Below are 72,089 nucleotides of genomic sequence, written 5' to 3' on the forward strand. Positions count from 1 at the left end.
TAAGATAAACAGCATGTTGGGTGAACAAATTACAGTTGGGCAATTGACAAATAAAGAGGGCATGACCATGCACATACATATTATGATGAGTATAGTGAGATTTAATTGGGCATTACGACAAAGTACATAGACCGCTATCCAGCACGCATCTATGCCTAAAAATTCCACCTTCAGGTTATCATCCGAACCCCTTCCAGTATTAAGTTGCTAACAACAGACAATTGCATTAAGTATTGCGCGTAATGTAATCAATAACTACATCCTCGGACATAGCATCAATGTTTTATCCCTAGTGGCAACAGCACATCCATAACCTTAGAGGTTCTTGTCACTCCTCCAGATTCACGGAGACATGAACCCACTATCGAGCATAAATACTCCCTCTTGGAGTTACTAGCATCAACTTGGCTAGAGCATCTACTAATAACGGAGAGCATGCAAGATCATAAACAACACATAGATATAAATTGATAATCAACATAACATGGTATTCTCTATTCATCGGATCCCAACAAACACAACATATAGAATTACAGATAGATGATCTTGATCATGTTCGGCAGCTCACAAGACCCGAAAATTAAGCACAATGAGGAGAAGACAACCATCTAGCTACTGCTATGGACCCATAGTCCAGGGGTAGACTACTCACACATCACTCCGGAGGCGACCATGGCGGCGTAGAGTCCTCCGGGAGATGATTCCCCTCTCCGGCAGGGTGCCGGAGGCGATCTCCTGAATCCCCCGAGATGGGATTGGCGGCGGCGGCGTCTCTGGAAGGTTTTCCGTATCGTGGCTCTCGGTGCTGGGGTTTCGCGACGAAGGCTATTTGTAGGCGGAAGGGTAGGTCGGGGGCGTCGCGAGGCCCAGAGACAGGTCGGCGCGGCCAAGGGTGGGGCCGCGCCGCCTGCCCTCCTGGCCACCTCGTGGCCCCACTTCGTTGACTCTTCGGTCTTCTGGAAGCTTCGTGGCAAAATAGGACCCTGGGCGTTGATTTCGTCCAATTCCGAGAATATTTCCTTACTAGGATTTCTGAAACCAAAAACAGCAGAAAACAAAGAATCGGCACTTCGGCATCTTGTTAATAGGTTAGTTCCAGAAAATGCACGAATATGACATAAAGTGTGCATAAAACATGTAGATATCATCAATAATGTGGCATGGAACATAAGAAATTATCGATACGTCGGAGACGTATCAGCATCCCCAAGCTTAGTTTCTGCTCGTCCCGAGCAGGTAAACGATAAACAAAGATAATTTCTGGAGTGATATGCCATCATAACCTTGATCATACTTTTGTAAGCATATGTAGTGAATGCAGCGATCAAAACAATGTAAATGACATGAGAAAACAACTGAATCATATAGCAAAGACTTTTCATGAATAGTACTTCAAGACAAGCATCAATAAGTCTTGCATAAGAGTTAACTCATAAAGCAATAATCTCAAAGTAGAGGTATTGAAGCAACACAAAGGAAGATGAAGTTTCAGCGGTTGCTTTCAACTTATAACATGTATATCTCATGGATATTGTCAACATAGAGTAATATAATAAGTGCAATATGCAAGTATGTAGGAATCAATGCACAGTTCACACAAGTGTTTGCTTCTTGAGGTGGAGAGAAATAGGTGAACTGACTCAACATTAAAAGTAAAAGAAAGGTCCTTCAAGGAGGAAAGCATCGATTGCTATATTTGTGCTAGAGCTTTGATTTTGAAAACAAGAAACAATTTTGTCAACGGTAGTAATAAAGCATATGTGTCATGTAAATTATATCTTACAAGTTGCAAGCCTCATGCATAGTATACTAATAGTGCCCGCACCTTGTCCTAATTAGCTTGGATTACCGGGATTATCGCAATGCACATGTTTTAACCAAGTGTCACAAAGGGGTACCTCTATGCCGCCTGTACAAAGGTCTAAGGAGAAAGCTCGCATCGGATTTCTCGCTATTGATTATTCTCAACTTAGACATCCATACCGGGACAACATAGATAACAGATAATGGACTCCTCTTTTATGCATAAGCATGTAGCAACAATTAATTTTCTCATATGAGATTAAGGATATATGTCCAAAACTGAAACTTCCACCATGGATCATGGCTTTAGTTAGCGGCCCAATGTTCTTCTCTAACAACATGCATGCTCTAACCATAAAGGTGGTAAATCTCCCTTACTTCAGACAAGACGAACATGCATAGCAACTCACATGATATTCAACAAAGAGTAGTTGATGGCGTCCCCAGGAACATGGTTATCGCACAACAAGCAACTTAATAAGAGATAAAGTGCATAAGTACATATTCAATACCACAATAGTTTTTAGGCTATTTGTCCCATGAGCTATATATTGCAAAGGTAGAGGATAGAAATTTTAAAGGTAGCACTCAAGCAATTTACTTTGGAATGGTGGAGAAATACCATGTAGTAGGTAGGTATGGTGGACACAAATGGCATAGTGGTTGGCTCAAGTATTTGGATGCACGAGAAGTAATCCCCCTCGATACAAGGTTTAGGCTAGCAAGGCTATTTGAAACAAACACAAGGATGAAGCGGTGCAGAAAAACTAACATAAAAGACATATTGTAAACATTATAAGACTCTACACCGTCTTCCTTGTTGTTCAAACTCAATACTAGAAATTATCTAGACTTTAGAGAGACCAAATATGCAAACCAAATTTTTAGCAAGCTCTATGTATTTCTTCATTAATGGGTGCAAAGTATATGATGCAAGAGTTTAAACATGAGCACAAAAATTGCCAAGTATCACATTATCCAAGACATTTTAGCAATTACTACATGTATCATTTTCCAATTCCAACCATATAACAATTTAACGAAGAAGAAACTTCGCCATGAATATTATGAGTAGAGCCTAAGGACATACTTGTCCATATGCTACAGCGGAGCGTGTCTCTCTCCCACACAATGAATGCTAGGATCCATTTTATTCAAATAAAACAAAAACAAAAACACACCGACGCTTCAAGCAAAGTACATAAGATGTGATGGAATAAAAATATAGTTTCAGGGGAGGAACCTGATAATGTTGTCGATGAAGAAGGGGATGCCTTGGGCATCCCCAAGCTTAGACGCTTGAGTCTTCTTGATATATGCAGAGGTGAACCACCGGGGCATCCCCAAGCTTAGAGCTTTCACTCTCCTTGATCATGTTGTATCATCTCCCTCTCTTGATCCTTGAAAACTTCCTCCACACCAAACTCAAAACAACTCATTAGAGGGTTAGTGCACAATCAAAATATGCATGTTCAGAGGTGACATAATCATTCTTAACACTTCTGGACATTGCACAAAGCTACTGAAAGTCAATGGAATCGAAATATCCATCGAACATATCAAAACAGGCAATGCGAAATAAAAGGCAGAATCTGTCAAAACAGAACAGTTCGTAATGACGAATTTTATTGAGGCACCAGACTTGCTCAAATGAAAATGCTCTAATTGAATGAAAGTTGCGTACATATCTGCGGATCACTCACGTAAATTGGCATAATTTTCTGAGTTACCTACAGAGAATTTTGCCCAGATTCGTGACAGCAAAGAAATCTGTTTCTGCACAGTAATCCAAATCTAGTATGAACCTTACCATCAACGACTTTACTTGGCACAACAAAACACTAAACTAAGATAAGGATAGGTTGCTACAGTAGTAAACAACTTCCAATACACAAAATAAAAACAAAGTACTGTAGTAAAAACATGGGTTGTCACCCATAAGCGCTTTTCTTTAACGCCTTTCAGCTAGGCGCAGAAAGTGTGTATCAAGTATTATCAAGAGACGAAGTGTCAACATCATAATTTGTTCTAATAATAGAATCAAAAGGTAACTTCATTCTCTTTCTAGGGAAGTGTTCCATACCTTTCTTGAGAGGAAATTGATATTTAATATTACCTTCCTTCATATCAATGATAGCACCAACAGTTCGAAGAAAAGGTCTTCCCAATATAATGGGACAAGATGCATTGCATTCAATATCCAAGACAACAAAATCAACGGGGAAAAGGTTATTGTTAACGGTAATTCGAACATTATCAACTTTCCCCAAAGGTTTCTTTGTAGAATGATCAGCAAGATTAACATCCAAATAACAATTTTTCAATGGTGGCAAGTCAAGCATATTATAAATTTTCTTAGGCATAACAGAAATACTTGCACCAAGATCACATAAAGCATTACAATCAAAGTCATTGACCTTCATATTAATGATGGGCTCCCAACCATCCTCGAGCTTCCTAGGAATAGAAGCTTCACGCTCTAGTTTCTCTTCTCTAGCTTTTATGAGAGCATTTGTAATCTGTTTTGTGAAAGCCAAATTTATAGCACTAGCATTAGGACTTTTAGCAAGTTTTTGTAAGAACTTTATAACTTCAGAGATGTGGCAATCATCAAAATTCAAACCATTATAATCTAAAGCAATGGGATCATCATCCCCAATGTTGGAAAAAATTTCAGCAGTTTTATCACGACGAGTTTCAGCTTTTAGCGATTTCTGTGCAGTTTCTCGCGCTTTGCATTAGAAGTGGAAGCATTGCTAACACAAATTCTTTTATTATTATTAGTAGAAGGTGCAGCAACTTGTATATCATTGGCATTACTAGTGGTGGTAATAGTCCAAACTTTAGCTATATTATCTTCTTTTTCATTTTCTTCTCTTTCCCACCTAGCAGGCAATTCGGCCATCAATCTTATATTCTCATTAATTCTAACTTGGATGGCATTTCCTGTAGTAGTAATTTTATTATGATGATTTTCATTAGGCATAACTTTCGATTTCAAAAGATCAACATCAGCAGCAAGACTATCGACTTTAGAAGCAAGTATATCAATTTTCCCAAGCTTTTCTTCAACAGATTTGTTAAAAGCAGTTTGTGTACTAATAAATTCTTTAAGCATGGCTTCAAGTACAGGGGGTGTGTTCCTATTATTGTTGTAAGAATTCCCATAAGAATTACCATAGCCGTTGCCATTATTATAAGGATATGGCCTATAGTTGTTACTAGAATTGTTCCGGTAAGCATTGTTGTTGAAATTATTATTTTTAATGAAGTTTACATCAACATGTTCTTATTGAGAAACCAATGAAGCTAACGGAACATTATTAGGATCAACATTTGTCCTATCATTCACAAGCATAGACATAATAGCATCAATCTTATCACTCAAGGAAGAGGTTTCTTCGACAGAATTTACCTTCTTACCTTGTGGAGCTCTTTCCGTGTGCCATTCAGAGTAATTGATCATCATATTATCAAGAAGCTTTGGTGCTTCACCAAGAGTGATGGACATAAAGGTACCTCCAGCAGCTGAATCCAATAGGTTCCGCGAAGAAAAATTCAGTCCTGCATAAAAGGTTTGGATGATCATCCAAGTAGTCAGTCCATGGGTTGGGCAATTTTTAACCAAAGATTTCATTCTTTCCCATACTTGTGCAACATGCTCAGTATCCAATTGTTTAAAATTCATTATGCTACTCCTCAAAGATATAATTTTAGCAGGGGGATAATATCTACCAATAAAAGCATCCTTGCATTTAGTCCATGAATCAATACTATTCTTAGGCAGAGATAGCAACCAATCTTTAGCTCTTCCTCTTAATGAGAAAGGGAACAATTTTAATTTTATAATGTCACCATCTACATCTTTATACTTTTGCATTTCACAAAGTTCAATAAAATTATTGAGATGGGCAGCAGCATCATCAGAACTAACACCAGAAAATTGCTCTCGCATAACAAGATTCAGTAAAGTAGGTTTAATTTCAAAGAATTCTGCAGTAGTAGCAGGTGGAGCAATAGGTGTGCATAAGAAATCATTATTATTTGTGGTTGTGAAGTCACACAACTTAGTATTTTCAGGAGTACCCATTTTAGCAATAGTAAATAAAGCAAACTAGATAAAGTAAATGCAAGTAACTAATTTTTTTGTGTTTTTGATATAGCAAACAAGATAGCAAATAAAGTAAAACTAGCAACTAATTTTTTTTATTTTGATTTAGAGAAGCAAACAAAGTAGTAAATAAAACTAAGCAAGACAAAAACAAAGTAAAGAGATTGGGATGTGGAGACTCCCCTTGCAGCGTGTCTTGATCTCCCCGGCAACGGCGCCAGAAATTTTGCTTGTTGCGCGTGGTTGACGTATTGTCTTTCCGTTCGACACGCATCCGTTGGGAACCCCAAGAGGAAGGTGTGATGCGCACAGCGGCAAGTTTCCCTCAGTAGAAACCAAGGTTTATCGAACCAGTAGGAGTCAAGAAGCACGTTGAAGGTTGATGGCGGCGAGATGTAGTGCGGCACAACACCAGGGATTCCGGCGCCAACGTGGAACCTGCACAGCACAAACCAAGTACTTTGCCCCAACGAAACAGCGAGGTTGTCAATCTCACCGGCTTGCTGTAACAAAGGATTAGATGTATAGTGTGGATGATGATTGTTTGCAGAAAACAAGAGAACAAAGATGTGCAAGAGATTGTATTTCAGTATAGAGAATTGGACCGGGGTCCACAGTTCACTAGTGGTGTCTCTCCCATAAGATAAACAGCATGTTGGGTGAACAAATTACAGTTGGGCAACTGACAAATAAAGAGGGCATGACCATGCACATACATATTATGATGAGTATAGTGAGATTTAATTGGGCATTACGACAAAGTACATAGACCGCTATCCAGCATGCATCTATGCCTAAAAAGTCCACCTTCAGGTTATCATCCGAACCACTTCCAGTATTAAGTTGCTAACAACAGACAATTGCATTAAGTATTGTGCGTAATGTAATCAATAACTACATCCTCGGACATAGCATCAATGTTTTATCCCTAGTGGCAACAGCACATCCATAACCTTAGAGGTTCTTATCACTCCTCCAGATTCACGGAGACATGAACCCACTATCGAGCATAAATACTCCCTCTTGGAGTTACTAGCATCAACTTGGCCAGAGCATCTACTAATAACGGAGAGCATGCAAGATCATAAACAACACATAGATATAAATTGATAATCAACATAACATGGTATTCTCTATTCATCGGATCCCAACAAACACAACATATAGAATTACAGATAGATGATCTTGATCATGTTCGGCAGCTCACAAGACCCGACAATTAAGCACAATGAGGAGAAGACAACCATCTAGCTACTGCTATGGACCCATAGTCCATGGGTAGACTACTCACACATCACTCCGGAGGCGACCATGGCGGCGTAGAGTCCTCCGGGAGATGATTCCCCTCTCCGGCAGGGTGCCGGAGGCGATCTCCTGAATCCCCCGAGATGGGATTGGCGGCGGTGGCGTCTCTGGAAGGTTTTCCGTATTGTGGCTCTCGGTACTGGGGGTTTCGCGACGAAGGCTATTTGTAGGCGGAAGGGTAGGTCAGGGGGCGTCACGAGGGGCCCAGGAGACAGGTCGGCGCGGCCAAGGGTGGGGCCGCGCCGCCTGCCCTCCTGGCCACCTCGTGGCCCCACTTCGTTGACTCTTCGGTCTTCTGGAAGCTTCGTCGCAAAATAGGACCCTGGGCGTTGATTTCGTCCAATTCCGAGAATATTTCCTTACTAGGATTTCTGAAACCAAAAACAGCAGAAACAAAGAATCGGCACTTCGGCATCTTGTTAATAGGTTAGTTCCAGAAAATGCACGATTATGACATAAAGTGTGCATAAAACATGTAGATATCATCAATAATGTGGCATGGAACATAAGAAATTATCGATACGTCGGAGACGTATCAGAGTCCCACCGGGACTCCGCCTTCCTTAGTGGTTTCTTTCGGACTTTTCTAGAACCTTCTAGAACCTTCCATAGAACCTTCCGGATCATTTTAAATCTCATAAAATGACTTCCTATATATGAATCTTATTCTCCGGACCATTCCGGAACTCCTCGTGATGTCCGGGATCTCATCCGGGACTCCAAACAAATATTCGAACTCCATTCCATATTCAAGTTCTACCATTTCAACATCCAACTTTAAGTGTGTCACCCTACGGTTCGCGAACTATGCGGACATGGTTGAGTACTCACTCCGACCAATAACCAATAGCGGGATCTGGAGATCCATAATGGCTCCCACATATTCAACGATGACTTTAGTGATCGAATGAACCATTCACATACGATACCAATTCCCTTTGTCACGCGATATTTTACTTGTCCGAGGTTTGATCATCGGTATCACTCTATACCTTGTTCAACCTCGTTTCCTGACAAGTACTCTTTACTCGTACCGTGGTATGTGGTCTCTTATGAACTTATTCATATGCTTGCAAGACATTAGACGACATTCCACCGAGAGGGCCCAGAGTATATCTATCCGTCATCGGGATGGACAAATCCCACTGTTGATCCATATGCCTCAACTCATACTTTCCGGATACTTAATCCCACCTTTATAACCACCCATTTACGCAGTGGCGTTTGGTGTAATCAAAGTACCTTTCCGGTATAAGTGATTTACATGATCTCATGGTCATAAGGACTAGGTAACTATGTATCGAAAGCTTATAGCAAATAACTTAATGACGTGATCTTATGCTACGCTTAATTGGGTGTGTCCATTACATCATTCATATAATGACATAACCTTGTTATTAATAACATCCAATGTTCATGATTATGAAACTAATCATCCATTAATCAACAAGCTAGTTAAGAGGCATACTAGGGACTCTTTGTTGTTTACATATCACACATGTACTAATGTTTCGGTTAATACAATTATAGCATGACATATAAACATTTATCACAAACATAAAGATATATAATAACCACTTTATTATTGCATCTAGGGCATATCTCCTTCAGTCTCCCACTTGCACTAGAGTCAATAATCTAGATTACATTGTAATATGCCTAACACCCATGGCATTCTGGTGTTGGTCATGCTTTGCCCTAGGGAGAGCTTTAGTCAACGGATCTGCTACATTCAGATCAGTGTGTACTTTGCAAATTTTTACTTCTCCATCTTCGATGTACTCGCGAATCGAGTGGTAACGCAGCTTGATATGCTTCAGCCTCTTGTGTGACCTTGGTTCTTGTGCATTGGCGATGGCACCCATGTTATCACAATAAATGATTAATGGGTCCAATGCACTAGGAACCACACCGAGCTCTACAATGAACCTCTTCATCCATACCGCTTCTGATGAAGCCTCTGAAGCCGCTATGTACTCTGATTCTGTTGAAGACTTCGCCACCGTGCCTTTGCTTCGAGCTTGCCCAGCTTACTGCAGCACCATTCAATATAAACACGTACCCAGACTGTGACTTAGAGTCATCAGGATCAGTGTTCCAACTTGCATCGGTGTAACCGCTTACAACGAGCTCTTGGTCACCTCCATAACAAAGAAACATATCCTTAGTTCTTTTCAAGTACTTCAGGATATTCTTGACCGCTGTCCAGTGTTCCATTCCTGGATCACTTTGATATCTGCTAGTCAAACTAACAGCATGCGCTATATCCGGTCTAGTACATAGCATGGCATACATGATAGATCCTACTGCCGAGGCATAGGGGATATTACTCATCCTTTCTCTTTCTTCTGCCGTAGCCGGTCCTTGAGTCTTACTCAAGACCTTGCACAGTAACATAGGTAAGAACCATTTCTTACTTTCGTCCATTCTAAACTTCTTTAGAATCTTGTCCAGATATGTACTCTGTGATAGCCCTATTAGGCGTCTTGATCTATCTCTATAAATCTTGATGCCTAATATATACGATGCTTCACCAAGGTCTTTCATTGAAAAACTATTATTCAAATAACCTTTTACACTGCTTAATAGTTCTATATCATTCCCAATCAATAATATGTCATCTACATATAATATCAGGAATGCTACATAGCTCCCACTCACTTTCTTGTAAATACAGGCCTCTCCATGACACTGTATAAACCCAAAGTCTTTGATCACCTTATCAAAGCGTCGGTTCCAACTTCTTAATGCTTGCTTCAGTCCATAGATTGAACGCTGAAGTTTGCATACTTTGTCAGCATTTTTAGGATCAACAAAACCTTTGGGTTGTACCATATACAACTCTTCCTCAATGTCTCCATTAAGGAACGTCGTTTTGACATCCATCTGCCAAATCTCATAATCGAAAAATGCAGCTATTGCTAACAAAATCCTCACATATTTTAGCTTCGCTACAGGTGAGAAAGTCTCATCATAGTCAACTCCTTGAATTTGTCGGAAACCCTTTGCGACAAGTCGAGCTTTATAGACAGTAATATTACCATCAGCATCTGTTTTTCTCTTGAAGATCCATTTATTCTCGACAACCTTTCGGCTATCAGGTAAGTCTACCAAAGTCCATACTTTGTTATCATACATGGATCCCATTTCGGATTGCATGGCTTCTTGCCATTTGTTGGAATCTGGGCTCATCATCGCTTCTTCATACGTCGCAGGGTCCTCATCATTGTTATCCACAATCATGACATTTAGACAAGGATCATACCAATCAGGAGTGGCACGTTCCCTTGTCGATCTGCGAGGTTCAGTAGTTTCCTCGTTCGAAGTTTCATGATCATTATCATTAGCTTCCTCTATTGCCGGTGCAGGCGGTACAGGAACAGTTTCTGGTACTGCGCTACTCTGATCAATGATTATAGATTCATCAATCTCATCGAGTTCTACTTTTCTTCCAGTCACTTCTTTAGTGAGAAATTCTTTCTCAAGAAAGGTTCCGTTCTTAGCAACAAAGATTTTGCCTTCGGATTTGTGATAGAAAGTGTACCCTATAGTTTCCTTAGGGTATCCTATGAAGATGCATTTCTCCGCTTTGGGTTCTAGCTTGTCCGGTTGTAACTTCTTTACATAGGCTTCGCAACCCCAAACTTTCAGGAACGACAGCTTAGATTTCTTATTAAACCATAATTCATACGGTGTCGTTTCTACGGATTTTGATGGTGCTCTATTTAAAGTGAATGCGGCTGTCTCTAATGCATAACTCCAAAATGATAACGGCAAATTAGTAAGAGACATCATAGAACGAACCATATCTAAGAGAGTTCGATTACGACGTTCGGACACACCGTTTCGGTGTGGTGTTCCCGGTGGTGTCAATTGTGAAAGTATTCCGCATTTCTTTAAATGCATGCCAAACTCATAACTCAGATATTCACCTCCACGATCAGATCGTAGAAATTTAATCTTCTTGTTACGTTGATTTTCTACTTCACTTTGGCATTCCTTAAACTTCTCGAAAGTTTTGGATTTATGTTTCATGAAATAGATATACCCATATCTACTCAGATCATCTGTGAAGGTTAGAACATAACGATAACCACCGCGCGATGCTACGCTCATTGGTCCGCACACATCGGTATGTATGATCTCCAATAAGTCAGTAGCTCACTCCATCATACCAGAAAATGGAGTCTTTGTCATTTTTCCCATTAGACATGCTTCGCATCTATCAAGTGACTCAAAATCAAGTGATTCAAGTAATCCATCAGTATGGAGTTTCTTCTTGCGTTTCACTCCAATATGACCAAGACGACAGTGCCACATATAAGTAGAATTGTCATCCAATTTAATTCGCTTAGCATCAATGTTATGTATATGCGTATCACTACTATCGAGATCTAACAGAAATAAGCCATTCTTTTCAGATGCTCGACCATAAAAGATAGTATTCATAAAAATAGAACAACCATTATTCTCAGACTTGAATGAATAACCGTCTTGCATTAAACAAGATCCAGATATAATGTTCATGCTCAACGCGGGTACAAAATAACAATTATTTAGGCTTAAAACTAATCCCGAAGGTAGATGTAGAGGAAGTGTGCCGACAGCGATCACATCGACTTTGGATCCGTTTCCAACGCGCATCGTCACTTCATCTTTCAGTAGTCTTCGTTTATTCTTTAGTTCCTGTTTCGAGTTACATATATGAGCAACCGAACCAGTATCAAATACCCAGTTACTAAAACGAGAACCAGTGAGATAAACATCTATAACATGTATATCAGATATACCTTCTTTCTTCTTCTTGACAAGGCCGCTCTTCAGATCAGCTAGATACTTGGAGCAATTACGCTTCCAGTGTCCCTTCTCCTTGCAGTAATAGCATTCAGCATCAGGCTTAGGGCCGTTCTTAGGTTTCACAGGAGGCGTGGCAGCTTTCTTGCCACCCTTCTTGAATTTCCCCTTAGACTTGCCCTGTTTCTTGAAACTGGTGGTCTTGTTGACCATCAACACTTGGTGCTCTTTCTTGATCTCAATCTCAGCAGCTTTTAGCATGCCAAAGAGTTCAGGTAACTCCTTGTTCATGTTCTGCATATTGTAGTTCATCACAAAGTTCTTGTAACTTGGTGGCAGTGATTGGAGGACACGATTAATCCCCAGTCTCTTAGGAATCACTATTCCCAAGTCACTGAGTTTCTTCGCATGCCCGGTCATGGCGAGCATGTGCTCACTAACGGAGCTGCCTTCTTCCATCATACAGCTGAAGAAATGTTTCGATGCTTCATAGCATTCCACGGCCGCATGAGTCTCAAAAATAGCTTTCAGCTCTTTCATCAACTCATGAGGATCGTGGTGCTCAAAACGTTTTTGAAGATCGGATTCCAGACTGCACAGGATGGCACACTGAACTTGAGAGTACCGAGTTTTCCGAGTCTCGTAAACAGCTTTTACTTCATCGGTTTCAGTTTCTGCAGGAGGGTCACCTAGCGGTGCATCAAGCACATATTGCAGATTTCCGCCAGAGAGGAAGATCCTCACATGACGGAACCAGTCGGTGAAGTTGCTACCGTTGCTCTTAAGTTTTTCTTTCTCTAGGAACTGGTTAAAATTGATTGGGGACGTCATCTCTACAACATATATTTGCAAAAGTTTAGACTAAGTTTATGACAAATTGAGTTCAAATTTTAATTCAACATAATTAAAAATCTAGGTGAACTCCCACTCAAAACAATATCCCTCGCATTGTCTTAGTGATCACACGAACCAAATCCACCGCACCTAAGTCCGATCATCACGAGACAAGGTGTGATTTCAATGGCGAACACTCAAAGTGTTCATCATATCAACCATATGATTCATGCTCTACCTTTCGGTATCACGTGTTCCAAGACCATGTCTGTACATGCTAGGCTCGTCAAGGCCACCTTAGTATCCGCATGTGCAAAACTGGCTTGCACCCGTTGTATGCACTTGTTGATTCTATCACACCCGATCATCACGAGATGCTTCGAAACGACAAGTCTTGGCAACGGTGCTACTAAGGATGAACACTTTATTATCTTGAGATTTTAGTGAGGGATCATCTTATAAAGCTACCGTCGCGATCTAAGCAAAATAAGATGCATAAAAGGATTAACATCACATGCAGTTCATATGTGATATGATATGGCCCTTTTGTCTTTGCGCCTTTGATCTTCATCTCCAAAGCACGGACATGATCTCCATCATCTTCGGGCATGATCTCCATCATCGTCGGCGTAGCGTCAAGGTCAATGGTGCCGTCTTCATGATTGTCCTCCATGTAGCAACTATTACAACTACTTTGAAATACTACTCAACATGAAATTTAAAGACAACCATAAGGCTCCTGCCGGTTTCCACAATACAATAATGATCATCTCATACATATTCATCATCACATTATGGCCATATCACATCACCAAACCCTGCAAAAACAAGTTAGACGTCTCTAATTTGGTTTGCATATTTTACGTGGTTTAGGGTTTTCGATAGAGATCTAATCTACCTACGAACATGAACCACAACGTTGATACTAATGTTGTCAATAGAAGAGTAAATTGAATCTTCACTATAGTAGGAGAGACAGACACCCGCAAAGCCTCTTATGCAATACAAGTTGCATGTCGAACGAGGAACAAGTCTCATGAACACGGTCATGTAAAGTTAGTCCGAGCCGCTTCATCCCACTATGCCACAAAGATGCAAAGTACTCAAACTAAAGATAACAAGAGCATCAACGCCCACAAAACCATTGTGTTCTACTCGTGCAACCATCTATGCATAGACCTGGCTCTGATACCACTGCAGGATAACGTTGCATAGAAAACAAAAAATTTCCTACCGCGAACACGCAATCCAAGCCAAGATGCAATCTAGAAGACGGTAGCAACGAGGGGATTATCGAGTCTCACCCTTGAAGAGATTCCAAAGCCTACAAGATGAGGCTCTTGTTGCTGCGGTAGACGTTCACTTGCTGCTTGCAAAAGCGTGTAGAAGATCTTGATCACGGCGCCACGAACGGGCAGCACCTCCGTACTCGGTCACACGTTCGGTTGTTGATGAAGACGACGTCCACCTCCCGTTCCAGCGGGCAGCGGAAGTAGTAGCTCCTCTTGAATCCGACAGCACGACGGCGTGGTGTCGGTGGTGGTGGAGAAATCTGGCGGAGCTTCGCTAAGCGTGCGGGATGTGGTGGAGGAGAGAGAGCCGCTAGGGTTTGGGAGAGGGGGGCGCCAGCCTCAAGAGGTGCGGCCACCTTGGTGGTTGTTGGGGTGGCCGGCCCCCTCCCCTTGGCCCTCATTATATAGGTGGAACACCCAAGAGTTGGTCTACAAGTCTTCGAATAAGACCCCAAACCAAAACCTTCCATAACACATGAAACCTACCCAAGCTAGGACTCCCACTAGAGGTGGGATTCCCACCTTCCTTGGGAGGGGGTGGCCGGCCCCCCTTGGGGAGTCCACTTGGGACTCCTCCCCCTTAGGGTTGGCCGGCCATGGGAGGTGGAGTCCCACCGGGACTCCGCCTTCCTTAGTGGTTTCTTCCGGACTTTTCTAGAACCTTCTAGAACCTTCCATAGAACCTTCCGGATCATTTTAAATCTCATAAAATGACTTCCTATATATGAATCTTATTCTCCGGACCATTCCGGAACTCCTCGTGATGTCCGGGATCTCATCCGGGACTCCGAACAAATATTCGAACTCCATTCCATATTCAAGTTCTACCATTTCAACATCCAACTTTAAGTGTGTCACCCTACGGTTCGCGAACTATGCGGACATGGTTGAGTACTCACTCCGACCAATAACCAATAGCGGGATCTGGAGATCCATAATGGCTCCCACATATTCAACGATGACTTTAGTGATCGAATGAACCATTCACATACGATACCAATTCCCTTTGTCACGCGATATTTTACTTGTCCGAGGTTTGATCATCGGTATCACTCTATACCTTGTTCAACCTCGTTTCCTGACAAGTACTCTTTACTCGTACCGTGGTATGTGGTCTCTTATGAACTTATTCATATGCTTGCAAGACATTAGACGACATTCCACCGAGAGGGCCCAGAGTATATCTATCCGTCATCGGGATGGACAAATCCCACTGTTGATCCATATGCCTCAACTCATACTTTCCGGATACTTAATCCCACCTTTATAACCACCCATTTACGCAGTGGCGTTTGGTGTAATCGAAGTACCTTTCCGGTATAAGTGATTTACATGATCTCATGGTCATAAGGACTAGGTAACTATGTATCGAAAGCTTATAGCAAATAACTTAATGACGTGATCTTATGCTACGCTTAATTGGGTGTGTCCATTACATCATTCATATAATGACATAACCTTGTTATTAATAACATCCAATGTTCATGATTATGAAACTAATCATCCATTAATCAACAAGCTAGTTAAGAGACATACTAGGGACTCTTTGTTGTTTACATATCACACATGTACTAATGTTTCGATTAATACAATTATAGCATGACATATAAACATTTATCATAAACATAAAGATATATAATAACCACTTTATTATTGCCTCTAGGGCATATCTCCTTCAGAAAGAAGGGATGTAGATGGAGCGGGGGCACCGCTGGAACTACCCTCCTTGTGTCCAGCGAGTGGAGTCGGCCTTTTAATCCCTCATGTCACAATATTATGATCGGTTAATTTTTTTCGAAATGGGAGCTCTGCCCTAGCCTCTACATTGAAACGATGGACATATCCTCAATTTTATTGCAAAGATGATAGTATCAAGGTTTACAACTCAAGGATCGCTCAAAGTGGCGACATGAACAAGCCATCTAAACAACGAACATAAAAGGCATCTATGCATAATATAGACGTTTAGAATGCAGCCACCCATCCTGGATGAAGATAGCCCGTATAACTGCCATCCGTCGATACCTCTCAGGTACTTAACCTCCTCTTTAGTTTTTATGGTGCCAACGATCACAGACCGGAGCCATAATTGGTTATCGGGGCCTCCCTATCAAGGCACGTACGTGGGGTTTCCTACTTCATCTTTTCTCTCAAGTTGGTTAAAGCTTAGATCAATCCGAACACTCAAAACTCCATGTCGATTCGAATATAACAAATGGTGGGAATCTCTCTCCACCAGTCAATCTCGAAAAATACTACACCCATAACTTATGAAGTTCGTGACTATACTCAGTATTTTCCATTATACCGTCAAACTTCCAACAAACTGTGAAACTTGAATTTTTTTGAAAGTTCAAACTTTGGGGAATTCAAACTTTGAAAGGAAAACCGTGTTTGAGTTAACATGGCACATTGACCGTGTTGGATGAGTGGACTAAGGTAACATTTCTGCGGATGAGAGAAACCTAAATCACTCGACAGGCAGCATTGGAACGAAATTGGGTGATCGGAAGAAAATAAGTGCACTTGTCCTGGACCGGCCCGGAGAAATCTGTCGCGGCAGCCGGCAGCTATGGGCGTGACCGGTAGGTCGCACGACCCCTAAACAGGCCCTGGGAAACAAAAACCAGTAGATTGGATGCATGGCCCCCCTGAAAATCATGGCTCGCGCGCGTCAAATCAGCATGTGGCCAGGCCGAGCTGCTACGTCTGAATCGGCCATTTCCATGGATGGAGGCCATATGGAGTGCAAAGTGAGGCTTCGCCTACACGTGGGGGGAAAGCAGCACGAGACGTCGCGTCGGTCCGTGTCACGCGCCATAAATTCCCCTCACCGCACTCTACCTCCTCTCATTCTCTCTCGTCTCACTCCCTTCCCCCAAACTTGTCGGTAGTTCCTCTACCGGCGTCGAGTCGTAGACCGATGCTAGAGTTTGTCTACCATCACCGATTCTCATCCGCCTCCACTGCTACGACTTCGACCGCACATCATCGTCTCTGAGTAAAAAACCCCTACACCGCTTCTACTTCGACCTTTGGCGGCTCGGCAATGTAGGTAAGCCTTCCAAAATCCCTCACCGCCCCTTGTTTACCGTAGATCTGCCCGTATATGGTTTGTAGATGCACGATTGATGACATGCATAGCAGATATACTAGCGTTAGGGTTCCAGCGAACTATTGTCCTAAGGTTGATTCCCTTTGGGACATTCGTATTTTTCTTTTTCTTCGTGTGCTTCGTGTTCTAAGTGATTTGTGCAATGCTTTGTTGGTTTAGTAAACCTTGTAGTTTGATTGTCAGTTAGATCTCTTCAGTTTTATGCTTGTAGCGATGATTTGAACTATGACAGTGCTTAGATTAAAATGACCTTGGGCATGTGATTAAAATGTGACAATGTTTCTATCCAACCTTGGGTGTTGAATAAGGAGAACTTGGTTGAATAGCATCAATTGTGGCATTTGAAAGCATGTTTGAGGCCAATTGACAAAAAAAAAAAAGATGCCATGATGAAAAATGTAGCGATATATTGGCAGCAAAATGATTCTATCTAACCCTGAGCATTTTACAAATATTAAACAATGTGCATAGCACTTGGTCGGATAGAATCATTCGTGCCGCTAGGCTATTTGTTTTGAGTCATATTGTACTCTTAATCAATGTTTTGCTGTAAGGATGAGCCAATGATTAAAACATGGTCAGATGTTGGTGGCAGAATGATCATCTCCGACCTTGTACATTGTACAGTTACTCAACAATGCGCATATCACTTGGTCAGAAAGGATCATTTGTGCCGCTCTGTCACCAGTATGAGGCATATTGTACTCTTGGTATGGTGGCCACTAATTGTTGCATTGGTGAAGAGGGCTCAAGCAAGCGGACTAGGGAACGGCTACCGACAGTTGGCCACTTCCATGAGGATGTGTCGCCTACCCGCTTCTGCAAGGTTCTCATGACTCCTAGGATCTCGATGCTATCTCTCCTAGAAGCCTCCAGGCTTTACCTTGGCCCAGTGCTGGGAAAGATGATCGTCAAGACCACCACAGGGTGCCAGTGGGAGATGAACATCAAGAAGGTTAGTGGCAAGACCGTCCTGGAAGCTGGCTAGTTAGAGATTTCTTCGTCACCCACAACCTGAAGATTGGCTCCATTCTCTTCTTCAAGAAGCTAGGTGCAAAGAAGTACAGTGTGGTCGTCTTCGACTACTCATGCTCTGAGGTTGTTGGCAGGTGCCCCACCCTCACAGCATGAAGAGGCCTGACGAGGATGAGAAATGATCGCCGCCGCACTGATTAGTGGTATATGTAATCTAGCTGTCCTAAGTTGGTTGTATGAATATGTTAAGTAATGTCCGTTCATCATTATCTAGTACTACTGCAATGACTTGCTAGTATTGTTGTTCTCGTTGTTCTTCGTGTTTTTGTTGTAGAACAAGGTGACCAGCATTAAGCTAAGCATGTTTACGCAACCGACCAAATAACTACACCCCCTTTCTCTCCTGGACCATCAAAAGTGCCTCGTGGACAACCAAACAAAGTACCGAAGTTGGTTCTTTGATTGTGACCTATGCGATTGACACGTCGGTTCTTAACATGATTCTGTATTTTCGGAAGAAAAAAAAAAGAACAGGATTGTGTATGCCTGTAGGTGTAGCTGTGTCGCATTGTACTGCTCCGTAGACGAAGGAAACCAATGTGGACTCGTATTTGGCACCGAATCGAACAGGACGAGGCGACGAGCACCCACGACCTCTTATAAGTGCACAGACGCCCACGTGCTTCTTTCCACACCGAACAAGTCGTCATCAAGCAAACCGCACACCAGCGTTTTAGCCAACAAAAAGCAACCGAGGCCAACCAAAGAGGGGCGGATTAGCAAAGATGGGGTGCGCGATGAGCCGTCTCGTCAAGGCTACGATCGCCGTAGTTATCCTGGCGATGCTATTCATGCCCGCTGCCATGGCGGCAACCGTCGCGAGCTTTGACGCCACCCAGAGCCAGCGGATACCGCTACCGGACGGATCCGTTAGAGGACCAGAGAGCGTTGCGTTCGACGGCAAAGGCCAGGGTCCGTACAGCAGCGTTTCCGACGGCCGTGTCCTGAAGTGGAACGGCGACGAGCTCGGCTGGACAACATACACCTCCAGCCCGGACTACAACAGCGATGCCTGCAGGTTTGCCAAGCTCCGTCCGGCGACCAACCCGGAGACCCTCTGCGGCAGGCCGCTCGGCCTGCAATTCCATCACAAGTCCGGGAATCTATACGTGGCGGACGCCTACAAGGGGCTCATGCGAGTCGGACCTGGTGGAGGGGAGGCCACGGTGCTGGTCAGCGAGATTGATGGTCTACCTCTCCGCTTCACCAACGGGATTGATATCGACCAGATCACCGGCCAAGTCTATTTCACAGATAGTTCCATGAACTACGACAGGTCGCAGCACGAACTGGTTACAAACACGCACGACGCAACAGGCCGTCTATTGGTGTACGATCCCCAAACGGGAGATGTCCAGGTTCTCCAAGCTGGCTTGGCATACCCAAACGGCGTTGCTATTAGCTACGACCGGACACACCTCGTGGTCGCGTCTACTGGACCGTGCAAGTTACTTCGGCACTGGATCGAAGGCTCCAAGGCAGGCACAACAGAGCCCTTTGCCGACCTTCCGGGATACCCTGATAATGTGAGGCCGGATAGGAAAGGTGGGTACTGGGTGGCGTTACACGGCGAGAAGAATGAGTGGCCTTTTGGCGTTGACAACCATCTGCTCGCTGTGAGGGTTGGACGCGACGGGAAGATAGTTGAAGAGATGAGAGGCCCCAAAAGAGTTAAACCATCCGAGATAATGGAGAGAGCCGATGGCAAATTATACATAGGAACCATGGATGGGCCGTACGTCGGTGTAGCTACACGGACATAGGAGTTGGCTGTCTATAATTCTACATTGCTTCGGTCAAGCTATCTGCCTTATGTTGGTTTAGTAGTTATTAGCAAATAGGACTTTTCATCACTATCTACGTTTTGTTCCTAGGCGTATTTTTAGCTTTTCTTATGTGTAATGCTCACCTTTCTTAGGCATATTTTTAAAGCCCTTTTCTTATGTGTAATGCCCACCGAATATGAATAAATTACATATTAGTATGTTATATCGTCGGGTAGTGAACTCCGCGCAATGATACATTGTGTTGTGTGTTTGGTCATCGTCCGAGCACGAAGTCCCTCTACCTGTAGCCCGCCCGATTTCCATCTCTCCCTTTTGGCCATCATCCAGCTCTAGCCAAGCGTGACGTTCACACCTCCAGGTCGTCAGACACGCCCTACCTCTACCGGTGTCCTCACCAGTTACCAGTCACCGCCTATATATTACCGGCAAGATTATGAGAAGAGTTTTCACTTCTAAAACAGCTTAAGCATATTCGTTGTATAAAAACCAAACGACAATAAATTATATTTTATGCATGTTTAAGGGTATTCCTTATGCTGATGTCGCCGGATAGTGAAAGCCCGCAGCGATAATTTTGTGTGTTTGATGACCTGCCGAGGACATTGCTGGTGTACCTTGCAAGGTTCAGTTACCAGTACCACACCAGAACTTAAATGCAGAAAGGATGATCCCAGAGAAGCATGTTAAAGATCATACATTATAATACTGAATCCAAGTACACCATGAATACTGTAGAAACACTCTTCTTTGTATACTGATAGGAAGAGTTTCCCTAAACAATGGCCAATGCTGCTAATGGGGAGGAAATACATTACATGTACCAGTAACCAGTTCCATCAATCAGGATGTCCTAATATACAACAGATACAATTGGCCAGCATGATGATTCTGCTAGCACATCTTTTCATACATATGCCCAATTGAGAGCTGGAAGACATGGGAACCTTTTTGTACTACATAACTATGGAAGTCAAAAAGCCTCTTCAAACAACAACATTTACCAACTTTATCAGTTGGTGGAGTAATTCCTTGCATAGTTAAAAGTGTGTACATACAACAGCGGAGAAAAAACCTCAGCTTGAGTGCCATTTGATACTGAGGTGGCTGCAATCCAAAAAGGATTTCACTCTGCTCAATGCAACTTCTCGGTGCTGCAACACTGCGTTCATTCCCGGCTCACCTCTCTTCCGTGCCATCTTCTTCGAGATGTTCTTCCATCTCGATTCAAACTCACATGCTGCAAGAAAGACAAATAGGGCATCTTGCTATGCTCAACTCTTGAATAGGGTAATGGACATTTTCTACTACTGAAAAATTTGCATATGCATCTTGCAAGTATGTGAAAGACAAATAGGCCATCTTGTTCGGTTCAACTTCAATATGGAAACAGCCATTTTCTATTACTGTAAGTTGCATATGCATCTTGCAAGTATATATGTCGTAAAGTATGCATTCTGGTACAGATTGGAATTTGTTAACCATGTTAACATTTCGATCTCTGTTTTGAAAGAATTCCGGCTGTACTTTGCCAAGGATATTGATAAATAAAAACCTCAATTTGCCAAAATAAAATGTGAAAAGGTTGGGGGAAATAATGACAGTTTACACCCAAAGATTGATTAATCTGAAAACCATAAATAAATGATCATTAAACCAACTGAAGAACTCACACAGACAAATCTGCGACATACTTTTCGGGACGGAGGGAGTATGGAAGTATACAACATAGGTGAACCACTCATTACACATTGGGATAAAGATTCATGTTGGGGGTTTTGCTAGGCATGGTTAAATAAACATAGTTTGACAGGGTAATCTAGAGCATGGTATGCAATTCTAGAAACATCTCAGATTAAGTTATAAAAAAGATGAGATTTTTACTTTACTAACCTTCACTTCTGTTGACGAAGCCTTCAACAAGGCATGCGAGATTCCACGGCCTTCCAGCGGAGGAGGCTTTTGCACCACCTTTTAACTCACCATTATGTTGTCGCAAGCTATAAAAAAACGATCTTTTCATTAAAAAATTAATACAACTATGTGATATGACCAAACGCGTTCATTTTTTCGTGTCGCCGGGACACATTCTAACCTTTTAGAACTGTCAATATACAGCAACATCAACACAGAAAGAATGTTTTTAAAAATGCATTTCCTACACTGCTATAAGACAGAACATGAAAAAAAATTAGAAATTTCTGCAATCCTACATCATTATTCAGTCTTTTAACAAAATTGGTGTTTGCAGTAGAATGGCTGAATCTTTCTCGAGCTCGAACGAAATTGCAGTTATCGCGAGAGGAATTCAAGCAAAGAGAGGCATCAATTTGGGTCGAATCAAGCTCCAGGATTCATCAGCCAACTAACTTGTACCTGAGGTTGCGCCAGGCTAGAGACCAGGAGAGGGGAACGGAGGAGAGGGAGGAATCACCGGCGAGGGAAGTCCGTAGTGACGCCGACGTAGGTGCGGGGGACCTGGGAGGAGGCGATGAGGTAGACGCACCACGCTGCAGCCTCCTTTTTCTTCTTGGCGGCGGCCTCGGACGGTGGATCTCCGGACGCGGAGGCGGGCGAGGCCGATACTGTGGAGGGGGCAGCCTTGAGAGGGAGGGCGGTGCGAGGAATTTTGGTGGCCCGGAAGGTGGCGGAGAGGCTCATCTCTCACCTTGCCGGCGACGGGACGACCTCGTCTCGGGGATTGCTCGACGACGATGCATCCATGGAGGAAATTTACGACTCGAGTTAGAGCCTGTAATTAATGGGCCGTCCAGGGCTTCTGTCATGGGCCGAAACAAAAAAAGCGCTGGGGACAAAAAAGAAAAGTTTTCATAAAAACAACGAAAAAAAGTTGGTCCCTGCGTCAATTAATTTTGGCCGGAAGGAATAAAAAAGGAAGAAAAAAAAGTTGCCCAGCCAGCTATTCTCAGCAACTCCTCAGCTGACTTTTATATTCAGTTATTATTCACAATGTTAACTCATCTAAAAAATAATTCGGTACTGGGAAAGTATTCATCTTGTTATTCGCGGAAGGGCACAGCCCGGATAAAAAATGTGTGACTCCTGGAAAACTTAGGCTATGTTGGTCAGCAGCCAGGATAAAAGATATGTGTGAATCCTGGGAAACTTAAACCAGTGTTCTATCCTTCAGGTCATGATATGCTATTCTTGTTCTTGATTCTCTTCACTGTTCTGGCTGTGGCACTACTGGTTTAAAGTTCCCAGGATTCACATCTTTTGTCATGGCTGCTGACCAACATAGACATGGGCAAAAATTCAGCATATTTTCCTTCTTTCTGGTATATTGTTACATACTTTTCATGACCATCTGGTTACATGCAAGGCTGGCTCTGCTAACAAATGAAATTACTGATGCATATGTAAATAACACTGACCTACAGATCTGCACTGTTTCAGCTAGAAAAGCAGGGCCATGTTACAGTTCCAGTAAGATGGATGAATAAAAGATGATGACCAGTGAGATCAAGCGCGCTGTTTCTTCCCGCTAGGCATATCATCGTCATAATGCCCTTCGCCTCCATCTTTATCACCCTTCTTCCTCGCCAGAATCTTGTTGATCTTGTGGAGGTCGTTGCTAAGCTTCTGATCCTTGTTCTGCTTCCTGGTCTTCCTGCCATCTTGCATCTTCACCCCAAACTGGAATGCTGCCTTCGGCATGGCTTCCTTCTGATCATTGTATTTCGCCCACTCCTCTTCCGTCTCAAAGTCCCACCGGTGAAGACGGCCCTTCGCCTGCTCAGGGTTGTCAGCGTTAGAATGGAGTATGGAAATACAGTCACGGATCCATACAGGAGTGGACTTTTGCACAGGAGATGAAAATATGGCAAGTAGCAATTCACATATAGATTACAGTTATACACTCTCCGTCCCCAAATGAAGGCACACTTTATTTAGCATGGTCTTTGATGCATGACTTTGACCACTAATATATACCAAATTATATGGATTGAAAATGTATAAATGGTATCTTTGAATTTCTCTTGCAAAATACTTATATATCTTTACAGTAATTTTCTGAACATATGATAAGTAGAAATCATAGTCAAAGTTCCAAGTTGTTGACCAGCGAAAATCAAGGGCGCAAATTTCGGGACGGAGGAAGTACTATGTTAAATGATAATCCAAGCCCATATTTTAGGGTTGTACTGCAAGGTCAGAAACAATTTCACTTACCCTTCCACCCATATCCATCTTGGACAAATCATCTTCATCATCACTCCCTGCAATCTCTTGATTGTACCCCTGATAACCAGGATAGCACTCAGAGTAACTATCTGAAATAAAATTTGGGTCCTTCTCTCGCGCATCTTTTTCCCTCAGCTGCTTGAGCCTGTCATCATCACGTTTGAAAACAGAACCTAGACCCTTATCTTTGTCTGCTTGAGTCATCAACCTTGGATCCTGAATTATATTTGGGTCAGCTAAGACATCATATCCCAGAGTACCCTGTTGCATGTACTGCTCTGGATAAGCCAGCTGCTGTTCAGGATACTGATAGGCTGGCCACTCGCCTTGATATCCAGCAGCTGCCATTTGAGCTTGAATTGGATCATAACCATCCTAACATCACAAGAGACAAACTATCAGTACATCTGAAATGAAGGGAAAACATAATGCTATAACATCCAGTTTCATAGCAATACTGCAAACGTGGACCAACAAAATATTAATCACAAGGAGATAATAATGTTTTACTCTTCCTTTACACGTTCAACCTGAACTGCACCATTCATATGTCTATTCACTTAAACTGACGTCGCTGAACATAAATAGATTTACCAATTGTTGTTGCCAAGCTTGAGCAGGTTCAGATGGTTGAATAGGGCCATACACAGGTTCAGATGGTTGAATAGGGCCATACACAGGTTCAGATGGTCGAATAGGGCCATACGCAGGTTCAGATGGTCGAATAGGGCCATACGCAGGTTCAGTCAAATGGGACTGATTCTGATGGTTATGTGGGGATTCATCCATATCTTCAGAGATAGGGCTCCGACTCATTTCTTTGTTAGGAACAGTATAGTCAACTCCATCTCCAACGAATATGTCATCATCATCTTCACGAGCAATAGGGACAGAAGGTTTATGTTTCTCCTTTTCACTGAAGTTACTCTTTCGTGGGAGTGGAGGTGGAGGTGGTAGAAGTTCCTTTTCTGAATGCTGTTTAAGAGCAGAACCATTTGTTTGGCGTCTTACTGCCTCGTCATAGTCACCGCCTGCCAAATTATTCTTCCCTGCGATATAACGAACATAAGAATAGTGCAGAAAATTTGATCACATCATACCTAACAAATTAATTAAGCCAGGCGATTAACTGGTGCTGATGGCAATATTAAGATGGTGAGTTGGGTATATAGCAATATATAGTATACAACCATCACTAATTTAACTACTGATATCATTGAATCAGCGTTGACAAAGCCAATATTAGTATAGATAACACAAGCTCCAGAAGTTAAATCTTGAAAAAGCTATTGAACTAAAACTAAACCATCTTGGAAAAAAGTAATAATCTAAACAGATCACTTACTCATCAAAACGGATCACTTATAACATGTTTTCTCATTGTCTTTGCGGAGAAAATTTTCATGTAATCATGTTCTTAGTTTCTCGGTGACTCCGTCTTAACACCGCCTAGCTTCTACTATGATACAGCATTCAGTTTCATCTGAAGCACATACCTTTTGTATCCCTCTCTTTTTTCTTCTTCTTCAAGACCTTCCCTGATGATCCAAGTCTAAGGTATGACATGATCTTGGCAATTCTGTCGAGTACAGAACCATCTACACTGACAGTAACCATTTCCTGCACAAGCAAGATGACTGTTTGAACTAAAAAAACAAAGATGCAAAAAACAATGACACTGTTGTTGTCCCAATACCTCTGGAACAGGGCAATCAGCTTTGCTCCTGTGAACAGTTGTTGGGATATCATTGTTAAGCCCATCCTCCTGGTTGGAAAAAGAAATTTGATTAACTGCATCTTACATATACTTGTAAAAACAAAAGAATGAGCATAAAATAAGAATAATATCATTTATATGCTAGCACAGGGGAAATATAATCTAAACGGCGAATGGCAACATTCCTTTTGACATCACAGCAGCATTAAGTTAATTTTCCGAACTGTATTCAAGTATTGAACACAAATGCATGCATATACAATTCCATTAAAACGCCTAGCGCTCGATCAACCGGGAATTAGTCTAATTCTCGATCGATCAGGTCATCCAAGATTGAAGAGAAATCCCGTCAGCCTTTTCTTTGTGGGCTTTTTTTCCATGTATAATTATAAGCCCAATACCAAGCCACAACTACAAACCTAGTTACAAGTTTTACAAAAATCTAAAAAAAGACTGCATACAAAGTTTAAAATCACGCGCATATATGTAATTACATATCCATGTGTAATTGCATACACATGTGCAATTATGCATCTATGTGTAATAGCATACATATGTGCAATTTACATATTTATGTGCAAACACATACTCCAATTACATATATGTGTAATAGCATAAATTTCCAATTACATACATATACGCAATTGCATAACTATACGTAATTAAAGCATAAAAATGTCCAAAGGTAGAAAAAAACTAGCTGAAAAAAACCGTAACTAGCACTCTAGCAGCAGTGCAGCACCTACACCTCGTCCAAAAAGATATCAAACCCATAACTCTAGCAGCCCAACAACAAACAAAAACCTTACAAATACACCTATGTGGGACGACCCAGCGCCCCAGCAAAGAAAATAAAGCAAAGCCCACAACGACAAAAATAAAATAAACGAACAACCATTATGATCGATCCCATCGATCGAGAGCTAACGTAATTCTCGATTAGTCGAGAATTAGCAAATATCTGTATGCAGTCTGGTCATTTAGATTAAGGAAAGGGGAAATTTTGTTTTTCCCATTTTGCTTTTGCCACTCTAAATTTTGATATTTTGCTTTTGCCCCATTTCCCCCTATGGAGGGGCAAAAGCAAAGCAAAACATCAACTTGATCGGCAAAAGCAAAACAAAATTTCACCATTTTCATTTTCTTTTTGCCCCAGAGAGGGCAAAAAATGATGTATTACCAGGAACTGACTGGGCAAAAGCAAAATTGGCAAAAACCAGTGTGGCAGACACAAAAATTTCCAGTAAGGAAATAAGGAAAATGTTCATCGTCTACGCCACAAGACCCTTCCCCAACAAGTGAGATGTGTATAATCACCACCATTACGTAATTAAGCACAGGAAAGGTCTTAACACGAGAATTTTTAAAGACAGTACCATATTGTAAATAAATGCCATCCGGCCAGGAAGAAACATTTCATTCGTCTTTATCATGCTTTGTTGTTGCTTTACAGTCCACTGGTAGACAGACTGCAATAAATGAAGAGTGGCAGTTAACGTCCATTTTATATAGCATAGGGTGTGTACAAAGTAAGTAATAAATTATATTAAACCAAAATGAATTATACCTTTGCAATTGCAGTGCGGAATGAGATTGAACGATCTTCTTTTGTTTCCCTGCAAAAAAGGGAAGTAAAAAACAATGTAGAATGCTCTCAACATACCAAGGGCATATGTAGTAAGGGCATAATTTCATACTTCAGCAGGGTTCTCCCCTACTGTTCCAGTAAAAAAACCTAAATTACATGCTCTGTTTTATTCTAATAACACAAGGAGGTTCTGGTGATTGCTGACACCTGACAGTGATGTACATGAAATGAAATAATATTCAGCAGTTTGCAAATTAATACTGCCACTGTTCCTTGCTATAAGGTGTACTCGTTTTTGGAAAAGTCAAACTTGACTATCTTGGACCAAGTTTATAGATGATAGTATTATCCTTGACAATACCAAATCAATATTGGTAGCTTCATAACGAAATGTATGTGCATATTTTATATATTTAGTATTTCAGATGTTGATAATTTTTTCTTAAAACCTGGTCAAAGATAGTCAAGTTCGACTTTCCAAAAAAGTAATACACCTTATAAGAAGAAAGCGAGAGAGTAAGACACAAGCAAACATAAACTGGCATACCCAAAGAAGTCCATTTATGCATAACAGCATCAAGAAAATAGGCTGCTAAAGTTATGAAGAGCCCTAATAGACACTGGCGGAGCTTCGTATAGGCCAGGGAGAGTGCGTGCTCCTTATATCCCCTGAAAAATCCTTGATAATGCTTTACATGTTTAGCATATCAAACCATCTGTTTTTTGTTCCACAACATAGGATTAAAACACAAGCAGTAGCTTGGCTCCCCTTAGTTTTTTTCTGAAGTGCTAGAATATATAAATGCAAAATACTTATTACCAGACAGACAGAGCAAAATTACTTTGGTCTGTCTCAATAGAAATAGACAAGTGCATTGGCCTCCCTCACAAGATGAAGTAACCATTCCTAACAGAAATAGGGAACACATTCCACATAAGAAAACTCTTGCCCAAGATCCCAACAGGAGGGTATTTGGTTTCTCCTCTATGTTCCATGTCAAAATCCAACAAAGAGGGGAAAATAACAGTGATAACACACCTCACATGATACCATGATACCACTTCACAAAATTTAAATTGCAAGTGTCAAAAAAATTCAAAAGAAATTTGTGGCTGTTGACAAGATGTGTGTTTACATTCTCTAGATTTTTCACATCCAAATTTAAAATACACCAAGAGAGAAAAAAAAAAGGACAAATGCTATATGAATAGTGGCCTTTTGTGTTTTTGTCTTTATGTGACACTATTCATGCTTGATTTCTCATTTTTGTTTCTCTTAGGGTATTTTGAATTTGGTTATGAAAGTTACAGGGCATGTAGACACACATCTTGTGAACACCCAAAATTTTAGTTTTGAATTTTTTGACATTTAAAATTTAAATTTTGAAGAGTGGTATCATGGTATCAAATAAGGTGAGGTATCACTAGATATGTTCTCAAACAAAGAGCTAAGAGGTTGTCCAGTTTGTTCTTCCATAGGGCATGTAGACACACACATTTTGTGAACACCCAAAATTTTAGTTTTGAATTTTTTGACATTTAAAATTTAAATTTTGAAGAGTGGTATCATGGTATCAAATAAGGTGAGGTATCACTAGATATGTTCTCAAACAAAGAGCTAAGAGGTTGTCCAGTTTGTTCTTCCATAGGGGAATCAACTTAATTATTGTTAAATCACTTATGCTCCAAATGAACATTATTCATATTTGGCATATTTACAGGATCCTAAATGCACATTAAAATCTGGCAATTTTCATAAACCCCTAATCAGTGTTACAGTAACGTATACAGAAAAAGTACAATGAAATGTTATACTAGTACTCAAACTAAACTGTGGTGGAAAGTACCTAGCCTTGGCATCCTTCCCGTCCTCTGCATCAGGCTTCTTGATTTCACTTCGTACTTTGTTTAGTAGAGCAAAGTCCAGCCCTTTGACCAAATGAGTATGCTCCAAATCGCCTATTAAAAGCATAAATTAGAAATGGAAAACTAATTAGAATAATAGTTGCACAAGAACACAAAAAATAGCACCAGACACTTAAGTTACAGTTTCTACGGTTCTACCACAAAATGCCATGTTATCTTAGAAAATATGTCCCTCAAAATTAAATAATTTCCTTTTCAATTACAAGAGCATTAAAAGGATTAATGTTGCATATCAGATCTTATCTAGACAAAAAAAATCTAGCATTACATGTACCTAGAGAGTGTCAGATTAAAATAGCTGTATTTGGGAGGGGGGCTGACCTCTGATCAACTACATGCTTTGATAACTGCATATTACTGATTGACCAGATCAATTATCAAGCAGAATTCGCTCTTTATACACCATTCAGGAAATAAAAAACTTCTGAAACTGTGGCAGGTTTACAGACACAAGGCATATTCAAAAGCATGTGAATATTTTTCACTTCTCATTTTTATTAGCGGCCTGAAGCAAAGTGTTCATCACGAGTAAGACACTTCATGCACATCCTTTTATGGATGTGCACACAAATAGAATGCAAGAGAAAACATAGACACAAAATACAAGCAGAACATACTTGTTTACCAAAATAAATAAATAAATATCACAAAAATACCAACCTCCAAGATATTTGCTCTTCTCAATTGAAATCTTTTGGGCATCTGCTAGCCTGGAACGCAAACAATTGGAGAAGTAAAATATAGAATACACAATGAGAGCAAAATGAAAGTGCCAGATACGTGAATCACGGGATCTGTTACCTCAAATCTGCTCCAGGAGGTGCCACGGCATGAAATGAACCAAGCTCTGTAGGTTCATAGTCCGGGTTTTGATCTTCACGGCGCTCCTTGGCACGATCTCGGTACCTCGGTGTCTCTGGTTCTTCTTTTTTGCTCTCCTCTCTTCATGGGAAAATCAAAGAGAATTAGGTTTTCCGAAGCGTGAAAGAACTTAATAGCAGGAAAGGTAATTTTGCGGTGGTTGAACAATGTATCTGTTTTATCGTGACAGTTCCCTGTTTCTGCGTGAATAAATATTCCAAAATTTGGTACAAGCACAGTCCCCCAAAGTGTGAGAGAGAGTATGAATCCTAGAGATCTTCAGGACTCTATTATTCAACGCTCATGCCATTTAATCGTGGTTCTACTACAGCACCAGCTCCATGACACAGAGAGTCATAGTACGAGAATATGTAAAACAGGTTAGTAGGTATGTGCCACTTTCCCTGAAATTATGACCAGAACCATGGCTGCAAGTCATCTCCGTGTGTTTCAGAAGTCAGACTAGGTGATAAACGGCATTCTAACTTTGCAAACTACATGCCATAAACATTACTAACCATGGTATGGAAGTTTTGCAGCTTTATCAAATCCCTCTTCCACCCTTAACTATACTCATTAAAAATTCCGAGCACGCATAAACTCCCCCTCATATACGTTCGAGCAAGCATGCTGGTAGTGGGTAACAACTGCGCAGACCAAATCGAAAACAACAGGTACAGATAGGGCAAGTTAGGAGGGACTCACTTCCGGCGCGCCATCTTCTCCTTGTAGTTACTCTTCTTCTTCTGCGTCGTCGACATCTTCTCCGGTCAGGCTCGTGCTCCCTGGGAACCAAAGCCGGCGGGTTACGGCTGCAACCCTAGCACAGGCGAAGGGGGAGGGGGTTTCCGCGATAGGGGAGGAGGGGGGCGACGGGATGCGAGGTCGTCGTTGGTGCTTGGCACCTAGGGTTTGAATTACTACTGGAGTTTGGGCCGAATTAGCGGCGGCGGACTGGAGCTCCGGCGGCGGCGCGGTGGTCGGCCTGGATGGTTGGAGCCCGAGTCTGTGGAGAGAATCGAGCTGCGTGTTTGTTTGGGTTGGGTCAGGACGGTGTACGGTTTTTCGTAACTACGATGCCACGTCACATTTTTTAGATGCTGCCACGTCACTTTTTAAGGATGCTGCCACGTCACATATGAGCGGCAGCATGGCATGGAGCCAGGAATTGAGGGGACAGAGGAATTCAATTTTGAGTTATATGAAGTAGACTCGATGTTTGTTTGGGGTTCAAATCCTTCTACTGAGTTTGGGGAAAGGTGACTAAAAATTTCTAAGTTTTTTAGAAATCTTTGTAAAATGTTCTACTGGCGTGTGAGGCCCCGCGACGCGTACGAGATTACAAGCTAAGCCTATACGATTCACCCGCGCTATTCCTTCAATAGAAGGGTTGGCGAGAGTTCGTGAATATCTTTGTTAACCAGCAATTGCTACTTGCTACAATGAAGGTTTGTGTCGTGAAAGATCGGGCCAACAACGGATCGACTCTTGTCTCGAGGGACGCTCCACATCATGTGGTATCATAGCAGGGTGTTGCTCACGACACGTCAAAGGAGATGATGGGTGCGTCATCACTGAGGAGAAGCTACTGGAGGCTGACTATTCAGTGACTTATTGCTGGAGGAAGACGGCTAGCTATTTTTTATACCTACTGTAAAGTGGGAGAGACTTGTTCAAAAAAAAAAGTGGGAGAGAAAGCTTGTGCCACAACGATCGAGCATGAGAGTTCGATCAACGTTGTCAGCATCGACATGGTGGAGAGCTTGAGCTCTTGATGACACCACATCCACCGCCCTACTCGTTGAGGAGGTACCAGTGGCACGACAAACTCAACGTCACCCACCAACTTGTGTGTGACTGGTTTTATGTCATCTGCTGCTAGGAGAACTATGGTACAAGGAAAAGGGTGCATCATACAACCACCGCGCTAACACATACACTGTCTACCGGGGGGCGGGACGTGTATTCTCAAGCCCATGGAAGAGAAGATTTTCAGAACATGGAGAAAAAAAACAGCTACATAAGATGAAGGAGCAAAATTTAGGATAAAAAGTGTGCAGCTACTACAAGTTTCCTAGCATCCGTACAATCAAAAGATGACATTGTTGCTTTGCAGGCTTACTCGAAACTGAGGATTGTTTCCTTTGAAGAGGGAATCAGCTTATTTCCATTTATACGGAATATATTGGTTGCTTTCCAAGCTAGTTTAGGGTGTGCCGTTGTTATATAAGCCATGGTGCGTGCATTGTAAAATTCAGTTTTGAGTTATATAAAATAGACACGGTGTGTGTTTGGGATTAAAATCCTTGTACCGAGTTTGAGAAAGTTGACTACAAATCCCTAAATGTTTTGTGGAATCTTTGCAAAAACCTCTACTTGTGTGTGAGTGTAGAAAGGTTAATGGAGATTGCACAGCACCAATAGGGCCGGCTGCTCATATATATATAGGCGGACACATGTACAATTACAGGTACAACCCTGAGAAAACACGGGGACCTATGTCTATACAATATGTTACTCAACACCCCCCCCCCCCCCCCCCCGCAGTCGAAGGGTCGGCACCGACACACAGACTGGAGCGAAACTCAGAAAAAGTCGTGGATGGCAATCCCTTCGTCATGATATCGGCAAATTGCTGAGACGTCGGTACGTGAAGAACTCGAACGCGACCGAGGGCAACTTGCACGAACAAAGTGGATGTCCAACTCGATGTGCTTGGTGCGCCGATGATGAACGGGGTTGGCGGAGAGGTAGACAGCCGACACGTTGTCGCAGAAAACCACCGTAGCCTTGTCAACAGGGCAAGATAGCTCGGACAGAAGCTGATGGAGCCATGTGCACTCAGCCACAGCGTTAGCCACGGCGCGGTACTCGGCCTCAGCACTGGAGCGGGTCACGGTGGGCTGCCTCTTGGAGGACCAAGAGACAAGCGACGAGCCGAGATAGACACAGTAGCCGCTGGTGGAGCGGCGCGTATCCGGGCAACCCGCCCAGTCCGCGTCAGAGTAGGCGACAAGGTCAGTCGACGTCGAGGGCGAAGCATGCAACGTCAAGCCGTAGCCCATGGTACCGCAGACGTAGCGGAGAATCCGCTTCACCGCGGCCCAATGAGCATCCCGAGGAGCATGCATATGCAAGCACACCTTTGCACGGCGATCGGAGCTCCGGTCGCGTCAGTGTCAAGTACTGAAGAGCACCGACGATGGAGCGATAGAGCGGCGCATCGGACGCCGGCGACCCATCACTGGCGGAAAGCTTGGCCTTCGTGTCGACAGGAGTAGGCGCAGGGTTGCAGTTAAGCATCCCAGCACGCTCGAGAAGCTCGTGGGCATACTTCCGCTGATGGAGGAAGAACCCGTCCGCACGTCGGACAACCTCGATGCCGAGGAAGTAGTGAAGCGGGCCAAGATCCTTCAACGCGAACTCAGCGCGAAGGCGGTCGGTGAGCTGTCGAAGAAGACCAGCGGTGGAGGCCGTCAGGATGATGTCGTCGACGTACAGCAGCAGGTATGCCATGTCGTTGCCGGTTCGGTAGACAAACAGGGACGCATCGGAGCGCGTGGAGCGGAAGCCCAGCTGATGCAGGAAGCCGGCGATGCGCTGGTACCAGGCACGGGGCGCCTGCTTCAGTCCATACAGGGACCGAGAGAGCAAGCACACGTCATCGGGGCGCTCGGTGTCGACGAAGCCGATGGGTTGCTGACAGTACACCTGTTCCTGCAGATGGCCATGAAGGAAGGCGTTGGAGACGTCCATCTGATGCACGGGCCACGCACGAGACGCGGCGAGGTGCAGCACTGTGCGGATCGTGCCCGGTTTGACAACCGGGGCAAACGTATCCGTGAAGTCGACGCCAGCGCGCTGCCGAAAACCGCGCACCACCCAGCGCGCCTTGTAGCGCTCGAGAATACCGTCGGAGCCGAGCTTGTGCTTGAAGACCCATTTGCCGGAGATGACATTGGCGCGAGGGGGCCGGGGAACGAGCTCCCAGGTCCTATTGCGCTGAAGCGCGTCGTACTCCTCCTGCATGGCGGCACGCCAATGCGGGTCGCGCAAGGCAGCGCGAGCCGAGGTGGGCACCGGCGAAGGAGCGGTGCCGAGCCGGTGGCAGAGCCGGTCTGGCCGGCCTGGGGACCGGACTGGCCGGTCGACGGTCTGGTCTGACCGGGCGCTTGGCCGGGTCGGCTGGTGGAGGGGACGCCGCCGTCGTGCGGCAATATGCTGTTGCCGCTGGCCCGAAGACATACCGGTCGGCGGGGTAGCGTGTAGACGGCCGCCGTACGCCGCTGCGCGGCGCGGGTGAGCATGGGCGCAGAACCGCAGCGACGGGTGGCAAGGCGACGACGAAGAGGCGGCCGCCGCGGGCGATGGCGCCTCGGGCGACGGGGGCACCGGGGACGCCTCGGACGTCGCAGTGCGGGCGAAGGGGACGCCGCGGGTGAGGGCGCTGGCGCCTCGGGTGACGCGGGCGACGGGGGCACCGGGGACGTCTCGGACGTCGCGAGTGCGGGCGACGGACGCCGCGGGCGAGGCGCCGGTGGCGGCGCGGCGGCGATGGCGCCGCGGGCGACGCGGGCGATGGCGCCGCGGGCGACGCGGCGACAGGGCGCCGCGGGCGCCGAGGGACCAGCGGGGCCGGCGCCGGGGCCACCGCGGTCGAGCGTCGGCGCGCGGCCGCGGGAGGGCTAGCGGGCGCCGGGGACGCCGAGGGACCAGGCGGGGCCGGCACCCGGGGGGCCACCGCGGTCGGTCGTCGTGCGCGGCCGCAGGAGGGCCAGCGGGCGCCGGGGGCGTCGTCGGAGGTGTCGCCATGAGTCCCTGCTGAAACGGAAAAACCAACTCGTCAAAGTACACGTGCCGGGAAGTGAAGACACGATGGGAGACCGGGTCGTAACAGCGGTAGCCCTTGGTGTTGGCGGGGTAGCCGAGAAACACACAAGGGAGGGAGCGCGGCGCAAGCTTATGCGCGGCGGTGGCAGCAGTGTTAGGAAAACACCGGCAGCCGAAGATGCGGAGGTCATCATAGGTGGGCGGCGCACCGTAAAGGAGATGATGCGGCGTGTAGGACCAACGCACACGACACGGGCGGATGTTGACGAGGAGAGTCGCCGTGGCAAGGGCATCCGGCCAGAATCGCGGGGGCATGGAGGCATGGAACAGAAGGGTGCGGACGCAGTCGTTGAGGGTACGAAGCATCCGTTCGGCACGGCCATTCTGTGAAGAAGTGTATGGACACGTGAGGCGGAAGATGGTGCCGTGGGTGGCGAGAAGTGAGCGAATGGTGATGTTGTCGAACTCCTTGCCGTTGTCGGTCTGTAAAGCGTGAATGGGGCAACCAAACTGAGTGGAGACGAACGCGAAGAAGGCGGTGAGGGTGGTGGCAACATCTGACTTACGGCAAAGTGGAAAAGTCCATACAAAATGCGAGTAATCATCAAGAATCACAAGATAATAATTATAACCAGAGTTACTCGGAACCGGCGAGGTCCATACATCACTATGAATGAGTTGAAAGGGAAAAGACGCGACTGTGGAGGACGAACTAAACGGAAGGCGAACATGTTTGCCTAGACGACATGCTTCACAAGAGTGGGCATCCGTTTTATTACAAGTAAAGGAGAAGCCTTGCATTATTTGACGCAGAGTGGCGGAGCTAGGATGGCCAAGACGGGCGTGCCAAAGGTCGACACCGGCGGAGAGGGCGAGTGGGCGGCCGGTGGTGGTGGAGGCCACGCCAACGGGGTAGAGATCGCCGGGGCTGTCACATCGGTGGAGGAGCATCCGGGTACGACCATCCTTGACAGAGAAACCAAAAGCGTCAAATTCCACAGTCACAGGGTTATCACGACAGAAAGATTTAACAGAAACAAGGTTTTTGATCAAGTCAGGAGAAACAAGAACATTATGGAGAGAGAGGGGAGTGGAGGTGGAAGGAAAAGAGACGGAACCAGTGTGAGTAATAGGAAGAGCATGACCGTTGCCAACGATGATGCGAGAAGAAGTGGAAGCGGGTGTGGAAAAGGAGAGGTTACCGGGATGCGCAGCCATATGCGCGGAAGCGCCGGTGTCCATGAACCAGTCGCCACCGCCACCGTACGCCCCAGCAGAGGGGGCGCTCTGGAGGGCGGTCAGGAGCGCGGGATCCCACGGGGTCGCACCCGGAGGGGCGGCGTAGGCCGAGGCAGGCTGGGGCGCCGCGTAGAACGCCTGGTGGGAGGCTGGACGCGGCCCCATAATGCCCGGGTAGGGGGCGCGCGGCACGGGCATGGAGTAGGCGTGAACAACCTCAGTCCACGGGTTGTGACCGGCAGTCCATGGCGGAGGGGCGGTGTACTGCGGGGGACGAGGCGCGGGGGCGGCGGCATTGGCGCCACCGTTGCCACCGCCACGGCGACAACGGCCACGGCGGCTACCACCAGGAGGAGCCGGCTGGCCGGTCCAGGGACCGGTCTGGCCGGCCGGGCGCCAGCGTGCCCGGTCCAGGGCCGGTCCGGCCGGCCCGGTGACCGGTTCGACCAGGCGGGGCGGCGGCGGGGAAACCCGGCGGCGGACCCAGGGGGCGAGGCGCAGGGGCGCGGGGCGCGGGAGTCTGGGCGCCGCGGGAGAAGCCAGCGGCGAAGGCGGTGTGGGCCGCCCGAGCCCGGAGGTGCTTGAGGCGGCGCTCCTCGAGGCGCAGGTACGCCACGGCCTACTCGAAGGTGGGCGTGGTGAGAAGCGTGAGGTTGGAGGCGGCGTTGCTGAGATCCTCGCCGAGACCCGCCGACAGGGTGGAGAGCATGATCTTGTCATCGATCGGGAACTCCAAGTCACGGAGCTCATCGGAGAGACTCTTCAGCTTGAGGGCGTAGTCATCGAGAGACAGGTCGTTCTGGTGGGTGCCGAAGAACTCCTGTTGGAGGAAGGTGACCCGCTGGATTTTGTTGTCGGTGAAGAGGCCGGTGATCTTAGCCCAGACCATGTGGGCGGAGTCGCCGTCGCGGACGACAGTGCGGAAGATGTCGTTGGAGACGGTCTGGTAGAACCAGCGGATGATGGTGGCGTCGATGGCGAGCCAGTCGGGGTCGTGCGGCATGGCGAGGAGGTCGATGGTGCCGTCGACGTGATCAAGGAGATCATACTCGCGGAAGAGCAGCCCAAAGTACGTCTTCCACGGGAAGAAGTTGGCAGCGGTGGTGGAGAGCTTCAGCGGCACGCGCTCGGCGATGGGGATGTCGCGGATGACGGCGACGGAGGGTCCGGCGAAGGGGTTGCTGCTGCCGGAGCCGGAGGAGAGACCGGAGCCGGATGAGTCGAAGCGCGCCATGGCGGAAGCGGTGGTGGTGGGGAGGGCCGGTGGCGCCCTAGAAGAGAAGGGCGGCGGCTAGGGTTGGAGTGGGGAGGGCCGGCGGCGCCCTAGAGAGGAGGGGGCGGCGGCTAGGGTGGATGGCGGAAGCGGTGGTGGTGGGGAGGGCCGGCGGCGCCCTAGATGAGAAGGGCGGCGGCTAGGGTTGGGACCCGAAGGGTCTCTGATACCATGTAGAAAGGTTATTGGAGATTGCACAGCACCAATAGGGCCGGCTGCTCATATATATATAGGCGGACACATGTACAATTACAGGTACAACCCTGAGAAAACACGGGGACCTATGTCTATACAATATGTTACTCAACAGTGAGGTCATGCTTACAAGATTACACTGTGAGCCTATACCATTCATCTATGTTATTCCTTCGATAGAAGGGTCAACATGTTGTTTTTGCGGAGTTTGTAAATATTTCATAAACCCGCAATTGCTACTTAATACGATGGAGGTTTGTTCCGTGAAAGATCGGGCCAACAATGGATCGACCCTTGTCTCGAGGTTTGTTTTAGCGAGATAAATGTTCAAATTCATCCGCATTGGCGTTTTGAGGTGCGGGCGTGCCAGTATACATTTGTATACAAAGAAAATGGTTGCAAACGCATAGAAATGGAAACACTTGTATTTTATCGATTATCGACAATTTAAAGATTCCCATCTCCGATGTATTTTCTATATTTGCGCCTGAATACACATCTGACAAAGACGATTGCAGAGTTTCCGATTCCTGGAGCCTCGAAAGACTTTCCAGTTAATTATATTCATCGACTGACTTAGGTCTATGAAATACCTCCGATTACGCTGACATCAATACGGTCATCATTACTGGCTCTCGTGTTAAATCCGCAACATGGAAAATAGAAAGGGTGCAACACACTTGACACACAGTTTAACGTGGAAAACCCAAATTGGGAAAAACCACGGTGGCCCGGAGGGCAAATCCACTATGAAAATAGTTGTGTACATCAGATGTTACAACGAGCTTATATCCGCTGATTAAAATTTATCGAAGGTGAGGTGCCACCTGTTTGCTTGCCCCTGTCTATGATCATAATCTTCAATTATCATGTTTCATCTTCAAAGATCTTCATACAGCTCAAAAATAAGTGTTCGACCTCATCAATCACGAACCAATCAAGTCCCACCTCGTTGGTCAGGATATCTGAATAAATTCCATCGGCCACGAAGAAGACGACTCAAATTTAGCCTCCATGAACACCCCACGTATCATGTAGCTCGAAGCCTCGTGTGCCATGAAGGGCGACACGTAAAACCTATATGTACAACGATGTGACCGGGCGATGAACATCAAACATATCCTGGAGACCCTTAAACCTGTTGGTGCAACACCATGGTCGGGATTGATGATCATCTGTCACATATCCTGTACGGCATAAAGTCATGAGTGCCATCAGGATGACACATAAAACCTGTTTGGCTAGAAGCCGTGATCGAGGATAAATCACCACTTATCACAAGCCATGATCGGGATAGAGACGGCCCACCACATAATACTACAAGAAAAGTTCTGATAGACAACGTCCTCAAAATCGTCCGCTAAGGGGTATTTTTCGTCGCCTATGGGCCTAACCCGACGATATGGGTTCTGTTGTCGAAACTGCGTCAGGCAAAGTCCTACCACATATTTTTCGGTCCGTCGCGCTTGGGTGCCCTTCCGCCACGGAAAATCGGACCGTTGCAGAAGTGTTTCCGGGAGCCCGTTGACTGTTGACGTCATGCAAACTGACACGTGGCAGACGCCGTTAACTGGCAGTTAACGGCGTTAACCGCTGAAACACCGTGGTAGATGGTAGGCCCACACGAGGCATGCCACGTCTTAAGTGGGCCGGCCCATTAAGTTTGCGGGCCGGGCCAGCTGACTTAGTTTGACCGGTCAACTATATAGCTGGGCTGGTCCATTAGTTACGTGGGCCGGGCCTAACCTCTAAGGTTGACTGGTCAAAACATTAATGGGCCGGCCCACTAAGCATGTGGGTCGGGCCGAATGCACTCGTTTGACCGGTCAACAGGCAAAAGGGCCGGCCCACAAAACATGTGGGACCCACTTTCATGTTATCGGGCCGGCCCCATTTACCAAGCGGGGTCCACCTTAAAGCAAGTGGGCCGGTCCAAGAAGTTATTGGGCCGGCCCAATTAGCACGTGGGTCCCACTTTCCTGCTAATCGGGCCGACCCATTTAGTGCGTGGGGTCCACATTAGATTAAGTGGGCCGGCCCACCAAGCCAGTGGGCCGGGCCAAAAGCACAGGTGGGTCCCACTTTCTTGTTAATGGGCCAGCCCATTTAGTATGTGGGGTCCACCATATAGCAAGTGGGCCGGCCCAACAAGATAGTGGGCCGGGCCAAAAACACAGGTGGGTCCCACTTTCCAGTTAAAAGGCCGGCCCATTTAGTATGTGGGGTCCACCATATAGCAAGTGGGCCGGCCCAACACGCTAGTGGGCCGGGCCAAAAACACAGGTGGGTCCCACTTTCCAATTAAAGGGCCGGCCCATTTAGTATGTGGGGTCCACCATATAGCAAGTGGGCCGGGCCAAAAACGCAGGTGGGTCCCACTTTCCTCTTAAAGGGCCGGCCCATTTAGTATGTGGGTCCGTCATGTAGCAAGTGGGCCGGCCCAACAAGATAGTGGTCCGGGCCAAAAGCACAGGTGGGTCCCACTTTCCTATTAACGGGTCGGCCCAGTAAGTAAGTGAGCCGGCCCAAAATGAAAGTGGGTCCCACACTACTGTTAATGGGCCGGCCCAATCTGTTATAGGGCCCTGGTTGTTTGACTAGTCAACTTGCATTAAATTACATGAGCCTAAAATCTGATATCAATGATATACACAATTACATACACAAATAAAATAACTAGGAAAATTACAAGGCAATTAATGTGCCCAAATAAAAAAAATTACATAGAATCATTGAGGACTTCTATTAGCATCATCAATAACATGTTGACATTTGGCAATCGCCTTGATTGAATCTTGTATACTCTTGGTCAACATATCAGCTACAGACCTTAAAGCAGCAATACCATGTCTTTTATAAAGTACAGCCTTGAGATGTTCGTTGTTTGATGAAAAGAATGGTCTAGGTTGACGGCTATGAGAGGATGCATCAGAACAAAGATCAGAACTTTTTGTGGGCCTCTCTTCTAATGAAGATTGCTTCATCAGAACTGCATTCTGATAATAATGCAAAAAGAGTTAAACGATGAACTATGCAAACATGTATTAAGCATTTTCGATATGAGATAGTCACAAGTACTAAGCGCAGACTTACATTATATCGTTGCATAGGCTCACGCCGGAACCTTTTTTGCGCTCTAACTTCTACTAAGGACTTCTTCATTACAACTGCATTCTAGTAATATTGCAAACATAGTTACAACAGTGAACTATTCAAACATTTATTATGCAATGTAGATATAAGATAATAACAAGTTGCATAAATAAGACAATGTATGGAACTTGTACTAAGCAGACTTACATCATAATGTTGCACAGGGTCACTTTGGCGACTATCTTCTAATGATGACTGCTTCACTAAAACTGCATTCTGGTAATATTGCAAAAATAGTTACAACAATTAACTATTCAAACATGTATTACGCAATGTAGAGATCAGATAACAACATGTAGCAGAACATACTGGCTCGCTGCAGGTCCTTCTCTTGCGTGCACTAGTCGTGGTCGACATGCCTGTCATTTTAGGTTCAGCCATCAAGTGAAATGTTAATCCTCCTGCTCCATTGTCCTTAATCTGTGTTTAGATATCACATTTAAGACCAAGTCAGCTGGTTTCAAATAACAAAAAACTTGAGCTGCCAAATGAATAAGCCAATATTTACCAGATATCAGATTAAAACCAACTAGATGTTGCTTTGCATGAGATACGAATTTCAGACATTCAGATTTAGAGTAGGGTAATGCCAAGGTTTTCCACATAAAGTAAACTGGCATTAAGAATGACCAAATGTCAGGTTCAAATCACCTTCGCAGTTGCTCCAAGACAAGCATATCAAATAGGTAGAAACATAGTAAAGCATGGATGGCATTGCTATGGCAGGGTTCCAAGTGTTTATCTCTTGCATAAGGAACAATGCATATAGGTTATAGATAATAACGGAAGTAAACTGCCAAAGTTACCAACCAAGAACTCAGATTCCAACCTTCCCTAGCGTCCCGTGTTAATGTTGGATATTCTAATAAGTGGTTCGCATGATCAATCCCTAGGAAAAATAACATTGACAAGTTAGTCTACGATAATACAAAGACCGAGACATGCACGCAGCAATAACTATACAAGTCATGCGACAGAGCATTCATGGAAAAAAATAGCTATAAGCTAAAGACAAGGTATAAGAGCAAGCAGATTGGAAATGCACATAGCATGATTATAAAATCAGTAAAAGAATAGCAGACACGAGAAAACAGCTAGCGGCTAGCGGTGAGCTAATGACGTGGTATAAGAACAACCAGATTGGAAATGCCCATAGCATGACTATAAAAGGAATAGCTTGCAGTACAAAAACAGTTGGCAGCAAATGAATGGGTCCCCTATAAATATGTGGATGCACACAGGTGTCAGTAGAATGAACAGGATGGTAGCGACCGGATAATGCTTTGGTACTGTACAATATTTAAACGAACTTCATGCGAAGTAACACATCAAGAAATTTAATGGCATATGAGATCTGCAAATAACTACATAAAACATGGCTAAAGAAACACCGCGATCTAACGGGCCAGCGTACTAACCAAGCTGCGGCGGGGTGGACGGGGGCGGCAACTTGCATTCCAGCGGCGGCGAACGCGGGAAACGATGAGTCGACCCTGTTTCAGTAGAAGCGGGCGTTAGTGAAGCAGATCTGGTTGGCTGGCAAGGGATTCGGTGAAGTTGATACAGCCGCTGCACCGAGGTAGTCGGTGGAATAGATCGGCTTCTGTGGAGGGGGGGGCGCGGTGAAGTAGACACGGTTCCGTTGGAGAGGATCCGGTGCGTCGACAGGAAAGGCGTTGATTGCTACGCTGTGGATGAGGTCGGCGGTGAAGCAGATCCGTCGGTGGAGAGGTCGGCGGTGAAGCAGATCCGTCGGTGGCGAGGTCGGCGGTGAAGCAGATCCATCGGTGGCGAGGTCGGCGGTGAAGCAGATCCGTCGGTGGCGAGGGCGGCGGGGGAGCGGATCAGGTGGGTGGACAGCCAACACGATCAAGGCTACTGTTTGTGGAGGAGTATGCCGGCGGCGGCAGATCTAGTACTGTAGAGAGTCAGAGCTTTGGCGTGTGAGAGTATTTTTGAGCTAATGGGGCGAATGGTTGGTGGGTGGGTGTGGGCCTGTGGGGAGGGTTCGGGATCTAGGCAAGATATTTCATTGTTACCGAATGAGCCATCCATGGTCGGTGGGTTGTAGCTTCCGGACCAGGGTTAAAAGGGTAAAACTGGTCACGGGATTTTCGAATGGATGCGACGGGATGATTTGGCGCGCGGCCGAAATTTTCAGTTTCAAGCTACGAGCAGAACGACAAAAATAATGTTCTTCCCCAGGGAGCTCTCATTTCTTCCTCTTCTCTTTCTCTCTCGAGTCTCTCCCACTCCCCTGGCTCCTCTCCCCCTTCTCTCCGGCAGCCTCGCCGGCCGGAGACGAGGCCGACTTCTCTCTGTATATCGTACACCCTCCGAACTAAATTAATTGATTCAACTTTCCTTAGACGTGTATGTATCTCGAGTAAAAACATGTGTGGATACATCCATATTTAGATAAGCAAAGTTGAGTCAGTTAATTTGGATTCGAGGGAGTTCATGGTGTTGTAAGCTTAGATCCAGTGTTTCCCATGAGCAGAATGGCGCAATGGAGTCGGGGATCTCGTCATCGGCTTCAGATCTGGCCTACGGTGAATCTGGCGGATCTTGCCGGCCAAACCCCGATCTGGTGCCATCAAGGTGATGGCGCTAACGGTGAGGCTTGCTTTGGTCAGTGCTTCAGATCTGGTCAATGGGGAAGTCAAGCCGCTAACGTTCACAAGCTCGGGGCATACGACGGCGTCATCCGTCTTGCCCGTGAACATCTTGGCCTTTCAGCGGCCCTTCTCAGAGCCAATGTGCCGTTGCTGAGGCCCTTCTTCTCCTTCGTCCTGGCGACTACCGGCGACACCGTCCCAAGTGGTGCGTCCCCGGCGACGGAGTTGCTGGAAAGGATGCGGAGCAGAGATCTGATGTGCGGTCCAGAAGGACTCGATTGATTTTCTTCTATATGTTTTGGGGTCCTTTTTGTAAAGTTGCAGGTCCTATTAGTTATTGTCTAGTTCTCTTGGTCCTCTATGTAATTTTTTGGACTAGTTTCCATTTGCACCGATAAACTTGAATTTTGACAAGTTCACGGGAAAAAAATTCCTTTGCACATATGGCCTATCATGTATGAACATTCTTGAGTTTTAAACTATATGTAATGGCCAGCACTTGCGCAAGGGGCTCGTCTAGTGCGCACTAGTTTCCATTAGCACCGATAAATTTGAATCTTGACAAGTTCTTGGAAGAAAAAATTGATTCACATATAGCCTATCATGTATGAACATTATTTGAATTCAAACTATACATAGATGGCCAACACGTGTAAGAGGGGGTCCTCTAATGTGCACTGGTTTCCATTAGCATTGATAAATTTGAATCTTTATAAGTTCTCGAAAAAAAATTGCTTCACACATATGCCCTATCATGTATGAACATTATTGGGATTCATATTATATATAGATGGCCAACACTTGTGCAAGGGGTCCTCTAATTCTTGGGGATTTCTATCTATCTATCTCTCTCGATCTATCGTTGGTGGCCAGAACAACACACATATGCATGCACTTTATGCGCAAAGGCGCGGGTGCCTCTAATAATTCATGTGTGTGCGTATATTTGAACATATTCTTGGGGATTTCAATCTCTATCTCTCGATCTATATATCGTTGGTGGACAAGAAACACACTTATATATATATACGCATGCACTTTATGCGCAAAGGCGCGGGTGCCTCTAATAATGTGTGTGTGCACTCGATCGATGATCCCTAAACCTTAAACCCTAAAACCCTAATCCCTAATTATACCCTAAACATACACCCTAAACACCCTAAACACTAAACCCTAGACCCTAAACCCTAAACACTACTCCATATACCCTAAACCCTAAACACTAGACCCTAAACCCTAAACCCCAACCCTTGACCCTGAACCCTAAACCCTAAACCATAAACCCTAAATATATTTCAATCTCTCTCTAGATCTATATATCTTTGGTGGCCAAGAAACTTACTTATATATATACGCATGCACTTTATGCGCAAATGCGTGGGTGCCTCTAATAATTAATGTGTGTGTGCACTCGATCGATGATCCCTAAACCTTAAACCCTAAAACCCTAATCCCTAATTATACCCTAACCGTACACCCTAAACACCCTAAACACTAAACCCTAAACCCTAGACCTTAAACCCTAAACACTAAACACTAAACCCTAAACCCTAACCCTAGACCCTAAACCCTAAACACGTACTAAACCCTAAACCCTAAACCCTAGACCCTAAACCCTAATTAACCCTAACCCTAACCCTAAAACCCTAGCTAGCTAACCCTAAAACCTAAACCCTAATTAAACCCTACATATATATATAGGCCAACGACGCTTAATTGCGCATCAAGCAGGCGACCAAATAATTAGCGCTGCTAAATTAATTAACTTGAATCTTGACAAGTTATCTCGAATGAAAACACATTTGATTAAGTTGCCTCATAATATATATACAATAAGTGTGCATGCGCGCATGGCATACCATGGACATCTCATTCGTGCATATATATATCTCAATATATATCTGAACATATTCTTGCGAATATATATAAATATATTTCAATCTCTCTCTCGATCTATATATATCGTTGGTGGCCAAGAAACACACTTATTATATATATACGCATGCACTTTATGCGCAAAGGCGCGGGTGCCTCTAATAATGTGTCTATGCACTAGCTCGATCGATGATCCCTAAACCTTAAACCCTAAAACCCTAATCCATGATCCCTAATTATACCTTAAACGTACACCCTAAACACCCTAAACACTAAACCCTAGACCCTAAACCCTAAACTCCATATACCCTAAACCCTAAACCCCAACCCTTGACCCTGAACCCTAAACCCTAAACCATAAACCCTAAATATATTCAATCTCTCTCTAGATCTATATATCTTTGGTGGCCAAGAAACTTACTTATATATATATATATACGCATGCACTTTATGCGCAAAGGCGTGGGTGCCTCTAATAATTAATGTGTGTGTGCACTCGATCGATGATCCCTAAACCTTAAACCCTAAAACCCTAATCCCTAATTATACCCTAACCGTACACCCTAAACACCCTAAACACTAAACCCTAAACCCTAGACCTTAAACCCTAAATCCTAAACCCTAAACCCTAACCCTAGACCCTAAACCCTAAACACGTACTAAACCCTAAACCCTAAACCCTAGACCCTAAACCCTAATTAACCCTAACCCTAACCCTAAAACCCTAGCTAGCTAACCCTAAAACCTAAACCCTAATTAAACACTACATATATATATATATAGGCCAACGACACTTAATTGCGCATCAAGCAGACGACCAACTAATTAGCGCTGCTAAATTAATTAACTTGAATCTTGACAAGTTCTCTCGAATGAAAACACATTTGATTAAGTTGCCTCATAATATATATACAATTAGTGTGCATGCGCGCATGGCATACCATGGACATATCATTCGTGCATATATATATCTCAATATATATCTGAACATATTCTTGGGGATATATATATATATTTCAATCTCTCTCTCGATCTATATATATCGTTGGTGGCCAAGAAACACACTTATTATATATATACGCATGCACTTTATGCGCCAAGGCGTGGGTGCCTCTAATAATGTGTCTGTGCACTAGCTCGATCGATGATCCCTAAACCTTAAACCCTAAAACCCTAATCCATGATCCCTAATTATACCTTAAACGTACACCCTAAACACCCTAAACACTATACCCTAAACCCTAGACCCTAAACCCTAAACCCCAAACCCCAAACCCCAAACCCTAAACCCTAAACCCTAAAACCTAATTAATTAACCTTAACCCTAACCCTACCCCTAAAACCCTAGCTAGCTAATCCTAAATCCTAAACCCTAATTAAACCCTACATATATATAGGCCAACGACACTAAATTGCGCATCAAGCAGGCGACCAACTAATTAGCGCTGCTAAATTAATTAACTTGAATCTTGACAAGTTTTCTCGAATGAAAACACATTTGATTAAGTTGCCTCATAATATATATACAATTAGTGTGCATGCGCGCATGGCATACCTTGCACATATCATTTGTGCATATATTTCAATATATATCTGAACATATTCTTGGGGATAAATTTATATATTTCAATCTTTCTCTCTCGATCTATATATATATTGTTGGTGGCCAAAAAACACACTTATATATACGCATGCACTTTATGCGCAAAGGCGCGGGTGCCTCTAATAATGTGTGTGTGCACTCGATCGATGATCCCTAAACCTTAAACCCTAAAACCCTAATCCCTAATCCCTAATTATACCCTAAACGTACATCCTAAATTAACACCCTAAACACTAAACCCTAAACCCCTAGACCCTAAACCCTAAACACTACACCCTAAACCCTAAACCCTAAACCCTAACCCTAAACCCCAACCCCAAACCCTGCTAAACCCTAAACCCTAGGCTCTAAACCCTAATTAATTAACCTTAACCCTAACCCTAAAACCCTAGCTAGCTAACCCTAAACCCTAAACCCTAATTAAACCCTACATATATATATATAGGCCAACGACACTTAATTAATTGCGCATCAAGCAGGCGACCAACTAATTAGCTAGCGCGCTGATAAATTAATTAACTTGAATCTTGACAAGTTCTCTCGAATGAAAACACATTTGATTAAGTTGCCTCATAATATATATACAATTAGTGTGCATGCGCGCATGGCATACGTACCTTGCACATATCATTTGTGCATATATTTCAATATATATCTGAACATATTTCTTTGGGATAAATATATATATATTTCAATCTTTCTCTCTCGATCTATATATATATCATTGGTGGCCAAAAAACACACTTATATATATGCATGCACTTTATGCGCAAAGGCGCGGGTGCTTCTAATAATGTGTGTGTGCACTCGATCGATGATCCCTAAACCTTAAACCCTAAAACCCTAATCCCTAATCCCTAATTATACCCTAAACGTACACTCTAAATTAACACCCTAAACACTAAACCCTAAACCCTAAACCCTACACCCTAAACCCTAAACGCTAAACCCTAACCCTAGACCCTAAACCCTAAACACTAAACCCCAAACCCCAAACCCTAAACCCTAGACCCTAAACCCTAATTAATTAACCTTAACCCTAACCCTAACCCTAACCCTAAAACCCTAGCTAGCTAATCCTAAACCCTAAACCCTAATTAAACCCTACATATATATATAGGCCAACGACACTTAATTGCGCATCAAGCAAGCGACCAACTAATTAGCGCTGATAAATTAATTAACTTGAATCTTGATAAGTTCTCTCGAATGAAAACACATTTGATTAAGTTGCCTCATAATATATATATAATTAGTGTGCATGAGCGCATGGCATACCTTGCACATATCATTCGTGCATATATTTCAATATATATCTGAACATATTCTTGGGGATAAATATATATAGTTCAATCTCTTTCTCTCTCGATCTATATATATATATATCGTTGGTGGCCAAAAAACACACTTATATATACGCATGCACTTTATGCGCAAAGGCGCGGGTGCCTCTCTAATAATGTGTGTGTGCACTCGATCGATGATCCCTAAATCTTAAACCCTAAAACCCTAATCCATAATCCCTAATTATACCCTAAGCATACACCCCCTAAACACCCTAAACACTAAACCCTAAACCCTAAAGCCCCAAACCCTAAACCCTAAACACTAAACCCTAAACCCTAAACCCTAACCCTAACCCTAACCCCTAGCTAACCCTAAACCCTAAACCCTACATATATAGGCCAACAACACTTAATTGCGCATCAAGCAGGCGACCAACTAATTAGCACTGATAAATTAATTAACTTGATTCGTGCATATATTTCAATATATTTTTGAACATATTCTTGGGGATATATATATATATATTTAAATCTCTCTGTTATCTCGATCTATATATCGTTGGTGGCCAAGAAACACACTTATATATATACGTATGCACTTTATGCGCAAAGGCGCGGGTGCCTCTAATAATGTGTGTGTGCACTCGATCGTTGATCCCTAAACCTTAAACCCTAAAACCCTAATCCCTAATCCCTAATTATACCCTAAACGTACACCCTAAACACCCTAAACACTAGACCCTAAACCCTAGACCATAAACCCTAAATGTACACACTAAACACCCTAAACACTAAACCCTAAACACTAGACCCTAAACCCTAGACCGTAAACCCTAACCCTAAAACCCTAGCTAGCTAACCCTAAACCCTAAACCCTAATTAAACCCTACATATATATATATATATATAGGCCAACGACACTTAATTGCTCATCAAGTAGTCGACCAATTAACTAATTAGCGCTGATAAATTAATTAACTTGATTTTTGACAAGTTCTCGATCTCCAATGAAAACACATTTGATTAAGTTGTCTCATAATATATATAATTAGTGTGCATGTGCGCATGGCATACCTTGCATATCATTCGTGCATATATTTCAATACATGTTTGAAGATATTCTTGGGGATATATATATTTCAATCTCTCTCTCGATCTATATATCGTTGGTGGCCAAGAAACACACTTATATATATACACATGTACTTTAATTTATTTGCCTCACAATATATATAATAAATATGCATGCATGGCCTAACCATGTATGCTTATATATGTGTTTAATTTGGAGATTTCAATCGCTCTCTCGTCGCTCTCTCGTTGGTGGCCAACAACACACATGCACTTTGTGCGCAAAGGCATGTGCCTCTAATAATGTGTGCGCAGTCGATCGGTCTAGTTTTGATTAATCATAGCACACAAATATAGAAGTTGTATTTGAATCCACACAACCCTAATCTAAAACACATAGCCCCTAACATGGCCTAATTAACTGCCCCCTTCTCTCTAGCTAATTAGTGGAAATTGCACAAAATCAAAAGGGGTCCCTCACTAATTATACATATATATCTAGATTGTGATAAACTTTTGCCCCATATTTGGTGGATGGGTGCATCTTGGCATGTAAAACAATTAATGTTTGCAAATGGCGTTGTCAAAATTTATGTACAAATGATTTCTTTCCATTCAAAGTGCATAAAATGGGAGTTTTAATGAAGAAGGTACAAATAAAACAGCTCAACATGCCTCCACAGTCCACACCCCGATTTTCACAGGAAGTAGAGCATATTTAAAGGATAATTCCAGAGTTTTACTATTTTTCAAGCAACTTTGCTAATTTCCACCCACTCACATGACTTTATGTCGATTTAACGAAAATAGGGCGAATTTAAACTACATGGGCGGGATAGTTTGAATTGTGCGCGCGGCAAAGGGAACCGCCTATTCCTCAACCTTGTGCACGGCAAATTACACACGCAACTCCATTAAACACCACCTACCGGGCGGCCCGGCCGCATCACCCCCCACCCACCGCTACACAACTTATCCCCGTCCGTGCGAAGAGCTTCCCCTCCCCGTCCCGTCCGTGCGAAGAAGAAGCTTCCCCTCCCCATCGTTCTTCTCGAGACGCACCGGCGGTCAAGTTGATCCACGGTAGGGTTGCTATCTCTAGCTCAATCATGCATCGGGCAAGACGGCCTAACGATTTATATTTTCTTGATGCTGCTAAAAAAAATCGTCAGTATGCTCGAACTAATTGGCACTTTATAGTTTTCCGCTCGATTTGTCCTCGATCAATTTGTTCATTTGCGTGGGCATATAGAGTCAGTTCTGCACTCAATCCGTTAATTTGCTGAAATGCCATGGCAGAGATTTGTACACGATCTGTTTGCTAAAATGTTGATGGGCATTTTTTGTTTTGTACTCGACATGATTGCTGAAATGCATAATCATGTACTAGTATAGTTTTGTACTCGATGGATATACATTTCCTACTTCGCCTTAAATTAATCACCAACCATTGTATCTCATAATTAAACAGATGGACAGAACTTGGATACTGCATGGACACTTATGTTCCCCTTCATATATAAATGGTGCGAAAGAACATTTCATGATCTCTGAGTTTTGTGTGTTTGTTAACAACACCGGTGACAATTTAACCGTGTGCTAAGTGGTTTACAGTTATGGAAAAGATACCTCAGAAAATCTCGACCCACTCAAAAAGGAAGAAAAGAAAAGAAGGAAGAAGCTGTCACCTGGCCGTGGCCGGCACTGCCGGCAACTCCGCTGGCATCCGGTGTGCTCTCCCAAGACTGCTGCCGGCATCTTTGGCCCGGCACTGCCGGCCTGTCTGTCGATCTGCCGTATCGGGAAAGTGGCCGGCACCGCGGCGTCTCAAGGCCGGATCAGGGTGGCCGGCACTGCCGGCGTCTCAAGGCCGGCACTGCCGGCGTTTCTTCTCTCCAACGGGCAGAAAAGTAGGTGGGGTATATATACCCCCCTTCACTTACCTTGGAAAGTTGCTCAAACCCTAAGAACTTCATCCTCCATTGCTGAGCCACCAAGAACTCCAAAATCGCCAGATCTCCTCCCTCAACCACCCAAATCACTTGTGCTTTGGAGAATCGAAGGAGAAGACCCCGATCTACATCCTCACCGAAGCGTTCTTCATTTCCCCCTCTTATGCTTGAGGGCCCCCTTGCTAGTGTTCCTCTTTGGATCCCTAGTTGTTGTTGTTGATGTATGCTTGTTGATTTGTTGTGTTGTTACAGATTTGGGAGCCTCCAATTTGGTTGTGGATGTGTGCCCCAAGAACTTTGTAAAGGCCCGGTTTCCGCCTCGAGGAAATCCCTTAGTGGAAGTGGGCTAGGCCTTCGTGGCGTTGCTCATAGGAGATCTGAGTGAAGCCTTCGTGGCTGTTGGTTTGGCTTGCGTAGCAACCACACTCCTCCAAACGTAGACGTACCTTCTTGCAAAGGAAGGGAACTACGGGAATCATCTCCGTGTCATCGCGTGCTCCACTCTCGGTTACCTCTATCCTATTCTCTCTATATTGCTTAGATATATCTTGCTTAGTTGGTAGCCTTGTCATATAGGGAAATTCACTTAGTTGCATATCTAGAGAATTTACCATTTGTGTCAAGCCTAATTTGAAAAAGAACTAAAAATTGGTTAGCACCTATTCACCCCCCCCCCCTCTAGGTGCGGCATACGATCCTTTCAATTGGTATCAGAGCCTCGGCTCTTATTTCGGGCTTAACCGCCTAAGAGTATGCCGGACGAGGAGTCCTCGGAAGGGGCCGCCAAGATGGTCTCCGTGGAAGACTTCAATTCGTTGAAGTCCTCCATGGAAGCCCAAATGGAAAGCATGAAAAAGATGATTGCCGAGCTTTTGGCTCCGGCCCTTCCCAAGGCTCCTAGTGTAGAGGTTAAAGACACGGGTGTGTTACATGAGGGAGAGGCTTCGGACTTACCCTCATCTACCAAACCCGTGGAAGGTGATAACTTAAACACTATCAAATCCCCCATTGCATCTCCCAAGGGAACTAGTGAAAGTGAGAGCTACAATCGAGTACCTCCACCTTTCCAATCACCCGATATACCGGTTCCCCATCCTCATTTGAACATTCGGGGCGACCCACCTAAGTTTTCTATTGAAAATTTCGATACTTGGCGATTTGAGTTCCGCTCTCATGTTTGTAGTGCCTCCAATGAATTATGGAGAATCATCATGGAGGGCTTCAAGCCATACAACCCCGACAAGTTGACTAGAAGAGAAGCGGTTGATAGTCAACTCAATGTCACCGCCTTGTTCATGATTCAAACTAGTGTGGGGACAAAGGAATTGCATCGTGTCCGGAACTACACCACCGCCAAGGAAGCTTGGGATGGTTTGAACTCGAGTTGCATTGGAAGTGAGAGCACAAGGAGGAACAAGTATAATGCTCTCAAGAATAAAGCCGAAGGGTTCATGAGGCTTCCGGATGAAGATCATGAAGATATGTATGGAAGACTTCTCACCGTTGCCGATGCCTTCCGGCTCGTTGGTGCCACCCACATCAATGATTCTTGGATCAAGGAGAAGTACATTGAATGCATGATGCCATTTGTACCCATTGATGTCAAGACTCTTGTGGGAAGGGAATGCTATTCCTCTCTCACCTCTCAACAAGTTGTGCACGAGTTGCAAGCTCTCAAGGTTCTTGAGGAAACCTCTCATGATTCTCGCAATCGTGCTATTGGGATGGCAAAAGGTTCCAACCTTGCCTTGGTGGTCAACTCCGTTGAAGAAGTGGTTCCTCAAGAATCTTATAGAGCATCTTGGAGTATGACCTATCCGGAAGATTTGCAATGCCACTACCATGATCACATGGCCTTCCATGCAAAATCCTTTTGGGTTGATCCCTCCAAGGCCAAGGAAGACAACATCAAGAGGAACAACAAAAATGGGTTCACAAGCTTTGGTCCAAAGACAAGATCATGCTACAATTGTGATGACAAGCGCCACTTCATTGCCGAATGCCCCTATGAGAATAGAGAGCTTCATAATGGGAGGCTCATTCCCAAGGACAAGAGCAAAGACTCAAAGGGCAAATATTCAAAGCCCCTCAACAAGAAGTTCTACAACAACAAGACCAAGAAGGGCAAGAGGCCCTCAAGAGTTGTGCTAGTAACAAGGGAAGAATATTCTACCGATGAAGTTGAAAGTTCTAGTGGCGATGAAGATGAAGAAAGCTCAAAGGAATTAGCCGCCATCGTCACCACCAACACACCCTCATCATCTCTCTTTGAATCTCCCAATGAGAACCCTCAAATCAAGAATGCACATTGCTTCATGGCAAGGTCCTCCTTGGACACACCTATTGTGCTATCAACTCAAGAAGAGTATACCTCCGGAGATGATGATGTTGATGATGAAGAAGATGCCACCTCTAATGGATTGGTCGCGCTTGCCTCCCTTTCCACCAACTCTTCATCACCAAGTGAATCCCCCAATGAGGTCATTCATGTGGAGGAAGAAAGTTGCCTTATGGCTAAATCCTCCGAGGTATCATCCCCTAACCCCTCTATGCCTAACTTATCTAGCGATCTAGGGGTTGATGATGCTAGTCTAAAAGTGAAACAAGAAATGCTAGATTTTGATGATTTCATTCTTAACCTACAAGGTAACACTAAGAAGCATGTTTCTAGCCTCATGGTTCGTTTAGCTCAACAAAGTGATATGCTTGAGAAAAAGGGTCAAATAGAGAGAGAAGACTCTCTTGAAATCCATGCTCTTAAAAATGCTCTTGAGGAAAGTCAAGAAACTATAGCTTCTCTTGAGGAGAGGCTAGAAACTCTTGAAGAGCCTCAAGATAAAATTAACAAGCTCACTAAAGCTAGAGATCTTGCTAGGGCTAAGTTTAAAGTGCTTAAAAAGGAAAAGGCCCAATTTGAGGTTGATCATGAGAAACTTGTGAAAGATCTAGATGAACTAGACAAAGCTCACAAAGCTTTGAAGAGTGAATACACTCTCTTATCCAAGTCTTATGAGCAACTTCAAATTAGGCTTGCCTCATATGATGTGCCTAGCTCCTCTACTCCTTCATGTGATCATGCAAATGTTATTGAGGAAAATGCTAGGTTGAAAGATGAACTTGCTAGGACCTCCTCTCCCCAAAGTAAACTTTCGTTGGATGATCTTTTGAGTAAGCAAAGATCAAACAATGGGAAGGAGGGACTTGGTTTTAATTCCAAGGCTAAAAAGGCAAACAAGAAAAAGACCAAGCCCGCACATGAGAAAGCTAATGGTGAACCCCGAAAGGGCAACACCATTAATGATGATGGTGCGGGAATAGATAATCCTCACTATGTTCTCTTTAAAGATTATTATGGTGATGTTTATGCTAAGTATGTTGGTCCATATGATGGTTATGTTGCTTGGTCTATTTGGGTCCCAAAGACCCTTGTTGCTAACAAAAGAGGACCCATTGAAAAATGGGTACCTAAATCCAAGAATTGATCTCATGTAGGACTATGCCACCGGAGGTTCAAAATGGGTACTTGATAGTGGATGTACAAGTCATATGACCGGCGGCAAGAACCTCGTCAAGGAGTTGAGGCCTAATGTAAATGATATCACCGTCTCCTTTGGCGATAATTCTACATCCGAGGTATTGGGTTTTGGCAAGGTTGTGGTTGCACACAACATTACTCTTGTGGATGTCATGCTTGTCAAAACCCTTGGTTACAATTTGCTTTCCGTTTCCGCCCTTGGCAAGATGGGTTTCGCCGTCTTTATTGATAATGATATTGTGGTCCTCTTGTGGAGAAAGACTCTAAAAGTCGCATTCGTTGGGTATCGTGAACACAACTTGTATGTGGTGGACTTTTCGGGGACCACCACGTCAAGTGCGATGTGCCTATTCGGAAAGGCGGACGTGGGTTGGTTGTGGCATCGCCGCCTAGCCCATGTCAACATGAGAACTTTGCAAAGTCTTCACAAGGGGAACCATATTGTGGGACTAATGGAAAATGTGTCTTTTGCCAAAGATCGTGTTTGTAGGGCTTGTGTTGAAGGCAAAATGCATGACTCTCCGCATCCAAGCAAGACCATCATCTCTTCCAAGAGGATCTTGGAGCTCCTTCATGTGGATCTCTTTGGTCCCGTTACTCATGCAAGTCTTGGTGCGAAGAAACATTGCTTGGTGATTGTTGATGATTACTCAAGATACACTTGGGTCTACTTTCTCAAGACGAAAGATGAGACTCAACAAATATTCATTGACTTTGCTACCGAGGTGCAACGCCAACACAACCTCCTCATTATGGCAATAAGAAGTGACAACGGCTCCGAGTTCAAGAACTACACACTCAATGATTTTCTTAGTGATGAGGGGATTCGTCATCAATATTCCGCTGCTTACACCCCTCAACAAAATGGTGTTGCGGAGAGGAAGAACCGGACTCTTATGGATATGGCAAGGTCTATGATGGCGGAGTATAAATCCCGCTATAACTTTTGGGCCGAAGCCATCTCCACCGCATGTCACTCCTCCAACCGGCTCTATCTCCGCAAGGGCTTGAACAAGACTCCATATGAAATACTCACCGGCAACAAGCCCAACATCTCATACTTCAAGGTGTTCGGTTGTAAGTGTTTCTACAAAATCAAAGGAGTTCGTTTGTCTAAATTTGCTCCTAAAGCTTTGGAGGGTATATTTGTTGGTTACGGTGCCGAATCTCACACTTATAGAATCTTTGATGTATCCTCCGGGATTATCATTGAATCTTGTAGTGTGAAGTTCGAAGAAAATGATGGCTCCCAAGTGGGGCAAGTTGATGTTTGTGCAGGTGATGAAATACCTCAAGATGCCATAGTAAGAATGGGTGTGGGATTTTTCCGCCCCATTGAGGGACACGGTGTGGCGTCTCGGGAAGGACTATGCTCTACCACGGTGGAGCCCTCATCTTGTCAACATCAACAAACCCCATCAAGTGAAGCAAATGATGCACCAACCCAAGAACAAGAACAAAACCCTCCCCCTAGTGTGCAAGATCAAGGACAAGATCAAGGACAAGATCAAGGTCAAGATCAACCACGGGTTCATGATGGATCCGATGAGTATCCTTTCAACATTCAAGATCAAGCACATGAGGATGAGCAACCTCAAGTAATTGAGGAAGCTCAAGTTGAAGGTCAAGACGGGGACCCAAATGGTCAAGATGATCAAGTAACACCTCCAAGGCCAAGAAGAACCAAGGAGGAGATCGAGGCCCGTCGTTTAGCAAGAAGAGATAGGACCCTTGAAATTCGTGGACACACTCATGATAAGGTCCTCGGTGATGTTCGAGCAAAAGTCTCCACAAGAAGGCAATTGGCTAACTTTAGCAATCATCATGCCTATATCTCCGTAGTGGAACCCAAGAAAGTGTTTGAAGCTCTTGAAGATTCGGATTGGGTGGAAGCTATGCATGAGGAACTCAACAACTTCAAGCGCAACAAAGTGTGGACCTTAGTAGAGAAGCCAAAGGAGTGCCGCAATGTTATAGGCACTAAATGGATATTCAAGAACAAGCAAGATGAGTTTGGAAATATTGTGAGGAACAAGGCAAGATTGGTGGCTCAAGGTTTCTCTCAAGTTGAAGGGATTGACTTTGGAGAGACCTATGCTCCCGTGGCTCGTCTTGAGTCCATCCGTATCCTTCTTGCTTATGCATCGCATCATAACTTTAAGCTACAACAAATGGATGTGAAAAGTGCTTTTCTTAATGGTCCTTTGCATGAAGAGGTGTATGTTAAGCAACCCCCAGGGTTCGAGGATCTCAACTTTCCTAACCATGTCTACAAGCTTGATAAAGCACTTTATGGTCTCAAACAAGCTCCTAGAGCTTGGTATGAGCACCTTAAGGAATTGTTGGTAGACCGTGGGTTTGATGTTGGGCTAATCGACCCCACTCTTTTTACTAAGAGGGTCAATGGGGAGCTTTTCGTGTGCCAATTATATGTTGATGATATTATATTTGGCTCTACTAACAAAGCTTTCAATGATGAATTCTCAAAGCTTATGACCGATAGGTTTGAGATGTCTATGATGGGAGAGATGAAGTTTTTCCTTGGTTTTGAGATCAAGCAATTAAGAGAAGGAACCTTCATCAATCAAGCAAAATATCTCCAAGACATGCTCAAGAGGTTCAAGATGACCGAGATGAAGGGTGTTGCCACTCCTATGGTTACCAAATGTCATCTTGCACTTGATCCCAATGGTAAAGAGGTGGATCAAAAGGTATATCGCTCCATGATTGGATCCTTGCTTTACCTTTGTGCATCTAGACCGGACATAGTGTTGAGTGTAGGTGTGTGTGCAAGGTATCAAGCTTCTCCTAAGGAGAGCCACATGATAGCTCTCAAGAGGATCTTTCGATATTTGGTTGATACCCCAAGATATGGTGTTTGGTACCCCAAAGGCTCAAGTTTTATTCTCAATGGGTACACCGATGCGGATTGGGCGGGTGACAAGGATGATAGGAAATCAACTTCCGGGGCTTGCCAATTCCTTGGTAGGTCCTTGGTGTGTTGGTCTTCTAAGAAGCAAAATTGCATATCTCTCTCCACCGCCGAAGCCGAATATGTTGCCGCCGCAAGTGGATGCACTCAATTGTTATGGATGAGGCAAACTTTAAAGGAATACGGTGTCATTTGTGACAAAGTGCCTCTATTATGTGACAATGAAAGTGCCATCAAGATTGCCTATAATCCGGTGCAACATTCAAGAACGAAGCATATTGAGATCCGGAATCATTTCATTAGGGATCATGTTGCCCGTGGTGATATTGAGCTTATCTATGTTCCTACAAAAGATCAACTTGCCGATATATTCACGAAGCCTCTTGATGAAGCAAGGTTCACTTATTTGAGGAATGAGCTAAATATCATCGATTCAAGGAGTATAGCTTGACCATCTTGCAAACACACCTTCGTCTCAAAACTTTATTTGGTTTAGATGTGGGCATGGAAATAGGGGGAGTGCGGTTTAAATTATTGAGCTATCCCTCCCCCCATAATGCCAACATTAATGATTTCATTCTCGTTATATCATATGTTGATATGTGAGCTTAAATGATGAGTATTGGTTTGGACCCTAGATATATCTTCGCGGTGCCATACCATAACACTCATATATGGTGGCCTAGGCCACCACACTCTTCTTTGTGAAGAGTTGGAGTTGTTTGGATTTTCATTGGATCTTTTTGACATCTCCTTATTTATGGGAAATCACTCATTTTTGGCCTTCATTTGATTCATTTGCAAAAATGAGTGATCACGTACCATCTCACTGTTTGGCGTATCTATCCTAAGCCTCAACTTTCCTAAAGAAACCATATCTATCTCCATACTCTAAAACTCCGCATTTTTTCGAGGGTTTTTGGGCAGTGGGCAGCTTCGGCGGCACTGCCGGCGTGCCCACACCGGCACTGCCGGTGGGGCCGGCACTGCCGGCCTCGGCTGGGCGGCACTGCCGCTGTTGGCGTGGGATAAGTAGTGGACCCGCGAGAGGGGTTAGGGCAACTGCCCTTTCTCTTCCCCAGCGCGTGTCTCCTCCTCCCACCCGACTCCAGCCGCCGCCGCCGTCGCCCCTGCCCTCCGGCCGCCGCCCCAGGCTCTCCTCCCTCCTCTGGGTGGTTCATCCGGGCAGGGCCCCCCTCCCCTCCATGGCTTCCTCCTCCGGTTAGTCTTCCTCCTCTCTCTCCCTCTCTAGATTGGGTAGACCTCTCTAGAAGAAAGATGGGTGGACGATTCTTTCCGAAAGTTTTGCCATAGAGGTAGATAACCTTGAGCATGGTTTTGTGAAAGTTTGAGGAACAATGTTTGAGTCTAGAGCAGATCTGGCATTTTTTCCTGTTGACCGGCACTGCCGCCGCCTCCCCACCGGCACTGCCGGTGTGGCCGGCACTGCCGCCCCTGTCTCACCGGCACTGCCGGTCGGGCCGGCACTGCCGCCCGTACCTCCCCGGCACTGCCGGTGAAGCTGTGCCCAGATCGTCTTTAGCCTTTTTCTTGTTGAATCTTAAACACTTCATTCACCATGCTTTGATTATCATAATTTGCTGTGTTTTAGTGTACCTTATCCTATGCTTCTTCCATCCATTGCTATCACAGGTGCAGGTGGCGACCCTCATCGCTTCAACCCAGGAAAACGGGCTTTACCGAGCAACTTTGAAGCTGAAATCCCTCCTGTGAAGAAGTCGTCTCGTCGGGAGAAGAACATGGCTCCGGTTGAGCCTCGAGCTAATCTCATCAGGAGGTTGAGAGGCATGCCTATTGGGAAGTGGCCCGATACTGAGTATGCTCGACTGCGTCAGACCATCATCTACACCACTCCCAAGGCCACCAATTGCTCTGAGCTGTTCTGGACTAAGTATCAAGAGAAGATTTTTGATGATCTCTATGCTCATGCCACCTACAAAGTCGCTCCTATGCATCACATCAACTTTTCTCACATGGATAAACATGCCCAATACTTTGCAGAAGCTCGAGAGATTTGTGAGCAGTTTGGTCTCTTTCCTCTTATGAAGTTCGAGCAGCCTTACAGTGTGGATGTGATTGGGCAATTCTTTGCCACAGTGTATGTTGACATTGATGATGCCAAGACTATGACTTGGATGACAGAGGGTCGCTTGCTACATGGCTCTTGGGACCAATTTGCAGCTTGCCTTGGTTATCCTGTGCTCCCAGCCAATGCAGATGGATATTTTAGAGCTCACAACACTCCCAAGCCCATTGAGAAGGCTCTCCTTGCTGATCTTTATCTTGAAGGAGAAGTGGTATATGGTTCTCAGAAATTCCTTCGCCCGGTGTATGACATCCTCCTCCGCATTTATCGAGAGGTCCTTAATCCCAAGGCTGGTTGCGTTGATCAGATCTATGGATACATTGGGAACTTGTTATATCTCTCTCATCAGCACCGTGACTCTGGGCTTCAGCTTGATGTGATGGACTTTCTGTGGAATGAGTTTTGGGCATGCATTATTGCTCGCAAGGCTCCTGTTTTTGCCCCTTACTTCATGCGCTTCATATGCTCACGTTGGGACGATGCTGGATATGGCATACTCTCTGATGAGGTAGTTTTGGTGCCTCACAAGGCTAAGGATCTCAAGGTCAAGACTCACGACAACCCTCCTCGTCTTCCCAATGATGAGGATTCTGCTGAAGAAGACTCTGACTTTGAATTTGCACCTCCTGCTGACAATGGCTGGTTTGCTCGCATAGAGGCCAAGTTGGCCAAGATGTTCTGCCTCAAGTCTGACATCAACAGGCGTCAGTATCAGGCTCATAGGGAGAGGAAAATGGACAGGAGGAACACAAAGCTTATCATGCGCAAGTTGGATATTCCTGTTGAAAGTGGATCTGAGGAGGTCATCACTCCTGAAGAAGAATGGCTCTCCAAGCATGGCAATGTGACTGAGTTTGAACAGCTTGGTCTTCCCGGTCCCTCTCGCCGTCGGCGCCCTCCTAGTGATGATGTTGAGCCCGCCGAGTCTGAAGAAGATGAAGAGACGGAGGACGATGAAGAGACGGAGGATGAGTGAGCTCTCATGGGACGTTGTAGCATCGCTTCTTTTCTCCTTTTTGGTGTCTTGATGCCAAAGGGGGAGAAGAAGGTCTAGTAGGACTTGCACGGGATTTGCTAGGGAGGTTTGAGGGCACAAGCATTTGCTTTTTATCATTCCGTTAAAGCTTGTGTCCTCCTTTTTTTATCTTCTATATTATGTTGAACCTTATCTTGTGTTTTGTGTGTCCTTTGTGTGGTGAACTATTACTATGGTTTCGGTATTCTATTTGGTTGAGAGTATTATCATGGATTGGTATGATCATCTTATATCTCATATTGTCTATGGATCTATCTCAAATTGATACTTGATGTGATTATGGGATTCTTGTTCATGATATTGAGGCTATTGTCTTGAAATGTTAAGGATGTCAATATGAAAAGGTATGATCTTAACTTGTCATCTTTTATCTTTTCCCATACATCTTATGCTTTATGTCCTATGAGCATTGTGCTTACTATGTTGTTAGTTGAAGTTGCTCTATACCTAATGTGTGCATATATATATTCTTGCTCTACTCTTTGCATAATCCCGGTATTGTCATCAAACACCAAAAAGGGGGAGATTGAAAGAACATTTCATGATCTCTGAGTTTTGTGTGTTTGTTAACAACACCGGTGACAATTTAACCGTGTGCTAAGTGGTTTACAGTTATGGAAAAGATACCTCGGAAAATCTCGACCCACTCAAAAAGGAAGAAAAGAAAAGAAGGAAGAAGCTGTCACCTGGCCGTGGCCGGCACTGCCGGCAACTCCGCTGGCGCTTGCCGGTGTGCTCTCCCGACTGCCGGCATCTTTGGCCCGGCACGCTGCCGGCTCCTGTCTGTCGATCTGCCGTATCGGAAAGTGGCCGGCACTGCCGGCGTCTCAAGGCCGGCTGCCGGGGTGGCCGGCACCGTGGCGTCTCAAGGCCAAGATCGCCGGCGTTTCTTCTCTCCAACGGGCAGAAAAGTAGGTGGGGTATATATACCCCCCTTCACTTACCTTGGAAAGTTGCTCAAACCCTAAGAACTTCATCCTCCATTGCTGAGCCACCAAGAACTCCAAAATCGCCAGATCTCCTCCCTCAACCACCCAAATCACTTGTGCTTTGGAGAATCGAAGGAGAAGACCCCGATCTACATCCTCACCGAAGCGTTCTTCATTTCCCCCTCTTATGCTTGAGGGCCCCCTTGCTAGTGTTCCTCTTTGGATCCCTAGTTGTTGTTGTTGATGTATGCTTGTTGATTTGTTGTGTTGTTACAGATTTGGGAGCCTCCAATTTGGTTGTGGATGTGTGCCCCAAGAACTTTGTAAAGGCCCGGTTTCCGCCTCGAGGAAATCCCTTAGTGGAAGTGGGCTAGGCCTTCGTGGCGTTGCTCACAGGAGATCTGAGTGAAGCCTTCGTGGCTGTTGGTTTGGCTTGCGTAGCAACCACACTCCTCCAAACGTAGACGTACCTTCTTGCAAAGGAAGGGAACTACGGGAATCATCTCCGTGTCATCGCGTGCTCCACTCTCGGTTACCTCTATCCTATTCTCTCTATATTGCTTAGATATATCTTGCTTAGTTGGTAGCCTTGTCATATAGGGAAATTCACTTAGTTGCATATCTAGAGAATTTACCATTTGTGTCAAGCCTAATTTGAAAAAGAACTAAAAATTGGTTAGCACCTATTCACCCCCCCCCCCCTCTAGGTGCGGCATACGATCCTTTCATGGTGTTCAACCCTTTATGGGGTTTATTAGAGCTCATGAAGGTCACGACCTGGACGTGTATTGCCCGCGCTGCACATGTATGAATGGTGAGAAGAGGCCTCACCATGTAGTGGAAGATCATTTACACATTTTTGGGATGGACCGCACATATGTTAGGTGGGTTTATCATGGTGAACCACATAATGATCCTTCAGCGGGAGAAGCAGATCTTGCTCACACTGTATGTGTGCTGGCATATGTAGTTAATTATTTATATTGATGCTGCCGCTGTTTCGATCAATAGTTTGCATTCCGTGCAAGTTACGTACTCAAATTTAACTTGTTGCAGATGGATGGACGGGAAGGAGAGAAAAAGCGCTTGCTTCAGAACCGGATTTCAGCTCGGGACATGTCTTGTGCAGAGATGAGAAGGTAAATATGTAAAACGGCATTTGTTCAGGTTGCATCCCTTAGATGTTTGTCTAATCTGTTGATGTACTAATTGCAGAAGCATAGAGTTGAAGAGGTCTCTCAGTTTGATGGGAGATTTGAAGATGAATCTCAGTTTGATGCACCTGTGGATGGTACTGATGACGGGCCTTTCATAGACAAAGGTCCTGCACCTGAGATTATCCAGCCTACAGAAGGAGGCCGTGGACCGAGTACACAGCTTTGCGTTGAAGTGGATGCACGCCCAAAGATCATCAGTGGCGTCCGGGTAGTCTCAAGACCACCCAGCCCTGATGCACCTGTGGATGGTACTGATGACGAGCCTTTCATAGACGAAGGTCCTGCACCTGAGATTATCCAACCTACAGATGGAGGCCGTGGACCAAGTACACATCTTTGCGTTGAAGCGGATGCACGCCCGGAGATCATCAGGGGCGTCCCGGTAGTCTCAGGACCACCTAGCCCTAATGCAAAATGTTGAGCTACTTTATGATTCGTACTCTTATGTTCTGGTGCTGTAGTATGTACTATCTTTGTTATGATTTGTACGTCTTTGGCGCTAGAACTATAATTAAGCATTCAGTGGATGATCGCGTTGCAAAATTTGACACCCACACAATCAGTTCATCGTATGAGTAGTAGCACAATTACTTCTACAGTCAGTCCTGCCAGCGCATTAATTGGTAGCATGAAACACTTTCAGGCACTCCCCTCTGATTCATATTAATTGACTCAATTTTGTCTAGATATGGATGTATCTAGATGCATTTGTTAACTAGACTAACAAACTTGAGTCAGTTAATATGAATCGGTGTAAACCGCCCAAGTCCTCCAGCAGCTAGTTTATTGACTCTGGACTCCAAGCCTCTCGCGGCAAGCCATCGACGAAGCTTTGACCAGATCTTGGCCCGCTTTTTTTTTTTGCGAATAGCAAAGCTTTGACCAGTTCCTCTCGGGATACAGCACGCCGGTGAGCTTGCACGGTTGCCATGAGCACTTTCCGGCGGAACTTCCTCTGCAGCGCCCTCAAGCTGCCGCTGCGAGACAGCACGCAGTGCCTCGAGGTGGACGGAACGGACGAACTCGGGATCTCAGGGCGGGGGGGCCGCCTCGTCCGGGAACGATCTCCAGCGGGTTAACGAGGACATGCATGGCGGCCAGGGGATTTGTTTTTTTTTTTGTTGTTGTTTGAGCTTGGGATTTGGGGTTTTTTCGGATAGGGGAGGAGGAACCGAGGAAGAGGAAGGAACAGCCCGCGTGCTTGGCGCGTGGCAGTGTGCTTGAATTTCGATTTTTTGTGAAATGTTTCATTTCCCCGCTACAATTCGGGGGTTTTCTTGACGCGCCAATGCGTCCCGCCGTGCAGGTTCAAGTGAATTTGGGGTGCCACACTATGGGCCCCAGTTTCAGTGAGACATGTAATGACTAGTCACAGCAGTAAGTTCACTGTGTAATAAAATATGTTACCCCTCCCCTTTATGTAGCCCCCTTTGTCTCTCCCGATCGAGTGCCGACAGCCGACGGATGCAAGCCGCTAGCTCGATCCCCTCCTTTCGCCTCCACCATCCAGGCATCCAGCTTGGAGGGGCAAGCTGCATCTAGACCAAGCGGATTAGGTAGTACTAGTAATGCTCTTTCCTTTCTCGAGATCGGTTCTTTTTTCCTCACCTCGATATCTTGTGCATCTACTATTTCCTATTCTGGGCGAAGGGGTGTCTTTCTGGTCACCCTCGCGCTGGGAGTGATTGATGGGGGTGGGGGGCAGGGGCTACCTTTGCTTGGATTGGGGTGTTCTTCCTTTATTTGTCGACATTTGCAACCTTTGTAGTTTCTGCAGATCCTCAATGTATCTTTTGTCAGCTTGTACAGGAAAGGAAATACCTCAGTGGTGGCGGGGGGGCAATGGAGCGTAAGGCCACCACGCATGTGGGCAGTTGGCTGAGCCTGAGCTGCGTCCCCAGCCCCGCAAAGCAGGTACTCCGTTTGCTTATCCACTCTGTCTGTCTGCATCCTCAATCTGTTCCTATTCTGGAAGATGCTTAAAGTAGCACATGTCTTCAGCTGTTTGTGCATAAAGCCTCTGTGACACCATGCTCTATATTCTCTGTATCAGGTTGGTACCTCCAGGTTCCGTGCTGAGGCTACGGGGAACGAGAATAGCGCCCCACATGCTGCAGGAGCATGGCCCGATCTGCAGCACAAGAAGCGAAATGCCACTGCCGAGCTGGGCAGGGACCGCCGAGGGGTAATTTTTTTTAACCAACTTACCATGATGTAGTCTGAATCTGATACTCCCTCAGATCCAAATTAATTGACTCAACTATCTGTAGATACGGATGTATCTAGATGTGTTTTTAGCTCTAGATACTACTACCTCCATCCCAAAGCTTAGGGATTATATTATTTTTAGAAAGTCAAACTATACCATGTTTGACTAAGCTTTTACCAAAAATCATTAACATGCAAAATACAAAATTAATATCATTAAATAGGTTGTGAAATATATTTTCCTACGGTATCTACACAATATTATATTTGTTGATAGAATGTTCTAAAATTTTGGTCAAACTTTACTTGTTTTGATTTCTCAAAAATAAATAAGCCTTAAGCTTTGGGATGGAGGTATCTAGACAAAGCTGATTCAACTGGAGTAGTTTTTTTTTGTCTGTCCATAGCTAGTGTTCATGGTGCAAAAGGCTAAGAGCATCCACTATATGCATCAGTCTATCTCATACAGTAATTCAATATCACTGCTGAGGTCTACCTTTTGTTTTGCCATTCATATGCAGACTGAAACTTTAGGGCCTTTACTCAAAAGGAAGATCAAAACTGCGGCTGATCAGGCTGCCAGTATGTTGATGCCGCCCCCATCTTCTAAATGCCTCTACAAGCACAAGGCCACGCGCCCGCTGGGTGGTGATCTTTTAATGAATATGGTATATTTTCTTAATCCACAAAACATGCCTTGATATTGTCTGTTTATTGTCGGTTTTTTCTAATGCTTGCCAAAAGTTTACAACAACAACAACAACCAAGCCTTTCAGTCCCAAACAAGTTGGGGTAGGCTATAGTTGAAGCCCATAAGATCTCGAAGCCAAAAGTTTAGAAACACCAAATTCGTTTGCTTACAATCATCATACAGTAATGTTCATCTACTCTCCAGTTCCCCTAACCCAACAAAAAAATGATGTTAATTACAATTTTTAGATTAAAAGAGCACCATTAGGCGCTGTTAATTACGATTTTGAGATTAAATGTCATTTGCAATTGCTAATTACAATTTTGAGGCAAATGATTAGTTTAACCTTGATCTGTTCCGCTCTCCATTTTTCCCAACCGAAAAAAATGTAACCATTCCATTCCTCTGAAATGGAACCATTCTATTCCATTCCACGCTGTTTCAGAACCGAACACACCCTTGCATTGTTGTGAACTATTGTCCATACACAGCCATACTCTTCCACTTACATCCAGCACTATATGCATCAGTCTATCTCAGAGTCATTCAATATCACTGCTGAGATCTGTTCCCATTCTTATGCAGGCTGAAACTGCTGCGCCTTTACTCAAGTGGATGCAAAATGAGGCTGATGAGGCTGCTGTGAGGACGACGGTGCCGGCACCATCATCCGAAAACCTCTACAAGCACAAGGCCATGGACCAGCTGGGTGGTGACCTTTTAATGAATCTGGTATATTTTCTTAATCCACATACATGATTTTATTATTATATGTTTAATTATTGTTGGCTTTGCCTAATGCTTACCAAAAGTTCAGAAACACTGCGTTTGCTTACAATCATCATACACTAATTTTTCACTTTTCAGTCTGTCTCATCCAGTATATAAACTGTTGAGTTCCGTTGGCTTCTTTTGTAATCATTTGCATTGTTGTCAACTGTTGTCTATGCACAACCCTATTCTTCCACTTACATCCAGCACTATATGCATCAGTGTCTCATAGATTCATTTTATATATCACTGCTGATGTCTGTTGCTCATCAATTTTCATATGCAGACTGAAACTGCTAAGCCTTCATTGGTCAAAAGGATTGCAACTGCTGCTGATGAGGCATCTGCAGAGGCTGCCACCAAGTTACTGTCAGCCCCACCTTCTGGAAGCTTATATAAGCTCAAGTCCAAGGATCAGCCGGGCCGTAACCATCCAAGGGTTCGGGTATATTTTCTTAAGCCACATATACATGCCATGATTTATTTCTGATATTATCACCGGCTCTGTCTACTGCTTCTTGGAATTCGGAAACGCCAAATTAGCATGCTTATATTCATCATACACTAAATTTTGACTGTTCAGTTTGTAACATAGTGTTATGCACTCGCTTGTCAACATTTGCATTGCTCTGAACTATGCACTTTACACAACTTAATTCTTCCACTTACATTCAGCGCTACGCACCAGTAGTACCTCCCATGTTTCCTTCACCATCCCGATGCCGAGCTTGCGGGAATATGGCGGGCCCATGTACATACCCCGCATATAACACCTCCTATGGCTCTATCTACCTTTCTAATAACTCCTTCACAGAGTTACAGGTATGTATTCTCAGTGGTTTAGCATGAATTGGCATATAGTAAAGTCTTGTTTTTAGTCTTCCTGCTTCTTACATTAGTATCAATTTTCACCTGCAAACTGTACCTTGTGAACTTCGTCCAATGATTAACGAGATGTGTCCGCATGAAGGGTCTTTCACTATGCATGGCAATGGCAAATTGATGAACACCTACACGGTCTATGAGGTGTATGTCTACAAGACGCAGGCCATCACATATTTGTATGGACATGATTGGAGAAAGTTTGCTTTTGACTACGGTGCGAAGAAGGGCGACGAGTGAGCATCGAAACTCAAACGGGCAGATATACGTAACTGCTTACAGAGTTGGAGACACTTCCAAATATATAATATGTAACTTTTTTGTACTCATATCCTTTGATTACTGCATTCTGAGCAGTTGTTCTAAACCATTCCCTCTGTTCTAGCTTGCTGGATTTAACATGATCAAAGCTGCAGATCCCCTGATGGAACAGGAGCGGATGTCACAAAGGGCACCCACACCAGCACCGGCACCGGCTTCCCACTCTCCTGCATCAGCACCGGTTCCTGTACCAGCACCGTTTATTGCATCTACCCAGCAGGCCCCTACATCAGCATTGGTTCTGTAGAGGCCCCATATACTACACCTGCCCGGCAGGCTCCTGCATCAAGACCGGTTCCTCTAGCCGCACCGTTTATCGCACCTGCCCAACAGTCTCTGCATCGGCCTTTGGTTCCTCTAGAGGCACCGTTTATTGCACACCTTGCCAGTCTCCTGCTTCGGCACCGGCTCGTGTACCAGCCAGGCTCCCGCACCTGCCCCACCGGATCACCGAGGTCTCAGCTCATTGCTGTGGCCACCCGTGTGGTGACCAAGACGCATCTGAAGGCTATGTTCGTGAGTATATGACAGCATAACTGCTCTTATCTTGATGTCTTCTCTGCTCAAAGTCTCACATGGTTCAGTCTTCAGTGCATTGGTGCCATTGACTAATTTTTGTTGGTATCTCTTGCTTTGAATCAGAAATTGCCTAAAAGTATCGCCAAGGATCTCAATGCTGGCCGAAGGGGCAAGATTTCCCTCGTCATGGAGAGTGAAGGTCTCACCGTGGAGGGACGGTACTCCGTCGGTCCACGAGATGGCCGCTTGGCTGTTACTTCCGTGGAAAAAGTTCATTGACGGTGCCAAACTTCGCATTGGATCAAAGTTGATGGTCAAGATCTTTCGATGCCACCGTGACATGCTGGTCATCAAGTTTGCGGTTGTCTAGTTCTATTGTCCCATGAGCCCTTAGCAAATGCATTTGTAGTTATACTTATATAAGGTTATCTTATCTGAACTGCTAATTAATTGTATGGGTGGTAAAACTCTGGCAAGCTTTTGCTCTTAGCAAGTATGTATGTATGATCATCTATTATGATAACTAATGTTTGTGTTCATCTTAATTTGCATTTCCGTTTTAGAAAAAAACTTAATTTCTATTTTGGCTGACCTGTTAGAGAACTATCAGATTGAATCCACAACATGATTCAAATAGATTCATTACACCAAGCCACATGTCTTGACCTTGCTATACACTAGTTCCATTAATCAGTGCAAGAAGGCTTACCTGAGCTGCTGAACCACTACAGATTCGAATCCACCTTAGCTATCTAGCTAGAAATACAACCTTTGCGAAAGAGGATTTGCAAGACGGGGAGGCTGACATTGGGGACCCATGAGCCGACAGCGTCGTCAACGTTTTAAAGGCGGCAGGAGATCGAAACAAAAAAAAAGCCAAAAATCAGTTGGTAAACAAAATCCAAGAAATGAAACTTTTACCTTTCTGAGAGGATGACATGCGGGACCCATGAGGCAGCAGCATCCTCAACTATTCCAAGGCGGCAGGGGATCAAAATAAAAATAGGAAATAGCCAGAAATTAATTAGGGTAAAAAATAAATCTATCAAATGAAACCTTTATTGTTCATAGAGGATGACATGTGGGACCGACCTGCCAGCTGCGTCGTCATGGTTTCAAAGGGGGCAGGGGATCAAAAGAAAAAGGCAAATAACCAGAAATTAGGGGTAAAAAATAAATCCAACAAAGGAAACTTTTATTGTTCATAGAGGATGACATGCGGGACCCATGAGCCAGCAGCGTCGTCAACGTTTTAAAGGCGGCAGGGGATGGAAAGAAAAAGGCAAGTGACCAAATATCAGGAGCCAAAAATAATCCAAGAAAAGAAATTTTATTGTACATAGAGGATGACATGCGAGTCCCATTTTGCAGCAGCGGTCTCAACATTTCCAAGGCGGCACAGCACCAAAAGAAAAATGAAGTAGCCAGAAATCAGGGGGTGAAAAAAATCCAAGAAAAGAAAGATTTCAATTGGGCTGCATCAGGACATCTGGGCCTTCGAACTATCCTGCTGGGCCTTTTGACTCGTACAATTTCAGCCCACTCCAAAACAGGAAAGTTCGGATTTTTCTAAAAAACAGGAAAGTCCTATGCTTCGCAAAAACACAAAACAAGGAGATTCAACATATAAGTTTGTTTATGTAAAAATAAAGATTTAATTTATCCGTTTGCAATAACTCAGAGCGCAATACACTGTTTATTGTCTGCAAAATAATCAAGATATCACATGTTTCTTGTACGGGGAGGCTGACATCGGGGACCCATGAGCCAGCAGCGTCGTCAACGTTTTAAAGGCGGCAGGGGATGGAAAGAAAAAATAAACCAAAAATCTGTTGGTAAAAAATACAAGAAAAGAAACATTTTCGTTCTGAGAGGATGACATGCGGGACCCATGAGGCAGCAGCATCCTCAGCGTTTATTGTTCATAGAGGCTGACATATGGGACCCGTGAGCCAGCAGCGTCCTCAACGTTTTAAAGGCTGCAGGAGATCGAAAGAAAAAATAAGCCAAAAATCGTTTGGTCAACAAAATCCAAGAAAAGAAACATTTACCGTTCGGAGAGGATGACATGCGGGACCCATGAGGCAGCAGCATCCTCAGCGATTTCAAGGCGGCAGGGGATCAAAGGAAAAAAGGAAATATCCCGAAATTAATTAGGGGTTCAAAATAAATCCATCAAAGGAAACTTTTATTGTTCACAGAGGATGACATGTGGGACCGACCTGCCAGCTGCGTCGTCATCATTTCAAAGGGGGCAAGAGATCAAAAGAAATAGGCAAATAGCCAGAAATTAGGGGTCAAAAATAACTCCAAGAAAGGAAACTTTTATTGTTCATAGAGGATGACATGCGGGACCCATGAGCCAGCAGCTTACTCAACGTTTCAAAGGCGGCATGAGATCGAAAGAAAAAGGCAAGTGACAAAATATCAGGAGCCAAAGATAATCCAAGAAAAAAAAATTATTGTACATAGAGGATGACATGCGGGTCCCAATTAGCAGCAGCGGTCTCAACGTTTCAAATGCGGCTTGAGATCAAAAGAAAAAGAAAGTTGATTGTACATAGAGGATGACATGTGGGTCCCATGAGTCAGCAGCTTACTCAACGTTTCCAAGGCGGCAGGGGATCAAAAGAAAAAGGAAATAGCCAAAAATCAGAGGGTGAAAAAAAACCCAAGAAAATAAACTTTTATAGCACATAGAGGATGACATGCGGGTCCCATGAGCCAGCAGGTTCCTCAACGTTTCAAATGTGGCATGAGATCGAAAGAAAAAGGCAAGTGACCAAATATCAGGAGCCAAAAATAATTCAAGAAAAGAAACTTGAGTGTACATAGAGGATGACATGCGGGTCCCATTTAGCAGCAGCGGTATCACCGTTTGAGAGGCTGCACGGGATCGAAAGAAAAAGGCAAGTGACCAAATATCAGGAGCCAAAAAAATTCCAAGAAAAGAAAGTTTTATAGTACATAGAGGATGACATGCGGGTCCCATTTTGCAGCAGCGGTATCACCGTTTGAGAGGCGGCAGGGGATCGAAAGAAAAAGGTAAGTGACCAAATATGAGGTGCCAAAAAAAATCCAGGAAAAGAAAGTTTTATAGTACATAGAGGATGACATGCGGGTCCCATTTAGCAGCAGCGGTATCACCGTTTGAGAGGCGGCAGGGGATCGAAAGAAAAATGAAGTAGCCAGAAATCAGGGGGTGAAAAAAAATCCAAGAAGAAAGATTTCAATTGGGCTGCATCTGGACATCTTGGCCTTCGAACTATCCTGCTTGGCCTTTTGACTCGTACAATTTCAGCCCACTCCAAAACAGGAAAGTTCGGAATTTTCTAAAAAAAACAGGAAAGTCCTATGCTTCGCAAAAACAAAAAAAACAAGGAGATTCAACATATAAGTTTGTTTATGTAAAAATAAAGATTTATTTTATCCGTTTGAAATAGCTCAGAGCGCAATACATTGTTTATTGTCTGCA

At 44.5% G+C, this 72,089-nt stretch overlaps 4 protein-coding genes across 4 annotated transcripts; 1 reads left to right on the top strand and 3 right to left on the bottom strand.

Annotated features, from left to right (window-relative positions):
- Positions 1-18,937: 18,937 nt before the first annotated feature.
- On the top strand, positions 18,938-20,240 carry LOC127348798 (protein STRICTOSIDINE SYNTHASE-LIKE 10-like). Its single transcript, XM_051374699.2, has one exon. The coding sequence runs from the start codon at positions 19,015-19,017 to the stop codon at positions 20,050-20,052; it is 1,038 nt and encodes a 345-aa protein (XP_051230659.1). The 5' UTR covers positions 18,938-19,014; the 3' UTR covers positions 20,053-20,240.
- Positions 20,241-20,803: 563 nt separating this feature from the next.
- On the bottom strand, positions 20,804-22,827 carry LOC127294744 (structure-specific endonuclease subunit slx1). The gene is made up of 3 exons (XM_051324626.2): positions 22,508-22,827; positions 21,967-22,073; positions 20,804-21,313 (listed from the first exon to the last, which is right to left on the bottom strand). The coding sequence occupies exons 1-3, from the start codon at positions 22,732-22,734 to the stop codon at positions 21,150-21,152; spliced, it is 498 nt and encodes a 165-aa protein (XP_051180586.1). The 5' UTR covers positions 22,735-22,827; the 3' UTR covers positions 20,804-21,149.
- A 521-nt stretch (positions 22,828-23,348) lies between these two features.
- Positions 23,349-31,410, bottom strand: LOC127294743 (suppressor of mec-8 and unc-52 protein homolog 2). The gene is made up of 11 exons (XM_051324624.2): positions 31,077-31,410; positions 30,312-30,452; positions 30,171-30,220; positions 29,432-29,543; positions 27,564-27,612; positions 27,373-27,465; positions 25,976-26,044; positions 25,776-25,899; positions 24,874-25,328; positions 24,268-24,654; positions 23,349-23,826 (listed from the first exon to the last, which is right to left on the bottom strand). Exons 1-11 carry the CDS (start codon positions 31,130-31,132, stop codon positions 23,557-23,559), a joined length of 1,806 nt encoding a protein of 601 aa, XP_051180584.1. The 5' UTR covers positions 31,133-31,410; the 3' UTR covers positions 23,349-23,556.
- Positions 31,411-37,059: 5,649 nt separating this feature from the next.
- Positions 37,060-37,674, bottom strand: LOC139839195 (uncharacterized). The gene has a single exon (XM_071829243.1). It carries the CDS (start codon positions 37,672-37,674, stop codon positions 37,060-37,062), a length of 615 nt encoding a protein of 204 aa, XP_071685344.1.
- Positions 37,675-72,089: the final 34,415 nt, after the last annotated feature.

Source organism: Lolium perenne, chromosome 4 (assembly GCF_019359855.2).
Source record: "Lolium perenne isolate Kyuss_39 chromosome 4, Kyuss_2.0, whole genome shotgun sequence".
Classification (NCBI taxonomy): domain Eukaryota; kingdom Viridiplantae; phylum Streptophyta; class Magnoliopsida; order Poales; family Poaceae; genus Lolium; species Lolium perenne.

What these genes read in the sequence shown, in the direction of transcription:
- LOC127348798 (XM_051374699.2), top strand. Translation starts at nt 19,015, where the DNA reads ATGGGGTGCGCGATGAGCCGTCTCGTCAAGGCTACGATCGCCGTAGTT.
- LOC127294744 (XM_051324626.2), bottom strand. Translation starts at nt 22,734, where the DNA reads ATGAGCCTCTCCGCCACCTTCCGGGCCACCAAAATTCCTCGCACCGCC. An exon ending in ACTACGGACTTCCCTCGCCG is followed by an intron (nt 22,074 to 22,507) that starts GTGATTCCTCCC and finishes GTTTTTTTATAG; the next exon opens with CTTGCGACAACATAATGGTG. An exon ending in CTTCGTCAACAGAAGTGAAG is followed by an intron (nt 21,314 to 21,966) that starts GTTAGTAAAGTA and finishes TCTTTCTTGCAG; the next exon opens with CATGTGAGTTTGAATCGAGA.
- LOC127294743 (XM_051324624.2), bottom strand. Translation starts at nt 31,132, where the DNA reads ATGTCGACGACGCAGAAGAAGAAGAGTAACTACAAGGAGAAGATGGCG. An exon ending in GAAGAGCAAATATCTTGGAG is followed by an intron (nt 29,544 to 30,170) that starts GTTGGTATTTTT and finishes TGCTTTTAATAG; the next exon opens with GCGATTTGGAGCATACTCAT. An exon ending in AAAAGAGAGGGATACAAAAG is followed by an intron (nt 25,329 to 25,775) that starts GTATGTGCTTCA and finishes GTTATATCGCAG; the next exon opens with GGAAGAATAATTTGGCAGGC.
- LOC139839195 (XM_071829243.1), bottom strand. Translation starts at nt 37,674, where the DNA reads ATGGCGCGCTTCGACTCATCCGGCTCCGGTCTCTCCTCCGGCTCCGGC.